Source organism: Haliotis rubra, unplaced genomic scaffold, assembly GCF_003918875.1.
Source record: "Haliotis rubra isolate DU_JTF1 unplaced genomic scaffold, ASM391887v1 Scf1829, whole genome shotgun sequence".
NCBI lineage: Eukaryota > Metazoa > Mollusca > Gastropoda > Lepetellida > Haliotidae > Haliotis > Haliotis rubra.
The window spans coordinates 16,037-67,092 of record NW_025765813.1 but is presented as its reverse complement, the minus strand read 5'-3'; the positions used below and the strand labels follow the sequence as shown (position 1 = coordinate 67,092).

The following is a 51,056-nucleotide window of genomic DNA, read 5'->3' as shown; positions in this document are numbered from 1 at the left end:
ACACGATGGTATGCATAAACAGGACTAAGCAACAACAACACGATGGTAAGCATAAAGCGGGACTAACAGCAACACGATGGTATGCATAAACGGGACTAACAACAACTTACCACGATGGTGTGCATAAACAGGACTAACAACAGTAACACGATGATATGCATAAACAGGACTAACAACAACAACACGATGAATTGCATAAACGGGACTAACAACAGTAACACGATGGTATGCATAAACGGGACTAACAACAACAACACGATGGTATGCATAAACGGGACTATCAACACCACGATGGTATGCATAAACGGGACTAACAACAACAACACGATGGTATGCATAAACGGGACTAGCAACAACACCACGCGATGGTATGCATAAACGGGACTAACAAAACAACATGATGTTATTTTATAAACTGGACTAACAACAACAAAGAAGATGGGTATGCATAAACTGGACTAACAAAGAAACAAGATGAATGATGCATAAACAGGGACTAACAAAGAAACAAAGATGGTATGCTATATAAAACGGGACTAAAAACAACACCACGATGGTATGCATAAGCAGGACTAACAACAACAAGATGGTAGCCGCATAAACCGGGATTAACAACAACACCACAATGGTATGTATAAACGGGATTAACAACAACACGATGGTATGCATAAACAGGACTAACAACAACAACACGATGGGTATGCATCAGCAGGACTAAGGAACAACACGATGGTATGCATAAATGGGACTAACAACAACAACACGATGGTATGCATAAACAGGATTAACAACAATTAACACGATGGTATGCATAAACGGGACTAAAAAACAACTTTCCAACACGATGGTACATGCATAAAAGCGGGACTAACAACAACAACACGATGGTAAGCATAAACAGGACTAACAGCAACACGATGGTATGCATAAACAGGGACTAACAACAACACCACGACGATGGTGTGCATAAACAGGACTAACAACAGTAACACGATGATATGCATAAACAGGACTAACAACAACAACGATGATATTTGTGCATAAAACAGGACTAACAACAGTAACACGATGGTATGCCATAAAACAGGACTAACAACAACAACACGATGGTATGCATAAACGGGACTATCAACACCACGATGGTATGCATAAACAGGACTAACAACAACAACACGATGGTATGCATAAACAGGACTGCTTAACAACACCACGATGGTATGCATAAACGGGACTAACAAAAGCAACATGATGTTATTACTCGAAGCTGGACTAACAACAACAAAGAGATTACGGTAATGCATAAACTGGACTAACAAAGAAACAAGATGGTACATGCATAAACAGGACTAACAAAGAAACAAGATGGTATGCATAAGGCGGGACTAAAAGCAACAACACGATGGTATGCATAAACGGGACTGCTTAACAACAACAAGATGGTATGCGTAAACAGGACTAACAGCAACACGATGGTATGCATAAACGGGACTAACAACAAAACACCACCAGCAGGTGGCATAAACAGGACTAACAACAGTAACACGATGGTATGCCATAAACAGGACTAACAACAACACCACGATGGCATGCATAAAAACGGGACTAACAACAAAACACGATGGTATGCATAAAGCAGGACTAAGCGGCAACACCACGATGGTATGCATAATCGGGTACTAACAACAACACGATGGTATGCATAAACGGGACTAACAACAACACCACGATGAAAATTGTGCATAAACAGGACTAACAACAGTAACACGATGGTATGCATAAACAGGACTAAACAACAACACCACGATGGGTATGCATAAACGGGACTAACAAAAACAACGATGGTGGTATGCATTAACAGGACTAACAACAACACCACGATGATATGCATAAACAGGACTAACAAAAAGCAACATGAAGTTATGCATAAACTGGACTAACTTTCCGAAAGCAACAAGATGGTATGCATAAACAGGACTAACAACAAGAGAAGAAGATGGTATATGCATAAACTGGACTAACAAAAGCAACAAGACGGTATGCATAAACAGGACTAACAAAAGAAACAAGATGGTATGCATAAACAGGACTAACAACAACAACTTTACAATGGTATGCATAAACAGGGACTAACAACAACACGATGGTATGCATAAACGGGACTATCAACAACGATGGTATGCATAAACGGGACTAACAACAACAACATGATATGGGTATGGATAAAGCAGGACTAGCAACAACACCACGATGGTATGCATAAGCAGGACTAACAAAAGCAACGCGATGGTATGCATTAACAGGACTAACAACAACCACGGTGATATGCATAAACAGGACTAACAAAAAAGCAACATGATGATATTAACATAAACTGGACTAACAAAAAGCAACAAGATGGGTAATGCATAAACGGGACTAACAACAACGAAGAAGATGGTATGCATAAACTGGACTAACAAAAGCAACAAGATGGTATGCATAAACGGGACTAACAAAGAAACAAGATGGTATGCATAAAAACGGACTACTAACAACAACAACACAATGGTATGCATAAACTGGGACTAACAACAACAAAAAAGATGGTATGCATAAAACAGGACTAACAACAACAAAGAAGATGGTATGCATAAACAGGACTAACAAAAAGCAACAAGATGGTATGCATAAACAGGGACTAACAACAACAACACGATGGTATGCATAAACGGGACTAACAACAGCAACATGATAGTATGCATAAACGGGACTAACTTCTAACAACACGATGGTATGCATAAACGAGGAGACTAACAACAACAACTCGATGGTATGCATAAACGGGACTAACAACAACAACAAGATCGTATGCATAAATGGGACTAACAACAGCAACATGATAGTATGCATAAACAGGACTAACAGCAACACGATGGTATGCATAAACGGGACTAACTGCTTTAACAACATGATGGTATGCATATACGGGACTAACAACAACACGATGTTATGCATAAACGGGACTAACAACAACACGATGGTATGCATAAGCAGGACTAACAACAAGAAACATGATGGTATGTATAAACGGGACTAACAACCAAAAGAAGATGGTATGCATAAAACGGACTTAACAACAGCAACATGATGGTATGCATAAACGGGACTAACAAAAGCAACGCGATGGTATGCATTAACTAGGACTAACAACAACAACACGATGATATGCATAAACGGGACTAACAAAAGCAACATGATGATATGCATAAACTGGACTAACAAAGAAGCAACAAGATGGTATGCATAAACGGGACTAACAACAACAAGAAGATGGTATGCATAAACTGGACTAACAAAAAGCAACAAGATGGTATGCATAAACAGGACTAACAAAAGAACACAAGATGGTATGCATAAACGGGACTAACAACAACAACACAATGGTATGCATAAACAGGACTAACAACAACAACAAGATGGTATGCATAAACGGGACTAACAACAACAAGAAGATGGTATGCATAAACGGGGACTAACAAAAGCAACAAAGATGGTATGCATAAACGTGGACTAACAACAACAACACGATGGTATGCATAAACGGGACTAACAACAACAACATGATAGTATGCATAAACGGGACTAACAACAACACGATGGTATGCATAAACGCAGAGACTAACAACAACAACTCGATGGTATGCATAAACGGGACTAACAACAACAACAAGATCGTATGCATAAATGGGACTAACAACAGCAACATGATAGTATGCATAAAACGGGACTAACAGCAACACGATGGTATGCATAAACGGGACTAACAACAACAACATGATGGTATGCATATACGGGACTAACAACAACACGATGTTATGCATAAACGGGACTAACAACAACACGATGGTATGCATAAACGGGACTAACAACAAGAACATGATGGTATGCATAAACGGGACTAATAACCACAACAAGAAGATGGTATGCATAAACAGGACTAACAACAACAGCAACATGATGGTATGCATAAACGGGACTAACAACGAAACAAAGGATATTTGTTGGAGGGAAGCCAACTATTCATGAAATAAGGCGATATAAAATAGCTGATGAAATTAATGATTAACAATAGCTCAGCTTTTAAATGGAGGTATCAACGCCCTGTCGAAGTCAGACGTGTAATTTGTAAAGACACTTTTGATGTCGAAAACGTTGATACAGAAAACCATTTGTAAACGTCGGATTGCGCACTCCTGTGAGCTGGACACTTGTCTGGGTGTAAGTACTGATCCTCAATAGATATCAAAGCGCTTCTTTGTTGCTGTGCTTTCCATAAACGTCAGTTTGAGTCTGACATTCCAAATGATCTTTTTCGTTTCAACAACCTGCTCTTTTTACAAATGTACCAAAGTGACGGTGTAGTGCAGGATACAGCTTTTTGTTTAAGATTATCAAGAAGTTTCAGTTTAAATATTCTCACAAAGGTGTAAATGTTACACCCAAAGGGTAAAGCTGTATTGTGCTTTTATTCTTGCAAATACCATACCGTTAATGCGTGTACTCAATTTGGCACTTCCAGCAACACCAACCAACTTTACATCGAACAACACTGGTGATGTAGCCCTATTCCTATTGTCAACGCGTATATAGGCGTCAACTGGGGAATTAGCTCATAATTAGACGAAGGCATGGTTGAGTTCAAACTTCTTTAGTTACATGACAAACAAATGCACAAGACATACATAAACAGCGAATTACCTGCTCAACCCTTAGGGCGTTTCCAACACGAGCGGCATTATCCTGCTCGTGGTCGTCCCGACGGACAGTCAACTACCGAAATCGTACTCCTTCACTGTCCTCATTCACCGTCTACATGTAGAGCATACCTAGTATATATATATACAGTTTTGACAACAATGGTCGAGATCGCTGATGATAGTAAAATGAGAGAGCCACGCCACCTGACGATGGTGCCATTATTTTGATTGGTTAATCCTGTCTGATGACGTCGCGCTAAAAATAGGTACACGTTTGTTTCTAAGGGTTGGGCAATACGTGGGAAACCCCCCGTAGCTTTTAATAGGACTACATTCTTTCAATGAGAAGTAGGTAACATCATGATCAACTTGAAAGGGTTAACATGCCGGGTGACTATGGAGAGTCGAGAAAGTACTTATAGTGTTAGCTTATAAATATGGGGTTTGTATTCTTTTACTTCATTTAACACGTAATCATGCCAGCTGAAGGATGGGAGGACTATTTGTCCAGTATTTACTTTAATCCCAACCATCCAGCATCCTTCTCGGGTCCATCAAAATTATATTACATCTTGAAAAGGGAAGGAAAAACTAATATAGGTTTACATCGGATCAAGAAGTGGTTAGCTAATCAGGATGCTTATTCTCTACAACGTCCATTGAGATACAAGTTCAAACGCAACAGAGTGATCTCAACAGGTTTGGATTCACGTTGGGACTTAGATCTAGCCGATGTATCGAACATAGCCTCTGACAATGATGGAGTCAAATACTTGCTAATAGCCATCAATGTATTTACACGGTTTCTATGGGTGGAACCCCTTTAAAGATAAAACACCAGATGCAGTCATCAAAGCACTGAAGAAAATATTTTCTCGTGCTACTCTTCCACAGATTATAAGATCTGACAAGGGTCGCGAATTTGATAACAAGAAAGTGAGATCTTATTTTAAAAGCAAGGGTATCACCTACTATGTCACTCAGAATGAAACCAAAGCATCTTATGCAGAGAGAGTCATACGGACTCTCAAGACAACCATGTACAGATACTTTACATACAAGCAAACATACCACTATCTTCATATTTTACAAGATCTTGTAAGGAACTACAACCACAGACCCCACAGATCACTGAATGAACGGGCACCTGCTGATATCAACAAAAACAATGAACCAATTGTTTGGAAAGAACAGTACGTTGATCCACTGCACAAACAAGTCAAACCCAAATCAGAGAAGATGAATGAAAGAAGACGGAAAGCCTTTAAATTCAAAGAAGGGGATCAGGTGCGACTGTCACATTTGAGACATGTCTTTCAACGTGACTATCAGGAGAAATGGACAGAGGAAATATTCATTATTAGCCGACGGTACTTCAGGGATGGGATACCAGTCTATAAAGTCAAGGATATGGCAGGAGATCATGTCATTGGTTCCTTCTATGCGAATGAACTTCAGAAAGTCTATAAGTCTGCAGACACCATGTGGCGTGTAGACAAAGTCTTGAAGAAGAGGAAGAGAGCTGGTAGAAAAGAGGTGTATGTTAAATGGATGGGTTATCCTAAGAAATTTAACAGCTGGATCCCAGAGCAGGACCTCCAGGGTGTATAAATAAGGATAGATGTGATGCACTTCTCATTGGATACAGAACCACCATGGAAGCAACATGTCCCCGATTGTCAGAGACGGTTTTCAAGGAAGGATGTTATGCTGAGACACAGGAGACATAAGCACATTATTGATTATGAAAATCCACCGCCGCCGCCGCCGCCGCCGCCACGGACGCAATTACCCCCGCCGCCGCAGACACAATTACCGCCGCCGCAGACACAATTACCGTCGCCGCCGCATAACTCAATGCATAAGCAACAGCGAAACCACAATCAATTCAATGATAAAGAACATTTCAAGTTTACCATCCCCTCTAATGCAGTTGTTGTGGGTCCTACTGGCAGTGGTAAATCTATGTTTATCTACAACCTTCTCATGAAGGGATGTATACAGCCAACACCTAATCACATTGTCTGGTGCTATACCCAATGGCAGCCCCTGTACCAGGTGATCAGTGAACAGTTGCCCCATGTGAAGTTTGTGAAAGGACTTCCCTACAATGTACTTGACGATACCTACTTGGATGCTAGAAATAACAACATGATGGTGTTGGATGACATGATGTATGAAGCTAAGGATGATAAACGTGTCAGTCAGTTATTTACACGAGCTTCTCATCACAAAAATGTTATTGTCTTTCTGCTGCTACAAAATTTATTTCCGCGGGGAAGGAGTCACGTGACATCGCTCTGAATTCCCACTATGTGACTCTATTTAATTCCCCAGTGGATAGACTACAAATCCAACTGCTTGCTAGACGCATTTTTTTCATACCACGTCCCAGACAGATAGCCAATGGAATGGTTTAGATGAAGGTCACTGTCATGTGACCAAGTCGGATGTTTTAAGGGAGAGGAGGAAATTGTGAATTGCCCATCTCCATTCTATGCATGACGTCCATTTGAGGGCAAGGGCACGCCAAAAGGTGTGAATTGCCCATCCCAATGAAAACCAAGCATTCTATGCACATGGCCGAAATCAGTCGGGCGACAAGATTATAAAATCACAAAGCTGCTTATCAAAAGAAGGATATCTTCACGGTGACGAAATTAAATTTGCTGATTAGTGGTACATCTCCGGAAATTACCTGCCACGCCTCAGACTAAACAGTAAACACAGCAGAGTGATGGACAGCTAATGAAGTGATAATTAGATTTACAGGAAGCTAGAGATGTGCATGTATATACAACGAATCCACGAGGACAGGTCAAACAGACGTTATAAAACAATGATGATACGTAGATGTGATATATAGAGTGTGATATAAAGCTAATTAAGTGACAATAGCGGCGGCTTTTGTGATAAAGTATAGCTGTCATAACGCCGACGGGCCGACGGAGCATGCACGCCAGATCATAGATTTGATCCGGTTTCAGCAAAATATAACGGCGCGCAGTGCCCGACTATCAGGTGTGACTCGAATGCACATTATACCTTGGCAGAACCGCATTTTCAAGGGCTTTCTGATACACTAACATTATAAATAATAACACTACAGGTATTGCTGTTATGGTTAGATTCCAAACGCTTGTCCTTTTAGTTATGTCAAGCATGTTCATTCCTGTATTGCTCAACTATCTAATGTCGCACAACAACATATTACATATTCCCAGAATCCCACATGAATGATCTTGCAAATGCACTATAGATGTAAATATTAACACCGCCGGTATAGGCGGTGTACAAATTCATCTATATTCCGCCAATCTATTTCACGTCCCTTATATTTTGCAGTTCGCACATTAATACTCATATAGCTCCACCACTGAATGTGCAACATGTGCGTATTATACATTGTCTAAAACACGCCTCAATAGGCTTTCAAAAGCGCTATAGAAATGTATATTCTGAGGTGATGTGTAAGAATAGTAGCCGTTATATCACGACTGCGCGATGTTGGCGAAAATTGCTATATCACAGAAGAATTGAACTTCAGTAAAATTACACAAAACATCACGTCGGAGTTTCAATCTGGACTGGTTACCAGGGGCAGCACAATATTCACGTTTGCATATTTGGAGAGAGCGTTTCCCAAGGTTTCCAAGAACGTATAACATGCATAGATATGACAAAGTAGAAGGCTTGAAAAATGCCATGGCGCAGGCGACTTCCACCGGAGGCTGGGTGGAACAAGTTTCTTCCACCGGGGCCTACGTGGAAGAAAAACGCACAGCTTAAAATCACAGAAACCTTAATTGCTCGGCTATAAAGTTGCGTAAAAAACAAACGGAAACATTCTCCGTGTAGCCACAGGACACATCTATCCAACGACGCGCGGCATGCGCGTGTAAGGCGATTTATGCAGCCCCCAAGGGAGCCGTGCTGAAATAGGTGATACAATCTGGGAGGCCCTTATCGTTGTTAATTTTTTCCATGTTATTTCTGAAGGACATTTTATTAATTTAACATTGCAGCTAATTTTCAATTTTTTAAACTATGACAACTTTGCTCGTTTAAGTCGTTGGAAAGTTGAGTCGATCTTATACCACGAAAATGGGGAATCGAAATAATTTCGTAATTAGTTTCTGATCCACTTGACTGTGGGATAGTTACTGGCTGTCATAGTGTGTGCATGTTATAAAAAACTATTTCTTAAAAGAAATGACAGACGCATTCTTGTTAATTAACACTGACTAAACTAAATGTTAAGTGACCATCTGCTGGGTTGTCGGATTGTTGTTTGTCCACTACTACCGCATGTTTTCAAGTGCTATACTAAAGCAGAGACGATATAATAATAATATTTATTATATGGTCTCTTATTAAAGGTACTCTGTTTACACTGTGTATTCTTAAATTTCCCCCAGACAAATTAATTGATCGGTTTTGGATAGATGTATTTCCCTTCTAGACAAGAGCCAGAAATAAACGTGTGGCCTACACTATAACGGGCGTTGGCGATGACTAGTCCTCGGCTATGAGTTGTCACTGTATGGCCACTTGCTATACCACAGTGTATGGCCACAGACTATCACAATATATTGTCAGTGAGGTGATCAATGTTTGGTGATGATTTACATAAAAATATTGATCTAATTGCTTTTGCAGGAAGGATATATAAACAATGTCGATGTTTGACACCAATATATAAGTGACATCGTTTGAAACCGTGGGGATTAGGGTTTTTCATGATTTTTCATGGTACAGTATTCCATAGTGAAAATGGCGTGGTCTCAGTTTAGTAAATGTTGGACCAAATAAAGTTACAATTCTTGGTGAAATGATGTTTCGGTGAAACCGAAAACATCGTGATCGAAAACTGAAGAATCTGGTTACAATGCTCGCAACGAAATCGTACTGCAGCTGCGACTGTTCCGGGTGTAAGGCTTGAATCATGTAGCTAGTTACAATAGATGTGTAATAAATCAATTCCAGTTTGGATTCTGGGCTAGAAACGCTCGCCAGTAATCCAAGTTTGTTGTAAATGTGCACCCACCAAAAACTTGAGGCAATTACATAGTATGTTTCAACTTGAGACTAACTAGATCTACTTTATATGCTTTATGGAAAACGGTTCAATTTATAACTTGTGATAATGTGGAACATTGTTATTTTCATTGCAGCAAGGGCGAATATGAGACAAGCATTCCAGGATATACAAACACATGATGGAGGAATACATCAAATAATCCAGGAGCTGTGAATTATGTAAGTGCAGCTGTTAAATACCATTGTCTATAAACATGTTGATATATTTTGGGCTTCTTATTGCAAGATTTGATTTGTACTTGTACCCAGCCTCTGACCAGTAAGTGATATTCTGTGCTTGCTACATCTTTGGTATTCAGCATGATTCTGGATATTATCATATCAATCATTACATTCCAATAGTGTGTTCATGTCCACCAAACACGTGTCTGTACAAACGTGGTAGAAGACTTAGTCTCCTGGTTAGTGTCACTAGGTTTGAGTAAATATCACAATTCAAGTACCTGCTTAAGATTATTGAAAGTTTTCTATATTTCAGAAATATGGATGACTGCAAAAGCAAAGAAGAAGATAATGAAACAAACTGAAAAAGTGTACACGTTTCCAGAATTATTAATAAAATTGTTGATTACAAGTCTGCCATTCTTTTATCTGTTTTGGTGTCCTTGTAAAGATTAACTATATATGTCCATAGGGACATGTGTTGCTTAGAAACAGCGTTAGAAAGACATATAGAGGTATAGACCCAACCCTATCATATAGTAAAAGGGTTGAGTCTAGACATCTATATGTCTTACTAACGCTGTTTCTAAGTGAGACACGCCCCTATGTATATGTCTAACTATTTGCCACAGACATATTATGTACATTGTTAACTGTTAGTGTTCTACGTTTTGTTCCAGTGGTTTACGTTTTAAACAAAACACCACCTAATTGTTATCAGGGCTATTCTATATGCTTGAAAAGTTAAAACTATATGTTCAAAGGAAATGTTATTAAAACGTTTCCAGAACCATACAAAATCACATCTATAAAACGTTTTCAGAAAACCTTTATGGAATATATTCACTGAATGTTGGAGAAAACATTGCTGAAACGTTTCTGGAACCATACAAAATCACGTGAATAAAACATTTTTTAAAACATTTCCAAAACATCTCGAAAAAACATTTCAGGAAAACATTTTAAAAACCTTATAGTTAAACGTTTTTGAAAATGTTTCTAAAACTTTCTGGAACCATACAAAATCACGTGAATAAAACATTTTTTAAAACATTTCCAAAACATCTCGAAAAAACATTTCAGGAAAACATTTTAAAAACCTTATAGTTAAACGTTTTTGAAAATGTTTCTAAAACATTTCTGGAACCATACAAAATCACGTGAATAAAACATTTTAAAAAATGTTTCTGGAACATTTCACGAAATGTTTTGGGGATATTTTTAAAACGTTTTCGTGTTAGCGAATTCGCTGAGGTAGACTTGGATGTACAGCATGGATTTCACTGGCAGGTTTTTCAGGCCGTCTACCATGCTGTCGAATTCCGACACCATCTGCAATCCCACGTTTTTCGTCCTGGGTTTGCTCGACAGCGTGTGGGCTACTCTTTGCCTCAACATGCTGATGATCACGCTGCGTCTTTGCGAGGGATGTAAGCCATGAGAAGCGTTTTGTCAGGTAGTGATCTTTGTTGTCCGTGAAAACGTGGGCAGAGTCGAACGTGATGTTGAGATTCCAGTCGATTTGGGATGGCACTAATACCCATTTGTTGTCGTTGAAGATGAGAGTGTACTGCATGTTTTTGGAGACTGCCGTGGTCTCGACGTCGTCCAGGTGGAACAGCCTGCCGCGGAAGGCTCGGGTTATCGTCCATTCGTCCTCGTCATTACATATCATGTCGTACTGCATGTTGTTGACCGCCCTTCGGTATCGACGAAATCGTCTAGGTCGTGCCACCATCACCCGCAGTGGGCGGCAGTTCAATGCGTTTGTAAATGCTGTTTTTCAGTTGCAAGGCATACAGTTTGCCGTCGACTCCGGGTTCGTCGAATTTGCGCGTGTCCCTGAGGTCGGAGATCGCTGTGTTTGCGCATTTTCTAATGCATGTTCCCGGAGCATGAGACTCTGTCATTGTCGTATGTGAAGCGTCGCGCTAAGATATCTTTTACTTACAGGATAGTGTTTAACGTCTAAAACAGATATTTTCTATTCTGTGATGTTGCCTCGGATTAATTTCTTGTACTGCCGCAACGAAAACGATTCGGTTCTGCCGTCCTTGTACTTTTCCGTTTTCAGCGGCACTGCTCTCAGCAGTGTGGAAGGTCGTTCGCCTTGAACGGTGTCTGTCATGCTCAGCTGATCGAGATGAATGCACAGTTCACGCTACGGAACAAGATCGGGTAACTCTGTGCCTGTCACTGTGGTTTCCGGTGGTATGTCATTTGACGTAAACCCGAGCGTGTTAACCAACGGCCGACTGAGTCTCAAGCCGTTTTTTCCGTTGTTAGCTAACATGACCGTGCGGTACAAGTCGTTCATTTTGAGTTCGGCTCCCACCGGTTTGAAGATTTCTTCGTTGAGTGAGCACACGCTGTAGTATCCGTCCGTTATTTGGTTGCGGACGTTATTGACAAACAGCCTGTTGTTTTTGCCGTTGATGTTGGTCTATCTTGGGTAGTAGGTGATATCGCAGAGCGCGACTTCGAGCTGACCGGACGTATTATCGATCGTGTGCACCAGTTGAACGGACTCGCCGCTCATTATTCCCGAAAGCGTCACATACATATTGAAAAAGTAGATATGTATACTATATTACAATTCAAATATGTACAAACTGGGAGTGTTTTATTCTAAAAGTGTTAATATAAGTGCTACCTATCTCACGCAACCGAGTATTGTGGTCGATGCAAAGGATGGCTTAAATTTCATGGTTCGGTTCATCGACGTATTTAAAAATTACGGGTTTCGGTCACGAATGTGAAAACACTACACGCTTGGTTCCATAAGCCGATGCAGTTCTGGCAGAATCAATTCAATTTCGCCGTGTGGTGCACGACGACCGGGTGCGGCGTGACGTTGAACGACACTCATCGTGATGAACTGACTCGGTCTGTATTCTTGTTTCACGTGTACTACCAGATCAGGCGTGGAATGCCGTAAACAATCCATACAATCGACGTGAATTCGAAATACATGCAAAGACGGTCGATTGGCGTTTGCCGGGTCTGAACCACGGTTTGGGCATCCCATCGTTCACAACATGTCTCTCGTGAAAGCCAGCAAACAGCTAATGAAAGATTGGGGTTATAAATCGTATCATTACATCAAGACGAACGAGTGGAACGACGATTACATGGCTTTCGATGACAGCAGGATTACCGCCTTTGCAGGTTTGAGCAGGGACACCTGGGCGATTGGAAAATGTTCATGCTTGACACTTTGAAAGGGTTTACTCATGCCGGTGTCATCAGATTTAACGATTCGATTCGAACGAGTGGGCCGTGCTTGGCACTCAGACACAGACGCGTTCCAGCATCGTGGGACGTGAAGGGACGGTTTACGACGCGCAGAAACAGTTCGTGGCTAACGTCGAGGATGCCATTGCTAGACCGATCGACCATCGAGTGCCATCGAACGCTATGAAAACGCACTGGAATACGCCCGGCACTGAGCAACATGCGACTGAGGTTGAACAGAGTGGTGGGCTACAACAATGAAATCGTCATCGTGCCAGCTGATCAAAAGTTGGGCTTGAATCAGTACGTCTGCATGTATGCATGTACCACAGGTTCAACGTGGCTCTTCCAATCCTTCTTGCTCTCTGGGTTAAGTGTTCCAAGGTTGTCAAGAAGTGTCCGGTTGAACCGTTCACACATGCCATTGCCCATGGCAAGATAGGGCGTAGTGCGGGACTTCTGTATGTAGGTCAGCCTGCACAGTTCTTTCATAAGAGCTCCTTCAAAGTTGGCACCTTGATCCGAATGAATACGGACAGGTAATGTACCCCAAAGTTGTGAAAGAAAACATCAGCGGTGGTCTTGGCAGTCATATATAATTGGTTGGATACACCTGTGCATATCTGGTGAAATGCTCGTTCACTACAAGAATATGTTGTTGTCCTTCCTTGGATGGTTCCAAAGTCAGAAAGTCCATACAAACTAGTTCCAGAGGATGTGATGTCTGTATGTTTACTAATGGGGCTCTTCCTGGGGTAGTCTTGCGTCTAGTACACCGAATCACAATTCTGCACATGCATCTCTATATCCTTTGTCATCCCTGGCCAGTAGAATCATGTTTTTACCAATGACGATGTCCTATCTCAGCCAGAGTGACTGACCTACGTTGTCATGAAGGCAATGTAGCACTCCTTTACGGCATCTTGTTGGTAGCACTGGCTGTTCCTGTACCTCACTGTTCTCTTGGATTTTCTCAACATAGCACACCTCTCTTCAGCTTGAAGTGGTCAAAGCTCTTCAGTAGAGTAATCATCTCTTTGTTTCCAGTGTCGTCAGTGTACCATGGTTTTGTCTGATTCCTAAGATGTAGCATAATGATATCCAGAGATTTATCTCGTGCTTGAGCTATCCGCCAGTCTGTAGCATTGATGGAATAATTAGTGATGTTAGGCCTTCACCAGTCAAAACGTCAGCTGATAAAAACACTTTCCAAAAGGTTTGTGGGTAAACCTGTGCCACAAACAGCCTGTACAGAGTCTTCAGAGATCAATACCACATGTTTTTTTGCTTCATTGGACTCTGGAAGTCTCGACAGTACATCTGTAACCATATTGGCTTTCCCTGCTCAAATGTCAAATTTGTATGATGCAAGGGCAGCTAGCCATCGGTGTCCTGTGGCGTCACGTGTGAGGATGTAAGTGAGCAGATTGTTATCTGTCAGTACAGTGAGTGTCTGTCAATAAAGGTAGTCATGGAATATCTCACAAATGGCCAATTTCAAGCAAAGAAACTCAAGCTTATGAGCAGACAAGGGGTGCTCCGACTTGGTTAGTGTCCTGCTAACGTAAGTAATTACTCGTGGGTGCCCATCCTGTTGCTTATATAAAATTCATCGTCATTTACCTACGGATGAGTTCTTCTAAGTGCAGTGTTGTATACTGTACAATAGGGGTTGTGACGACACTGAAAGAGTCTGCACACAAAGTTGCCTTCAAGGTTTATACACTAAATCACAAGTGTCCTCGATCCCAATGTAACAGGCCGGGTATAATCTGGACTAACCCAGCCCACATTATACCCCTGCAAAAAATAAGTGATTAAGGATAATTGTACTTCTCTACCAATTAAACACTTGTAACAACGTTAAAATGGTCCGATACATTCTCCTGATACAACGCCTAATCAGTCTGAGTTTTCAAGCCGACGCTAGCTGGGTACAACAGCCATTGCAGTGACTGACCAAGTGTACTGAAAATGTAAATATCACATCTTTACAGATTTGCTGTTCACATTACTTCTGCATCTGAAGGATACATCACCAGATCCTACTCACACCATCACCAGACCCTACTGACACCATCAACAGCCCCCACTCATACCGTCACCAGCCCCCACTCACACCATCATCATACCCTACTGACACCATCACCAGACCCAACTCACACCATCACCAGCCCCTACACACACCATCATCAGACCCTACTGACACCATCATCATACCCTACTGACACCATCACCAGACCCAACTCACACCATCACCAGCCCCTACACACACCATCATCAGACCCTACTGACACCATCACCAGACCCTACTGACACCATCACCATCACCAGACACTACTCACACCATCACCAGACCCTACTCACGCCATCATCAGCCCCTACTGACACCACCAACATACCCTACTGACACCATCACCAGAACCTACTCACACATCATCATCAGCCCTACTACTCACACCATCACCAGACCCTACTACACCATCACACACCATCAGCCCCATACTCACACCATCACCCCTACTCACACCATCACCAGACCCTACTGACACCCATCACCAGCCCCTACTGGTCATACCATCACCAGCCCTACTACTCACACCATCATCATCAGCCCCTACTGGACACACCATCACCAGACCCTCACACTCACACCCCTACTCACACCAGCCCCTACACACACCCCTACTCATCACCAGACCCTACTGACACCATCACCAGACCCTACTGACACACATCATCACCAGACCATACTGACACCATCACCAGACACTACTTACACCATCACCAGACCCTACTTACATCATCACAAGCCCTTACTCACACCACCATCAGCCCCTACTCACACCATTACCAGACACTACTTACACCATCACCAGACCCTACTTACACCATCACCAGACCCTACTGACACCATCACCAGACCCTACTTACACCATCACAAGCCCCTACTAACACCAGCATCAGCCCCTACTCACACCATCACCAGACCCTACTTACACCATCACAAGCCCCTACTCACACCATCATCAGCCCCTACCACCATCACTACTCCACACCATCACCAGACCCTACTCACACACATCACCAGACCCTACTCACACCATCACCAGACCCTACTCACACCATCATCAGCCCCTACTCACACCATCACTCACACCATCACCAGACCCTACTTACACCATCACCAGACCCTACTGACACCATCACCAGACCCTACTTACACCATCACAAGCCCCTACTAACACCAGCATCAGCCCCTACTCACACCATCACCAGACCCTACTTACACCATCACAAGCCCCTACTCACACCATCATCAGCCCCTACTCACACCATCACCAGACCCTACTCACACATCACCAGACCCTACTCACACCATCACCAGACCCTACTCACACCATCATCAGCCCCTACTCACACCATCACCAGACCCTACTTACACCATCACAAGCCCCTACTCACACCATCATCAGCCCCTACTCACACCATCACCAGACCCTACTCACACCATCACCAGACCCTACTCACACCATCACCAGACCCTACTCACACCATCATCAGCCCCTACTCACACCATCACCAGACCCTACTCACACCATCACCAGACCCTACTCACCCCATCACCAGACCCTACTCACACCATCACCAACCCCTACTCACACCATCATCAGCCCTACTCACACCATCACCAGACCCTACTCACACCATCACCAGACCCTACTGACACCATCACCAGACCCTACTCACACCATCATCAGCCCCTACTCACACCATCACCAACCCCTACTCACACCATCATCAGCCCCTACTCACACCATCACCAGACCCTACTCACACCATCACCAGACCCTACTCACACCATCACCAGACCCTACTCACACCATCACCAGACCCTACTCACACCATCATCAGCCCCTACTCACACCATCACCAACCCCTACTCACACCATCATCAGCCCCTACTCACACCATCACAGCCTCCTGTACTCATACAATCCCCAGACCCTACCCACACCATTACCGGTGTCACGACAAATTTTTGTATTAAATGAAATAAATTAAATTAAATGAATCTTCAAATACCTCTAAATGACACCGATACCATTTCCCAGTGAGTACTGAGTGAAGCGTCAACATATGTTTTAAGGGGTATAGTTGGGATGGAGGGATATACTTTGGCCTGGTCCAGAATATACCCTGGGGTATAAACTGGTGGGGATTATTCTGAGCTGCTACATCGGCACCTCAAGCTCGCTGGATCACTAGCCTGGCACCTTAGACACCTTGCTCACCACCAAAATACAATGTTTTCTCATAAATTTATCAAAGTCAAACTCTTACTGCCACTATCCAGGTGGCATGATAATTGTACCCCAATATTGGAAATGAATTCACAATATAGTTCCCGTACCAACCACAACAAATGAGAATGTGTTGTAACATAAAAGGTGTTATTTCCTATGAGTACTTTGTCTTCGGCTGTGACATAAGTCTGCAATATCTACAGGGTCTGCAAATAAGGATTTTTGTAAACGGCAATGCTACGCCCTCCCTTACACCCTCATATGTTCCCTTACCAACCAGATGAGGACATCATACAGTCGAAACAAAAGCGAATGTGTTATAGCATGAAACGTGTTATACCTTTGAGTTCTTTGTTTTTCGGTTGTGACATCAGTCTGCAGTTTCTACAGGATCTGAAAATAAAGGAGATTCTTTAGAGATTGTTGCTACACCCTCATGTGTTCCCGTTCAACCCAAATGAGGACATGACACTGTCAAAACAAAAGATAACGTGTTATAACATCTAGTTTCTACAGGATGTGTAAATAGAGAGGATTTTAAAAATTTGTCTACACCGTCCCTTACAGTTACACCACCATGCGTTCCCTTACCAGCAAAATGAGCACATACCAGTTATTGAAGTAGGCAAACATGTAAATTACAAGTTTAATTATGTATGTTAACATCAATTCACATGTATGAATGCTTGCAGTAATGTAAAAGACAGCAGCATATAATATATATCATGGTTACAAACATAGTGGAAGTGGAACAAATCATAAACTGACAGTTATGTCCAGTGTGTGCCATGACGCAGAAAACCTGCTTATTTGACTCCCCAAAACATGTCCATGACTCCCTCTCATGACTAGGGTGTCATGATTACTCCTAAATTTATGTCAGTATATTCCGTTAAACTATGGAAAAGGGCATTAACTTTATCTGTCAGGCAGACTTTAAAGGAATCTGATAAAGCATACGTTTCCAAGATGTTAAGTGTAATGGCTGATTGCTTATTATAGTTGCTTACTTCCAACAGTGCTTACGTCAAACACTGCATACTTTTCACACTGCCTACCTCAACGCTGTTAACTTTTAGCATTCTTGACTTCTAACACTGCTTACATCTCACATTTTACTTGTCGCAAATAGAACGGATTTTATTTTTGACTGTTTTCTGTCTATATATATTTATATATATAATCAGTAGGATTGTTAAAATAAAGGTCATGTGTCCCTCCAGAGACCATATAATAGAGGGACGGCCCTCCCCAACAGTTTATCACTAACCATCAGCGCTACGGCCTGGCATGTAACTGATACACATCGACACCCTGCTGCTAACTTCCCTCTGCCGGTACACATGCGCAACAGATGCGCAGACATTCGCAAATGAGCACTCTGGTAACCACGTAAACAATATTGCGTAATATCCGGGCCGAGAGTTAGTTCCCTTAGCGGGGTTTCACCGGCTGCGTTTGACAGCTAAACATTACATGGAGAGCTCCAATAAATTGATTACAATAATCTTAATTTTTGTTTTATCTCTCATTTGCACATGTCAGCTGACAACATCGCAGAACACGTGTATCATTCGCGAAATGCGTGTCGACATAAGCCCGGAATATTTGTTTAAACGAACATTCGGCATTGCCATGGACGACTTAATTCATTCACTCGGATGATTCCGACTTGGACCTCGATACTTTACTTGGAGAATTTACAGACTACAATCAGGACACAGAATATGAAACATAACTAATACAAAAATCAAAGTAACCCAGTCAGGTAAGGCAGTTTTATCATTGCAGTTGTCAATATCCCCGATGTTCGCTAAATGCATCATCACATGCCTAATCTCAAGATTTACTTGCAAGTACATGTATTCGTTGACACTGCTACTGTTTCACTAAATGAGGGTAATCATCTCTGATTCTAATTTCATATTAATTCGCACAATTTTATAAAGTTGATAGTCAACGAAACACGAGTCCACATTATCCAAGAGCGTTAATGTTTTAATAATGCCAGTTTGGGGCTAGCAGGGATTATGCTTTGAGCCGTACGGAGACTTTTGGTTTTTTCAAAGGGAAGCCACTCTGAAATACTAAAGCCACGAGGACGAATGTAACAATTTTCACAAACGTCACTTTCCTCAGAGCCCATGAAATATTCGTACTACATTACCCAATCAATTTTATAATTTCAACAAATTGTCAACTTTATCTTGGCAGGAAATTGCAACATCACACGTTCTTATATGTATTTGTATTTATTGTAGAATAGGACCATAGATGGTTTAAACATATTTTTATTCCTAGAGAATCTGGTTTGGTAAACAAGCAGAACTCTGCTTATATCAATACCTCAGCAGTACATATATCATTTAAACAAAAAACACAAGAACTTGATACGAAAACCGACAAATTAAATCATATATGTGCGTTGTAGGTGCTTATAAACATTGAGCTTGCAGCTACACTTCATTAATTGATTGCATATAATTGTTAGTATAATTTGTCAAATCGTTTAGACTTAAAGATGTATTGATGCAGGGACTCTATTATGTTCTTATTGACGTTGTTGTTTGCCGGAGGTATTCCGTATAACACAGTTTGGAGATTGTGGCCATTTACATAGAAGTAGGTATTATTTCTAATAGCAGTGTATAACTTACATGTAAAAAGATAATGAACAGTATCTTCATTGTGGTATCCACAAGCGCATCCAGGGTTGTTAGAAATGTGTCTATTTACTTTATCCGCATTCAGATCACTACAGCCGAGCTTAAGTCGACAGTGTACGATCTGACAGAATCGACTGCCATAATTTAGATCTAGATAATTATTTGATTCATCATTTTTAAGCAGAGATTTGAATTCACCGATTGAGTTAGCGAATACTAAATTATCAGGTAATGAATTCCAAATTTTAATTGTGTCAGGTAGGAACGACTTTTCATATATTTTAGTCCTACAATTTATTGTTTGTAACTTAAATTTATTACGGAGATTATATTGACTGTTTTCAGAGACAAAGTTAGGGACAAGGTCACAGAGGTAGTCAGGTGCGAGATCGTTATTCATCTTGTAAAAACTTATTAGTTTAATGTTGCGCCTTCTTTCTTTTAATGGTTTAGACTTTGTTTCGATATGTAGCCTGTGATGACTAGTGCCACGAACTGCGCCGCATGTTGTACGAAGTGCATCTAGATGTAACCGTTCAAGAATAAGGGACTGATCATTTGTACAATTATCCCAGACATGACAACAATAGTCAAATATCGGCATCACAAACGATTTGTACATGGTTTCTAGCGTTTTTCTGGAGAGGCGATAATTAAAACTTCGAAGACAATTTATCATGGGGCTAACTTTCTTAACAATATCTTCTATATGACCTTTCCATCCACAATCACTCTGTAGAGTTATACCCAGGTGTTTATGACTTTCCACTTCTCGTATCAGGGTTTGGTTCATGTTCAAGGTCGGAATCGTGTCGTTTTTATGGTTACGAGAAAAATTGATTGTTCCGCTTTATCAGGGTTGAAGGTGACTTGCCACTTGTCTGCCCAGCTAGAGATACGGTTTTCGTTCAGACAGGATGCGGCAGTATCGTGATCATCTACAATTACGTAAAGTGAGGTGTCGTCAGCAAATAAACGTATGTGGCTTTTTATACCATCTACTGAATCATGACCATGGATCTATTTGTATTACTAAATTCAACCATTTAGATATTCTTTCATTAGAAACACAGTAAATGTGAATGTCAGCTGTTGTAAATAAACACTAAACTGAATTTGAAACTATGACTAAAGAATATACTAATTCATTAAAATATTAAAACATGATTAACTTGGTGCAACACAAACTGCCTAGTTATGTTGTCTATTTAGGATTTAGATTGTAAATGAAAAACATAAAATCATACAAATCTGTACACAATCTTAAAATAACTCCGTAAACTGATATTTTAAATATCCATGAAGTGTATTATACATTGGATTTTAATTTCCATAATTTCGTCTCATGTAATTTATTACATGTTAAATGTGATCATTTGCGACCCTATCATGGATGCATCTCAGTCAGGTTCAATAGTTGGTCAAGATCTGATCCAAATGGCAAAATACCTCAGTGGAGATTCTGATGTCATAAACGTTTTATAGCTATTGTGACACCAAAGTTCACCATGTGTTCAAGGGGTTTGGCCATGGGAGCTCATTATCAAATGACCGAGAGATAATATGGAGCAGGTATCATCAGATGTGCATACAGGAAGATTATATTTCAAGCATGCACACCTGTATAGAAGACGTCAGGAGCCATCACAATAGACTTATTCACATCTTCACCCAGAGTTTGCACATCATTCAAAGGCTCTTTCACTCCTTTTCGGAATCGATGACGACAGCTGATGAAAAACAAGTAAACCATCTATTATATGGCCTCTGGTCTCTGAAACCCTTAACAAACCCAAGCCATGGTGTGCGCAACTAATTGGCCAAGCTAACCATCCAAGTTAAAACCTTTGTGTCACAGCTGCTACTCTGTCTGCACAAAGTCACTACACAGACAAGTTGGCGGCAAACTCTTTACATCAGGCGAGTCTAATTTGTTTTTTATCTGTTAATGTTATTGCAATTATATGTTGCAGTACGTTAAACATGTTTTTATTAAAGTAAAATAAGTGTTTGATGTTACCTAAATTGCATCCATTATCTGTTTACATGAATATGTTAGACTTATAAATTGGAAGTTTCTGTAATTTCGAACATAGCTTTTCTATATCTTTAGTCTTGTGTGCATGAGATAGGAGAGTGAATGTGTTGCACTCCACTGGACCGTGGATCTGTGCGTATGTTGTCAGGAGAGACATCAGACTGAGATCGCCATCTCGGTACTTGTTCAAGGCTGCAAAGATACGCTTCTGGCTCTGTGTAGCTTTCCTCCTTACGAGCGGCGTACATCGTCACATTCACAGATCTTTGTTAAACTTTTACCTGAATCTCTGCGTTCTTAAAACACTGCTTACTTCTAACACTGCTTACCTGTATTTATGGGTTCTTCAAACGACTGTAAAGCAATTAACTCCATATGGAGACGTTCTCCGAACTGATAATCTCTCAACAAAAACAAGAATCGATAGGTATTGTCAGAAAGCAAGACAAAACATAAATTCCCTAAGATCTGCGGGACTTCATCACTCTCAACTACACCCAATCACATGTGTCAAAATCTGGCTGAAAATAATACTTACAACAAGTCTCTATGGCTGTGAAATATTACCTAATATTAGAGGTCAACAAGCCGATGCACTTGAACTTACACAACGATATTTTGCTCGTATTGTGCAGGGGATTGATAAAAGATCATCAACAGACTCTACTATTGCAAATTTGGGATTGTGGACACTTATTGGTTACATCGACAAATGTAAACTCATCTTTCCTGGACGTCTATGCAAAATCTCTTGTAATAATTTTGCCCAAAACATATTTTGTGCAGTAATAACCACATCTACAAAATCCCCTTCAATCTGTGATGATCTACTATTAGTTCTCTACAAATATAATTTATATGTACACATAGAAAATATATTAAAAAAGGTGTATTCCCCCCAAAGTACGGATGGCGAAAAATTGTAAATACATTTGTACATAGCTATGAAGAACACAGATGGGTTATGCAAACCTCAATTAATACAAACATGACGCTTTATGTACGGGTCCATTGCAAGTTAAACTATCATATCCTCTGGCAATTGGCATACTTGCATCCCAATTATAAATCTGCCCTCCAAATATGTATTAAAATCTCATCACGTGGCAAAATATCTAAAGAATGTAACCTATGTAACAAATATACTTATGATTATGATTTCCATATACTCCTACATTGTGAACAACTTCACATTTAGAGAAACGAACTTTTTGTGTTTATGATTTGACATTCTTGATGTGGAAACCTATGTTGCCTTTGAATCACAGGATGAACTCGGTATGCTTTCCTTTCTATTTGGAGGTGAAACTGTTTTTAATGATAATATTGATCAATGGACATGGGAAACGATCCTTTTACGATTTTCTTTATACATTTACCGAATAAGACGACATCTCCTGCAATGTTATACTGAGTGAGTGAGTGAGTTAATATTTATCGTCACATCGGCAATATTTCAGCCATATTGTGACGAGAACAGTTTATAATTATATTAAAGATCAATAAAGTTAGAAATTAAAAACTTTTGACGAAGAACAGTAAAACTACTAGTGTATCACAGATATCCATTTAAAACTAGTAATTAAATCTAAAGTATTGGAGTGAGTGAGTGACAATACAATATAAAAACAGGCTATAGATTGCCAACGACTGAAGGTAGATCACCATACTAGGGACCATGGGGACTTACAGTACATTTGTTTCCTGCATGGACCCTAGATGGATTTACACTATCCCTTCAGCCGTTCGCAACGTAGACAAATCTAGCCATACATTTAAAAACACACATATTCTACGATTAAAAATAGTGGAGAGTTTCAATTTACTTTGAATGTTTGTGGACTTACGTATCCTCTCAGGAGGACAATAACTTTACAGTACTTTAACCCCCCTTGAGGATACAGCCTCTAACAATCTCAGTTATTAATTCAATCTTCCAATCTTAAAATATTTATCTATTTACAAATCAGTTAACAAATCTAATTCTTTTAAAAATGCAATAATTAAATGAGAAAGATCCTTCATAGTTCGTGATTTGAAATAGATATCCCTTGTGATGGAATATTCAACACAATCAAGCAAGACATGTTTGGCCGTGATGCTTTTATCACAAGGGATACAAAACGGAGGATCCTCACCTTTCAATAGGTACTCATGGGTATATCTTGTGTGGCCAATACGACATCGTCGTACGATGACCTCTTTAAATCTGGACTGACAACCCAAGTAGGTGTAACCGATAGTTGTATTTATTTCATGTAATTTATTGATACCTACTTGGGTGTCCCACTTCTTTTGCATCAGATCACGGATGTAAGTCCGAATGCTAGCTTTGTAATCAGAGTATGGAATAAGAAGTGGTGTCACAGATTTGTTGAGTGCTGCCTTGGCAGCAAAATCGGCCATTGTGTTCCCGGAAATGCCAACGTAGCTGGGTAACCAACAGAAGACGATGTCGTATTGGCCAGTAGCAAGATTTATATAATTCAATAATTTCGATTAAAAGTGGATGTTTGGAAGAAAGAGTTTTGATAGCCTGAAGGCCAGAAAGAGAATCGCAAAAGATTATATATTGTAAATATTTAGGGTGTTTACAAATATATTTTAATAGTGCGTTAGCTTCTGCTGTGAAAATAGAGCTATTATCAGGCAATCGAGGAGATATTGTTCTGGATCCAATGACAGTGGCACAAGCTACTGCACAACCATCCTTGGACCCATCTGTAAATAAGGATTTGTATGTATTATATTTATTTCTTAATTGACTAAATTCGTGTTTATACTGTAATTCATTAGTTTCTGATTTTTTAAATGTGGTTAATGTTAAGTCAACGTGTGGCCTCACTAATTGCCAAGGAGGAGAAGAAAGAAGACGGGAAGGAGATATATATTTTCCAGCTCAAGGCCGGCAGCAGAAATGAATGGTTTAATTCTGAGCCCAAAAGGCGGAACAAGAGAAGACTTCTTGTTGTACAGATCCTCATAGAGGGGGATTAAAGACACAGTTATATGCAGGGTTCGACTGACTAGAGTATAGTTTAGTGATATATTGTAAAGATAATTTTATACGGCGTTGGCTAGGAGAAGGCTCGTCAGCTTCAACGTAAATACTGGCAATAGGAGAAGTTCTGAAAGATCCAAGACAAAGTTTTAAACCTTGGTAATGAATAGAATCAAGAAGTTTAAGGTTGCTTTTACAGACTCCACCATATATGATGGAACCATAATCAAGGTTTGATCGGATGAGTGATCTGTTTCAGTGTAGGAGGGTAGTTTGGTCCCCTCCCCACTTAGAATTGGAAACGACTTTCAACAAGTCAAGTGCCTTCATGCATTAAGTTTTAAGGGATTTAATATGCGGCAGAAACGTTAGGTGGGAGTCAAAAGTTAGACCAGAGAACTTGGCCTCCTTGACAACTTTGATAAGAGGGCCATTTAAACATAGTTCCGGGTCTTTATGAGGTTTGTATTTACGGCAGGAATGTATACAATTAGTTCTGGATTTAGAAAATTTAAAGCCGTTTTCAAGACACTATTTATCTTTTTTGTTTAAACACAACTGCATTTGCCGTTCAATAGTATGCATATTTTCACCACAGCAAGCGCTAAAATCATCCACAAAAAGTGATCCATCAATTGAATCGGTTAAAACCTTGGATAAATACTTGATCTTAATGCTAAATAACGTAACAGACAAAATACTGCCTTGTGGAACACCCTGATCCTGATTGTAATGGTCAGACAGGGTTGAACCCACCCGGACTTGAAAGTGCCTGTCATCTAAAAACTTGGATATTATTTTGTATTATTTTGTCTGTTACTTAAAAAGTTACCTATAAATTGAGGCAAACGGCCTCGCAATCCTAAGCCATGTAAATCTTTTAAAATGCCATATTTCCACGTAGTGTCATATGCTTTTTCAATGCCAAAAAAGATAGACACGGCGTGTTGTTTATTAATTAGAGCGTTTCTAACAAATGATTCCAAACGCACTAGGTGATCGACAGTACTTCTGTTTTTACGGAAACCACATTGTATGTCTGTTATAAGGTTATTTGTTTCCAAGTACCAAACAAGTCGATTATTTATCATACGTTCCATGGTTTGACAAACACAGCTAGTTAATGAAATCGGTCTATAATTGGACGGATCCGTATGATCACGTCCAGGTTTAGGTATTGGTGCTACTATAGCATCACGCCATGAGGGAGGAAATTTACTACATGACCAAATATCATCAAAAATATTAAAAAGGGTCTCTAAACATGATTCCGGTAAATTCTTCAAAGTTGATAATGGATGTTATCAGCTCCTGTAGCAGTATCGTGAGCTTGGTCATGAGCAGTATGAAGTTCATGAATAGAAAATATTTCATTGTAATCTGTCCCACTATCTGAATTGAAATTAATAGTTTTCTTTTCCTGTAGTTTTTATATTGTTGGAATTTAGGTACATAATTCGATGAGGAAGAGTGTTTGGCCAAGGTTTCTCCAAGTTTATTTACAATATCAAATCTACTAGTTAATAATTCGTTTCCGTCTTTGAGATGCTTAATGCTAGATTGAGAGCCCTTACCTTTTATTGAATCATGTTCCATACCTTTGATATCGGCGTTCGTGAATTTATTTTTGACACATAACTTCGCTAGGATTGACGTTTACATTGTTTGAAGGTACTCCGTGCCTTAGTATTTAAAATTTTGAATGTATTCAAATTATGGACCAAAGGATGGCGACGGAAATAATTCTCAGCCTTCTTCCGTGCCTTCCTTGCCTTTTCGCACTCATTGGTGAACCATGGTTTTCGGATGTGTGGAATTGCAGAGGATTTTGGGATATACTCATCAGCTATATTATTGAGTTCATCAGAGAAATCGTTTATGGCATCAGGAACATCTAGAAAAAGTTCAGGTTTAAGTTTGTTACAACACAGAGTTTGATATAAATTCCAGTTAGCTTTTTTAAAGTTCCATCTTGAGGATGGCGTGATATCAGATGGATTCACAGGTTTTAATATTGTTGGAAAATGGTCACTTCCATTGGACTGACTATTCAAATTTATTCAATAGGTGTGAGGTTGTAATTGATAAAGCAAGAGCTGAATAAGTTCCTGTGCCAGGATGTAAATATGTGTTAGAACCGTCATTATGTATGCATAAATGATTATCTGAACAGAATAGTTTACATTTAGTATTAGTACTTGTACCACCCCAGAGTGAGTTGTGGCCATTTAAATCTCCCATAATAATACAAGGTTTCGGGAGTTGGTCATATAGATTTTGAACTTCAGTCTTCTGAAGAGCTGAAGACGGTGGGATGTACACAGAGCATAATGTGAGCGCAACATGTAAAGTGAGTCGCACGGCAACCGCCTGGAGACCAGTATTAAGTATAACAGGGCTATGGATAATATTCTGTTTGATAAGGATCGCAGATCCTCCAGTGGCCCGATCACCCGGAGGTGAAAAAGAATGGTATGTATTGAAATGGCGTAGGTCAAATGTATCCGTCTGTTTAAAATATGTCTCCTGCAGACAGATGGCTGATGGTGTGAAGTCCTGGACTAATAGCTGCAAATCATTGAAATTATTCCTTAACCCTCTGCAGTTTTACTGTACAATATTATTGGAAGACATTATCTTTTGGGGGGATTTATAGGGGATCTACCCCGCACTTTTATGTTGGGCGACAAGCTATGTGCCCTAGAATGGACGTTTTCACATACGTCCATGGCCTCAAGAGATCCATAGTTGTTGTATAGCTGAATTCTATTTTCCGACCCTTTTGGGGCTCTGCCACTTTGTTGCTGTGAAGCATAGAGCTTCGGTTTATTTTTGCTTTTAACAATGTGCTGAGTATCAGATGACGATTGAGACTGTGAACGTGATTGAGAGGATGACTTATGATCAGAAGATGACTCTGACTGCCTTTCGGACGTACTAGGAAGTGATTCCGCAGTTTGAGATCATATAGCAGGATACAAAAGCTGTGGATTGTCGCCTTTGACCCAAGTCAAGTTTGTGTGACAGCTTGTGGATGACGTAGATACTTTAGGGCTTGATTCACTTGGTGTTTTGGTTTTTGAAGCATAACTTTCTGTAAGTTCAGATCTCTTTACAAGTGTTTTGGCATCAGAAAAACTGATGTTTTGGGTAAATTTGATCTTGTTGATCTGCATTTGTTCTTTCCAAATCGGACACGCTTTTAAGAAAGATGAATGTTCTCCTGAACAGTTGGTGCATTTTTTAAAGGTACTTGTACAATCGTCAGTTGTGTCTGTCTTCTCATCACAGTGAGCACACACAACAGACAATGTGCAAGTATTTACGCCGTGGCCAAACTTTTAGACATTTAAAGCACCTAAGAGAGTTTTGAATGTTATGTCTCAACATTGAGGTTACAATAACCTGCCTTCAGTGATTTTGGAGCATTAGGTAAAGAAAAGGAAAACAGATATGTGTTGGTTTTAATGGTTGTATCATTTTTACGTTTTGAAAAACGTTTAACATATAGCACACCCTGATCCTTCATCTCGGAGACGATATCAAGTTCCGACATGTCAGCCAGCAATCTATCACTGTCTCGCACGATACCCTTGCTAGTGTTCAGTGTTTTTGGGCCCGTGACGGTAACCGGAATGCCAACAAAAGTGTCAGTGTTCAACAGGTTGGTGGACTGTTGTCTTTTGCTGCACTCGATCAACAGCTCACCAGAATGTAATCTGTTAATGTTCTTTAAATCGCCGGCAATGCCTTGGATACCCTTAGATACAGCAAAAGGATTTAACTTTAATGAGAACAAAACGAGGCCAGTAATCAATTTGGTTCGGTAGTAGGAGGTCGTTGTCATCAGGATCATTTTCAAGAGGACGTTTGCTTTTTATGGTGGGGGTTTCAAAAGCCATGGTAAGTGTTTAGACTTCATCATCCGAGCTCCCCACCCACTACGGAGTATAACAAGGACAATGCTAAAAACAAGCGGCTCTCCGACTTGCAGCACCAAGGATACTCGGATGATATACTCAAGCAGAAAAACTAAAAATTAATTTGTCCACCAGATTGGCCCATCAGCCACCGCCTTCTGGCACTGGCATCTAGGCAAATGTTCACAAATTTGAAATTCATATATCATATAATATATACACAAAAACAAAACATGTCAATATTGTGTCCAAATAAAACCAAGCCAAATAATAGTAGGGCAATGAAATTTGGTGCTCAGGGTTCGGCATGACCAGCCGATTGGTAGAACCGGGCCCATTTTACCACCCGTTTAGGTGAAGAAAGGGCCGAAGTGGTGTGTTGGGCAAAGGAACGCTAATCCTGGAACCAATGCCCTCAACCACCAGAATCCCGTCCTCCACCGACACAGGAGCGCAACCCACGGCAAACGGTTTGGTGGACCAAATATACCCCCGGGTCCACAACGGGGGGTTGAAGAGCTCTTAGCGATGCCCAACACCCACCACGAGGAGGTGGCTCTTCACGAGTGCCCAATGTTATACTGATTGATCTCTGCAGATGTATAATGATGTATGTCCACCTTCGGACGTTTCTGGTATAATTTTTTTGTATACACATGTAAATGTATGTTCTTATGTAAATTGTAGCTTAAAGTAATCATTTTGATTAATATAATTGTATATAAATTTATATCAATTTTGTAACTTTGCCCCCTTTCTTGTATATATATGTATATAATATGTTTGATCTTTGGATGATCGTCTGTAGGAAATAAAGACTCTCTCTATAGTCCTTACGAGCGCGACATTCACAGATCTTTGTTAAAAATTTGGGTTTTCAATTTGAAAACCAGTTCCTACAGCCATAAACCCATTTTGTTAGAACACCAACCAGTTTGCCAATGATGGTACTCACTAGGCACTCACTTTGGTTGTGTATTAAGTGCACATACTTTTATCATTTTTAATAACAAACTATGTACTATGATATGATGAAACGTGACGGTGGACAAGGTATAACCATTGCATCATCTTTGAATAATATGTGTTCACTCATGTTTGCTGATGATGTCTTAGCTATATCTGATACCTGTGTTCAGGTGCAAGGGAAAATTATTGTGCTTAAATAAATTTTTGGTATGAATGTGAATACAAAGAAAACTAAAATTATTATTTGGGGAAATGATGGCCCTTTGAGGTCTTATGAAAATGGTTTTATGACGGTATCTCTATCGATGTTGTATCTTTAGATAAACACTTGGGTCTTGTGTTTACCCCTAAGGTAATATGGAGCAAGGCTCAAACATGTCTAGTATCCCAAGCCAATAAGGTGATATTTTCTGTCAATAATTAGGTAATTTAAATTGTTTAGATATATTTAAGATAGTTGATTGTATTATCACACCTATACTATGCTATGGGTCAGAACGTTGGGGAACTTTAACTGTAATACCACTGAATCTGCCCCCATTAAATGTTCTAAAAGTGTATTAAATGTTGGAAAATCTACTTATAACAATGTGTTTTTAAGGTGAATGTGGAAGGGTACCTTTGAAGTTTGTATATATGGCTAAGGCTATTAAATATTGGTATTTATCTCTACAGTCGAACCGTAAATGTGTTTTTGTAAAAGCAAATTCATATCTCTTTTAAATGTTGAAAAATACGGACCTTCTCAATACCTAAAATATGTTTCTTTTTGTCCAAATTTTGGGTGTTGTGATTTTCAGTTAGATGTTGAAACTGGTAGATATGGAATGCTATTTTTGAAGAGAGACATTGCCAATTATGTTCATCCAAGAGTATTGTTTTCGTTGAAAATGAATGGCATGTATGTTAGATTTGTGAAACATATTCTGTATACATTTGTTTGTCTATTTTAGTACCATGTAAATTAGAAAAGAAAAAAATGTAAATGCGCATTGTGTAATTAATTGTGATAAAGTTTGTATTTTGGGCCGGATAAATAAATTTTCGTTTCTGTCTGTATGCCTGTCCATTAAAGTCAACTCATAATTCACAGGCATGGAATGCCGTATTCAAGATGCATACAGTTGAACATATTCAGTGTTCATTTAGCTGTATTCATTACAGTGACAGCGACAAAACTCAATGTCGGTTTTTTTATTGTTTATTTTCAATAGTTTAATAGTTCAACACATGAACACAGCATACAACCAAACACTAAAACCATCTGAATACTCTGTAAAAATAACTTCCGTAAAGCTTTAGTCTGTAATGCATATATAACTGTCAATCTTATGTTTGTTGCAGGTACAAGGAAGATGGGTGTTTTGCGCTGGAGAAAGTCACGGGTTATAATCCTGTGTGTCACTTGCGTGTGTCTGTTGGTGGTTTACATGTATGTGGCTGCTCAACTGAAGAAGACCAAGAGCTGGACATCAAGGTTAGTCAAGGAATTAGGATTACCAATCATACCGTATTGTTCATACGATATAGGTGCAACGGGATAGTGACTGGATGTCAAAATCCAGAACACAAGTTACAGGGATGAGAACTTTATCCCATGTGTAACAACACACCCTGAAACAATACATGACAATATATACAATGTCATAACATCTTTTCGATGATTATACTATTCATGATGATTCTAAACACATTAACATCAAGGGGTGATAACCCCTTCAGTTGGGATTCGACCGCCTCCGTGGTGTAGTGGTTAGAGCGTCCACCCGGAGAGCGGAAGGTCGCGGGTTCGATCCCCGACCGCGTCATACCAAAAGACGTTAAAATATGGTCTTGTTGGTCCCTGCCTGACGCTCGGCATTAATGGGTACAACAAGGACTGGTCGGCTCGGAGTCAGTATAATGTGTCTGAGTTGGGTATTCATGCTTCACTGAGGCATGGTATCTCAGTGGACTAGCACTATAAAACCAGCTTCAGTCTGGGCTAGTACAAGCAGCCGCACCTACACATACACACGCATGCACGTCGTCATATGAGCGAAATATTCTCCAGCGCGACGTTGAACCCAATTTCACGTCACCTCACCTCAGTTGGGATTCTACTCCCTTCGGGGCATTTAGACTGGAAGTTGGGATCCTATGGGTACAAAGTGTGCTCCTACTTGGTTGAAGACATTCGAACAAGATGTTGGGATCCTATGTATACAAAGTGTCTTCCTACTTGGTTGAATACATTCGAACAAGATGTTGGAATCCTATGTATACAAAGTGTCTCCCTGCTTGGTTGAAGACATTCGAACAAGATGTTGGAATCCTATGGGTACAAAGTGTCTTCCTACTTGGTTGAAGACATTCGAACAAGATGTTGGAATCCTATGTATACAAAGTATCTTCCTACTTGGTTGAAGACATTCGAACAAGATGTTCGGATCCTATGGGTACAAAGTGTCTTCCTGCTTGGTTGAAGACATTCGAACAAGATGTTGGAATCCTATGTATACAAAGTGTCTTCCTGCTTGGTTGAAGACATTCGAACAAGATGTTGGGATCCTATGGATACAAAGTGTCTTCCTGCTTGGTTGAAGACATTCGAACAAGATGTTGGGATCCTATGGATACAAAGTGTCTTCCTACTTGGTTGAAGACATTCGAACAAGATGTTGGAATCCTATGGGTACAAAGTGTCTTCCTGCTTGGTTGAAGACATTCGAACAAGATGTTGGAATCCTATGGGTACAAAGTGTCTTCCTACTTGTTTGAAGACATTCGAACAAGATGTTGGAATCCTATGGGTACAAAGTGTCTTCCTGCTTGGTTGAAGACATTCGAACAAGATGTTGGAATCCTATGGGTACAAAGTGTCTTCCTACTTGGTTGAAGACATTCGAACAAGATGTTGGGATCCTATGGATACAACGTGTCTTCTTACTTGGTTGGGATCCTATGGATACAACGTGTCTTCTTACTTGGTTGAAGACATTCGAACAAGATGTTGGAATCCTATGTATACAAAGTGTCTTCCTACTTGGTTGAAGACATTCGAACAAGATGTTGGAATCCTATGGGAATCAAGTGTCTTCCTACTTGGTTGAAGACATTCGAACAAGATGTTGGAATCCTATGGGTACAAAGTATCTTCCTGCTTGTTTGAAGACATTCGAACAAGATTTTGGAATCATATTGATACAAAGTGTCTTCCTGCTTGGTTGAAGACATTCAGACAGGACGTTGGGATCCTATGGATACAAAGTGTCTTCCTGCTTGATTGAAGACATTCGAACAAGATGTTGGAATCCTATGGGTACAAAGTGTCTTCCTGCTTGGTTGAAGACATTCGAACAAGATGTTGGAATCCTATCGGTACAAAGTGTCTTCCTGCTTGGTTGAAGACATTCGAACAAGATGTTGGAATCCTATGGATACAAAATGTCTTCCTACTTGGTTGAAGACATTCGAACAAGATGTTGGAATCCTATCGGTACAAAGTGTCTTCCTGCTTGGTTGAAGACATTCGAACAAGATGTTGGAATCCTATGGATACAAAATGTCTTCCTACTTGGTTGAAGACATTCGAACAAGATGTTGGAATCCTATGGGTACAAAGTGTCTTCCTGCTTTGTTGAAGACATTCGAACAAGATATTGGAATCCTATGGGCACAAAGTGTCTTCCTGCTTGGTTGAAGACATTCAGACAGGACGTTGGGATCCTATTGATACAAAGTGTCTTCCTGGTTGGTTGAAGACATTCGAACAAGATGTTGGAATCCTATGTATACAAAGTGTCTTCCTACTTGGTTGAATACATTCGAACAAGATGTTGGAATCCTATGGATACAAAGTGTCTTCCTACTTGGTTGAAGACATTCGAACAAGATGTTGGAATCCTATGGGTACAAAGTGTCTTCCTGCTTTGTTGAAGACATTCGAACAAGATATTGGAATCCTATGGGCACAAAGTGTCTTCGTGCTTGGTTGAAGACATTCAGACAGGACGTTGGGATCCTATTGATACAAAGTGTCTTCCTGCTTGGTTGAAGACATTCGAACAAGATGTTTGAATCCTATGTATACAAAGTGTCTTCCTACTTGGTTGAATACATTCGAACAAGATGTTGGAATCCTATCGGTACACAGTGTCTTCCTGCTTTGTTGAAGACATTCGAACAAGATATTGGAATCCTATGGATACAAAGTGTCTTCCTACTTGGTTGAAGACATTCAGACAGGACGTTGGGATCCTATGCGCATATCTTCTGCACATCTTCTGCTGAGCGGTTGGGACGTTTTCTTCTGGGATGGGAAGCAATACCAAACACTTCAGATATATCTATGATCTGATGTAGTATATGGCAGTTTCGCCTACGGTTCTACCCGACTGAGCTAAAGTAAACGGGTCCAGTGGAACTTCCCATTCGGTTTCCTAATTAATTTGGGTGTCATAGAGCAAACCATTGGAATAAGTTTCTTTAAAACTTCACATATTCAAACGACCTATTTGTTTCAACAAATGCCAAAAGTGCCGCCAAACTCTATCATTTGTTGGTCTAATGTATTTAGCAAACATTCGGTGTTTCTACCTCTTATCATAACTTCTCCTTCCGACAGGACCCTTACTTCTCAATGCTATCAGTAGATGTCAATTAACACGCCCCTCCGTCAGCGAATCTTACGGTTGTGCATGTGTATAGGTCAGTGACCTTGCACAATGTGGCGTAATGTCCCTATGTACAAAACCTGACTGACATGATTAGTCGGAGACACGTGTGAGAGATGAGTCGGGAAGACAGTCTACAGGATACGGGCCCATGTCATCGACAGAAGCGGACGGATTGCCTACGATTACGACGATGGAGAATCGCCGTCCGACTTCTGAATGTGTGTAAATGACAAGAGCGGTTCCCCACCGGAAACATTGGCCATACATACTGGTCATTGTGCATACAGATTTAAGAACAATTAACACAGACTATCCCAGTGACTGTAAAAACGTCGTTTTATTGCTTCCATGTAACACATGTCAAGTCCTATCAACCGATGATTGATACAGTATTAATATATTAAGATTTGTCAGTTGCCATGTTGTGGAGTCCACAAAAGCCTACGGATGTGACAGAATCGCGGTTCATTCGATGTCACAACACATATTTCTCGGAAGTAAGTCTTTATGACTGGAGGACTGTTCATCACATGCATCAGTTGTAGGGTGGCACTTTATTTACTTGTATGGGGTGTGGGTGTTGGATGTGCGGTTTTTTGGATGGATGGTTGCGTGTTTTCATATATTTTTGAGAAGATAAATCAGACAATATCTTTTCTAGGTTACCAGACAAGTTCAGCACAGTTTCGTCAGATCGATGGATAGTTGTGACAACCATCTTCGACCCCACACCAGACATCAAGTTCATGGCAGAGATACCCGGGTGGAAGGTTGTTGTTGTCGGAGACATCAAGACTCCAAAGGACTGGAGGTAATGTCAGGCTCTATATGTATACCCAGAAGTGAAAGTCAATGATGATTGAACTATCTACGATTCCTATAAATGTATACATGATAATATATATTACCGTTTGCTAATTCTGACACTAAACTTACATAATGATATATGTTGCCATTTCAGGTACCCAAACTGTGTATTTTTAAGCTTAGAAGATCAACGTAGTCTCGGTTTTGAATCAGAGTCACTTGTGCCGGAAGGGAGTTATGCCAGAAAAACAGTGGGATATCTGTTTGCAATAGCCCATGGTGCAACTGTAATTTATGAGACTGATGATGATAATCGTCCTCTTGATAGTCTGAAATCCTTCATACTAGATCCAACAATGTGGGGAATCTTGTACAGAGGGGAAAGGCTCTTTAATCCGTATCGTCATTTTGGACAGTCGACTTTGTGGCCAAGAGGCTATCCACTTGGGTCTATTGGGGAAAACCAAACATCTGAATATCTACTAAATCACTGGAAAACTCCGTCCATTCAGCAGGGTGTGGTAAATGGTGATCCGGATATGGACGCTATTTTCAGACTGACTCGGAAACAAACCAGTTCTCAGCTGAATGTGACCTTTGATGTGAGAGCCCCACCTGCACTTGTTCCAGCGGGCGTGTTCTCTCCCTTTAATTCCCAGAATACTTTTTTTCTGTATGATGCATTTTGGGCACTCCTGATTCCAGCCACTCCGACAATCAGAGTGTGTGATATCTGGAGAGGCTACTGGGCTCAGAGACTGTTGTGGGAGATGGGAGGAAATGTTGGATTCTTCCCACCAAATGCTTTCCAGAAGAGGAACGCCCACTCCTACCTGAGCGACGCTAAAGAAGAAACCGACCTCTACTTCCAGACAGATGGACTCCTTAATTTTCTGACCAAATGGAGGTGTGGGACAGGTTTGACATTCTTTGCTTGTGTTACTCAATTGTCAGCTGACATGGCACATCGAAACTTCTGGAAGGAAAGAGATGCAAGACTGACGAATCTTTGGATCAAGGATCTCGTGGCACATGGCTACAAGGAACCACAAAGGATATCGTTTGGTTCTCTGAAAGACGGTGCTCAACACATACCACAGGAGACACTGCCAAACCAAACACGTCTGGCGGATCAACAGGTCAACCTCACATTCTGGGCAGCTGAGCAAACCCCACCTCAGATATATTCCCAAGGTACACACTCACCTGCAGTGTTTGCGCATGCTGCTAAAATAGCTTCATATTGTAGTAAACACTCGTTTACAACGCCAGAACTAAAACCAGTCATAACCTATCCAAACATCGTGTTAATTGTAGTGTTTAACTTTCCACACTATGAGAACCTACAGTTTCTGGAGACAATGTACGGCATGCATTTCCCTCACATCGTGTACTGTGGACCCAACAAAGATATATTCAACACCCACGCGAAGATACTTCCCAAGCCGTTGACCTTCATGGAGGTTGACCACAACGATGGCTGGTTTTTTCAACACTGTTTGATACAAGTGATGAAGATGCAGTTTCGAGTTGACGGCTACTTATACATCGGGGACGATGTGCTGCTTAACGTGTGGAACATTCATAAGATGCCGTTAAACAAACTCTGGGTTTATCGCGCTCCAGTTGTACAACTGTCCAAAAAGAAAGTTGGTCATCGTGTGCAGCATCCCAAAGTAGGTACGGCGGCATACAAGGCTGGTCTACAAGCTTTGAAAGCTGTGGATAGTCACAAATACGACAGTTTCACAAGGATGCTTTTCACCAATTCAAGGAAGAGAGACGGGTTCTATATTGGCCAAGCAGATATTCACTATGTTCCTGAACAATATAAAGATGACGTCCTATACTACCTGGAACATTTCTCCCGATTTGATTTGTATATTGAGTTGATATTTCCCACAGTTTTCCGTGGAATAGAAAAGTTGGAGAATCTTTTCATGATGCCTGGATCTTACTTTACGTTTGGACCAGTCTCCAAGACGAAGAAGTATTTTAAATCTAATCACCTTTTTTGTCACACTGTAAAAATATCCAAAACAATATCTGTGAACGAAGGGTTGAAATTCTTTTGTGAGGTATTCTTCCCCCTGTCGTTGAAGAATTAACCAGTAACAGAATGTTCCAGTTAGATTTGTCATGCATATTTTTGTCACAGTGTAAACAAGTTCAATATATTTTTCACTAAAACTTCAATATCCCAAATACTTAATTGTCAAACATGTATCATACTCCTTTGCCAGGTTTATATATTCATCAATCGGAACACCTCGTGTGAGCATATGCCCCTAGCCATCAGGAAATGTAATGTGGATTGGTATGTCAGTTATGAACATGGGAGTCGTGAAGATCTGGGGTAGAATTATTGGTCTTCACCAACCCATGCTTGTCGTAAGAGGCGACAAGCGGGTTCGGGGTTCACTTGCACAAAGCTATCTTAGCGTTACGATGATTGTAACTCTCATTCCCAAACATAGGCTTAAGATAGTCGGAACGCTAAGATTGCTTTGAGCACGTGACCCCAGGTGGTCAGGCTCGCTGACTTGGTTGACACATGTCATCGAATCCCAATTGCGTAGATCGATGCTCATGCCATTGATCAATGGATTGTTGTACCAGACCCGATTATTTACAAACCTCCGCCATAAAGCTGGGACATTGCTGAGTGCGGCGTAAAACTAAACTCACGCACTCAAAATCTAACAAACTGATCAAGCGGGGTAAATCGAAAGCCAATCCTTCATTCACTTTAACGACAATGGGGTAATCGATATCCTGAAGCCAGTGAACGCCGAGTCTATCACCTTTCAACATGTGTTTAATTGTAATCGCACGTCTCCCGGCGATACTCTGGCAGAGGTGGTTGTATTGTTGTATGAAGGCTGAATGGAGTGTTGTTGTCGGTGGTTTGTTCATAGTTGTCACTAATCACAACCAATTTCCAACCAACAGGAATCATGATCTCCAGAAAGAAGTTCTTGGTCAGTTAGCTGAGCTGATTGTCAAGATGAATCACCAGTGTAGACATATATAGTAATCTTTATATAAAAATTTGGTTTGACGGAGGTATTCACTCAATTGGAGACATTTGTCGAGAAAGTTGTTTTTCTTTTACTGAATTAAAAACACTTTTTGCATTAAAGGAACTGTTTAAGAGTACAAAAAATATTCCAAAAAACCCTGGAAAACCACTCTTTCTCCCATGCAATTAACACTCAAAACCTCTCATTAAACTCAACTCTTCGAAACTTACTTTCTAAAAAGAAGGGTGGTAGGAAATACTTTGACAAAATGATTGCTTGCGATACTCTTCCCAAGGTATGTCATACATGGCAGAAAGAACTTGACAGAAATATTTCATGGAGTACTGTTTTTACAAAATACAGAAATTGTACCAAGGATGTGAAACTGTTAGATTTTCAGTACATATCTTTTAAATAGAGCAATTTACACAAGAAAAGAACTTTTGCAAATGAAACTTATTGATAAAAATATTTGCTCTTTTTGTCAATCTGAACCAGAAAATCTCCACCAGGTGATAATAAAGTGTAAAGTTGTACATGAATTCTGGGGACAAGTGGACCAAGTCTTTAATCATTATATCACTTTAGATAGTGTGATGACAGATTTTGATCTTCTCTTTTGCAATAGCTCTTATGGTCTATTGACATCACATATAATTTTATTAGCCAAACAATATATCCATATAACAAGCATCAAACAAAATATATTATCAATAGTAGGATGTCTTTAATGTTGAAGATTTTTTGCAAAGAAGAATAACGCTCTGCCTTCATTCCATGCAAAGTGGAAATATTTGACCATTTTTTTGTAGTCTTAATGTATTTGTCTCATGTCTTATATCAATACTCACAGTATACAACTTATAACAGTTTTGATATTCAAATGTGTTTATTTTACGCACGCTTCAGTACAGTATCCAACAACGATTTCTAACTTTGATGTCAATTAATGCTTTGTTGCTTTGCATAAATTATATAAAATTGTTATTCATACGTATCATTTATATTTTACACACCCGATCTGAATGTACGTCCAATGAATTGAAATTAATAAAAAGATTAAAACCAAAAACAAAATAAACTCTTACCTTTATATTTTGTGAACTTTGTAGGATATCATTGTATTTGATATTAAAATATAGAAAGGTGTGAAAAGCACAAAGTGTTGAAGTTTATAAAAAGTGTAACCGTTGTTTATCATACACGGATCGGATGACTTTTAAGGCCAAAGCTGGTCTTTCTCAACTTTGTGTAAAACGTGCGCGAAAAAGTACTTCGTTATATACCTCTGATTTTCCAACACAGTATGTTTGTCTCCATTCTACCATACCCGCGTTATTAAGATTTAAATAAAACACGTACTGTGCTGGAAAATCATTGGTATATAACTTGATTATATACCCTTGAATGACTTCAATTAACCAATCAGAATCCAGTATAATGTATTATAGTAGTAGTTACTTATATTTGGACATGACATGGCAATCCCAATTTTGGAATGGGAATTTGCTGTGACCCAAAGATATGCCCACTAAGAATCAGTTTGATACCTATGGTTCGTATTCTTTATTATCTATCATAACGTCTGTTCGACTCTGCTTATGGCAAATGAACACATCAATACACGATTGAAAAGAGCATTAGGAATAAATATTGTATTTAGCGAACCTTGGCGAGATAATCACACAGGGTTTATTCCTAATATAGCAACTATACAATCCCAAACAGACAGGCGTCATAACCCATTTATCATACTAATGTTATTCGAAAAACCTGCTTTAATCAGACATTACTTTAGGTTTAAGGTTCGTTAGATTCTCATTCGGACACTGACAACATCTATAACCTGTTTTATAAATTGTCACGACAGGTGACCAAACTAAACAAGTGCCTACACCTGTTTGCATTGCGCAGCAATCCATCGGTAAATAAATACATATACATGTAGTATCAAAGACTACTCTGTCCTTGTCCACGAGACGTCAATTTGTTTCGAGTATATGTGGGCTGTCATCAGCTGGTGATGAGGTTCGTCCAACGTGAACAAAGTTACCAAATGAAAGGAAGTATCTATATATTTCAGTCCGACCTTCATATTTGCAGCAACACTGTAAGCAGTTACTATCCGACCTTTATATTTGCAGCAACACTGAAAGCAGTTAACGTTACTACCCGATCTTCATTTTTTCAGCAACACTGAAAACAGTTACTACTCGATCTTCATATTTTGCAGCAACACCGATAGCAGTTACTACCCGACCTCCACATTTGCAGCAACATTGAAAGCAGTTACCACCTGACCTTCAAATTTGCAGCAGCAGCGAATGCAGTTACTGCCCAACCTTTATATCTAGAGCAACACTGAAAGCAGTTACTGCACAACCTTCATATTTCAAGGCCCGTGAAGATTCGGGGTAGAATTGGTCTTCAGCAACCCACGCTTGCCACAAAAGGCGACTATGCTTGTCGTAAGAGGCGACTAACGGGATCGGGTGGTCAGGCTCGCTGACTTGTTTGACACATGTCATCGGTTCCCAATTGCGCAGATCGATGCTCATGCTGTTCATCACTGGATTGTCTGGTCCAGACTCGATTATTTACAGACCGCCGCCATATAGCTGGAATATTGCTGAGTGCGGCGTAAAACTAAACTCACTCACTCATATTTTATTCTTTATCCGTATACGACCCCAACGGATATAGAGATTATTAACCTCGTGTGTTTCCGTATCATTAATATCATATATCAGGAATAAAAATTGTATCCCGAGCCTTTGGCGAGCATAATACATAATTTGTATTCCTAATATATTATATTAATGATACGGAAACACACGAGGTTAATAATCTCTTCATCATAATATGTCATTCTTAAAAATACTTTTAAAAAAAGAATCAAATCGTACGTGAATTTATATGTAGGGAATCGAGCATTCGCTTAAGAATACTTAGCGGTAAACCAAGGTGAAGGTCGTTCATGACGGAGGCACATAGTTGTGACTAGTCGCTAATACTGTTCAAACATAACTCATGCTTAAAATAAGATCTTTCTGTCTAAAAAGAAAAAGAAAGTCGGGCAGGGTTTTCCTGACAGTGTTTCCATTTTCATTGCGGGTAATCACCTCATCAATATCAGTTTCTGATACCTCACTGAATCGATTCGTCGTCTGCATTGTGATCGATAGATCGAAATCCTTAGTTCTTACCTTTCTTAGACGATCGCATTTCACTCGTGCCTCATAATCCGTACCTTCAATTTGAACGAAGTACTCCGTTTCATGTTTTCCAAAGTCAGTTACTGCAGTAACGACTCCAGAACCTCTGTTTATCATTTTTTACAGAATCACCAATTTTGATAATGGGTGCAGCCATGTTTGTTTACAAACTCGTCCATCCAATGTTAACTCGCGACGACGTCATCAATGAAATGTTAACGTTTTAGGATTCGCATGGCGAGTGTGGAGTTTTGTGAAAGTAGTTCGTGGATTGACGAAATTTGCATAGTTATCAGATTTCGATACCAAAGTTATCAGATTGCTTTATTGCACCGATAACACCTCCATTAGTTGATAAACCTTATGTATCCGTGGACGTTATCCTGCCCAGAGCCCCGCGCATTTAAGAAACTACGCATGTATATGGTATTATTACAGTTTTGCACCGAACTGTTATAAGGGTGAAGCAATAGTTCAGGGCAAACTTGTACTTTATTACACTATACATGCGTAGACAGATTAACAATATTCTCGATGTGTAATGTTTGAAAACTTTCCATTATATTTTGAAGGAATGATTAGCAAAGCCATGTCCACAATTTCGAGATACTAGTCATCACAACGCATCGGGGTATCAAATTTCTTTAAAAAATGCAGAAAATGAAAAACGATCTGTCAAATGGTACCTCTTGGATTATGGTATGCTGTCAGTATATTGTAAACAGAGTAATGATAATATATGAATAATAGTAATGCATCATCATATAATGTGGGACCACAGTAGGTCTAGGTAGACTAGGTAGGTCTACACAGTAGGTCTAGGTAGGTACATATAACAGGTAATTTGCATCGAATCCATACATATATACATACAAACCAGCTTTCAAGTCACAGTCATCATGGAAGTGTACAGTAATCGTTATCTGAGTAATGATAATATCTGATTAGTAATAGTACATCATTATAGAATTTTTCAATCTAAGACCACCGTAGGTCTAAGTAAGCTTACATATAACAGGCAATTTGCATCGAATCCATACCTATATACATACAAACCAGCTTTCAAGTCACAGTCATCATGGAAGTGTACAGTAATCATTATCTGAGTAATGATAATATCTGATTAGTAATAGTTCATCATTATAGAATTATTCAATGTAAGACCACAGTAGGTCTTAGTAAGCTTACATATAACAGGTAATTTGCATCGAATCCATACCTATATACATACAAACCAGCTTTCAAGTCACAGTCATCATGGAAGTGTACAGTAATCATTATCTAAATAATGATAATATCTGATTAGTAATAGTACATAATTATATACTGAGTCAAAAAAGAAACTTCACATTCTTTCTACAGGGCACTATAAAAGAACAAGAGATGGTAAGATGGTTAAATTGTTATTATTTCATTGGTGAGATCTGTGTGATGTACTCGATACACTGACAGTGCCATAATCAGTTCCATTAGGCTACACCGCCGTTCCAAAACATGGGTATACAGAATGTCAAGTCACAAGAATAAAAATGCGAAATTTCTCAGTTCAATATCGTGTATGGCCGCCCCGCGCATTCACCACTGCCAAACACCGTCTCCACATCGACTGCCTGATGCTTGTGAACACGTGGTTGGGATTCTGCGCCATTGCTCTTGCAAGGCAGCGCCAAGTTCCTGCAAATTCTGAGGTTGGTTCCTAAGACCACGAAGCCTTCTCCCAAGTGCATCCCAAACGTGCTCTATTGGATTAAGGTCAGGGGACCTCGATGGCCAGTCCATGACGTTGATTCCAGCGTTTTGAAGGAAACATCGTGTCAAGATCGCGGTATGCGGCCGAGCATTATCATGCTGGAACTGTAGACCTGGGCCATGAGCCGCCATGAAAGGAACGAGTTCAGGGGTGAGCACCTGGTCGCGGTAAGCAGCAGCTGTGAGGTTTCCACGGGTTACCAGAAGTCGGGAACGGTTGTTCCCACAGAAAGCACCCCACACCATGCAACTTCCGCCCCCGAATCTGTCGACTTCCTGTACACAGCATTGGGTACCGTTCACGACGTCGTCTCCAGACTCTATGCCTGCCGTCTGCGAATCTGAGGGTAAACCTGGATTCATCGCTAAAGACGACTGGATTCCAGTCTCTCTGGGCCCATCGGGGGAGACGTTGGGCCCACAGCAGACGTTGACGTTGATGAAACGGCGTCAATATTGGCCCACGATATGGACGTCGAGAATGGAGATTGGCAGCCCGCAACCGATTTCGAATGGTCTGTGAGGACAGTCGACCTCTAAACATCTCAGCCCTGGTTCGTGTAGCCAGCAGAAATCTTTCACGTAGGTGACGTAGGACGATTTGACGGTCTTCTGCTCGTGACGTCACACGTGGACGACCCGACCTTGGGCGATCAGAAGTGGTGCCAGTTTGTTGTAGACGACCTCGCAAGTCATACACAGTACGACGGCTGCATCCCATTGCTCGTGCGACGTCAATTACAGATCTTCCCGCTTGCAACATGCCAACGGCACGTTCACGTTGCACATTTGACAATCGTGGCATTTCAAGTACCGTTAGAACTGTGGTTTAAAAGTGTTTTTTCAATTCTTGAGGCCAATGCAAACAAGTGCATATGAAGAAAACTTCGATGCGAAGATCACGTGATCGACTGCACGTGCAAAACTTGATTTGGCACTAACGTCATTTGCACGACGAATGGCTGGGTTTGAGTGGGTTTTGCTAACGTTTTTCTAGAGTCGAAAGATAGGGATCCCATTTCGGATACATAGATGTATCATCAGAGAACAATTATTCATTATTTTTCAAATTACATTTTGTGAAGTTTTTTTTTTGACTCAGTAAGAATTATTCAATGTAAGACCACAGTAGGTCTAAGTAAGCTTATATATAACAGGTAATTTGCATCGAATCCATACCTATATACATACAAACCAGCTTTCAAGTCTCAGTCATCATGGAAGTGTACAGTAATCATTATCTGAGTAATGATAATATCTGATTAGTAATAGTACGTTATCATAAAGAATCGGTGGGTCAGGCTCACTGACTTAGTTGGCATCGTTCGTTACCCAGCTGTGGAGATCGATGCTCCTGATCTTGATTGTCTGCTCCAGGTTCGATTATTTACAGACCACCACAATATATTGCCGAGTGCAGCTTTTGACAACAAACAAACATAATCATATTAAAGTACAGTGACGGAGAAGGATGCAGGTACGGAATATATCTTGCTAGACAAAGAGGGACAACAACTTACCTTGGGAGAAAGATGTTCTGACGGAGGGCATCCGTTCAGTGGACTTTGGGGAAGGTAAAGTGGTTAACTAACTACAGGGGATAATAATTGTGGAACGAAGAAAGAAAACAAGTAGGCAAGATCCAAGGTCGTGTAATTGCGTGGCACAAACAAAATCCCCCCTCTGAGAGGCACTCCAACTCAAGCATCTATATCAATTATTTGACCGTTCCTTGTCCCTACGTCTTCATGATCCAAGAAAAATAAGAAATACGTTGCGGTATCTTTGAGGTTTAAAATACACCTTTATCATAAATTCTAAGATTCTTCGCCGAAGGATCAAAGGCGTCGACAGTACTTTTTACATAACGTCACACTGTTTAAACTGTATAATTCTAATCTGCCCCTCGTTATTAAAAAATACCCAGACGTCACAATGCATGGCAGTTGTCATTGCCTATAACAGTCTCCTACAGTACAACTAAGTTGGTAGCGTAAAGTTTCTTGGTTTGCAGTTGCTTCATTAGGCTAACATCACTGGTGGAAACATTACGTTTACCCATAACGGAAAAATTGTCTCAGCTCGACTCACAATTAAACAGCAAAACGGCGATTTTCAATTATTAAGCTTATGTCCACAGTCCCACAATGTAACTAGTCTGCTTCACCTGATTGAACTGATCTAAACTGCTACTAGAAGTAGAAATGCGACGTTCTTATTACCCCATATTGTTTACAATAATCGAACATTTAATGAACATAATACACAAATGTTTAACTAGAACGTAAACCGTCCTCAAACTGTCATTTTGTTGGGGTTGGGGGGTGGGGGTTTAGGGGTAGTGGGCTCCTTAACCCTAACGGGGCAGACACGTTAATAGAACAACGTCAGTTAGCCCTGAACGAGAATTGTTAATTCTATCCACCGACGCCTCGTTTTTATGTTGTTGTTTGTTTGGGGTTTTTTGCCTTCGTTTAGTCGTCGGTGAGAACTACAGTCGCAATACTAGGGGCGTTCAAAAAGTAGTCAGGTTCATCTAGAAAATGATACAAATGCAGCTGTTTTTATGTTTTATATTTCTACACATTATCTGTCAACCACAAGCAAATTGGTTATGCTATGTTCCAGCCTCATGATCTTTTTTATCTTGGTACCCCCAAAACGCAAATCTGCAATAATTGAATCACCAACTTCAGGAAACAAAATATGCAAGAAACATTTTGTGTGTTTGAGATAAGCAAAAGTCCGCTGGAATCAAACTTAGCAATTAAAGTGCATAAAAAGCAATTTGAAACTACAGTCGCTTGTTAAACTGACTCCCCACTTCATGTTTACTCAAAGAGCTTGTTTCGGAGACACTACCCACCCTCCTTTCAGATAACGTAATCATAAGGCCATTAGTTACTCTAATGTTTCATTATTTAAACTTGATGCCAAGGGTTCAAACTAAATACTGGTCACATACGTGTCAGCTGTCAGTATATTGTAAACAGTGCCAGCTTGAATATCTGGTCAAATGTTTTTGAAAGATTAAAATGGGGGTGTCCTTAAAAACAACCCCGGTCTAAATATAAATCAAGCAATCCAAACATTTGAATGTTGATTTTGACGGGAAGACATCCAATACTATGCTAAACATATTTTATATGATATTATCTGAGGGCATATACCCCCCTTTAGACTAACAACTAGTCTCTGAAATGAACATATTTTACTGAAAAAAGTTCATAGTAAAAAAAATATATATATAATGAAAAGGAGCCCTGAGACTTTCTTCCGAAGCTGAGGAAATCTAGACTTGCCACATTTTCTAGACTTGTGTGGGCTTTCTTGGATATATTTGCTTCAGGGTCTGTACGAGAGACTAATCCCCCTTATATCACTGCAAAATGCTGTCGCTTACAGCGAATAGAGATTAATCCCAATCGGGGGTAGGACTGTAGGACAGAACATGTTTTCAAGTTACCGTTAATTATAAAACAAATTAAAGCCGTAGTATCGATAGTTGATGCAACTATCGATACATTGGATCGTCAGTTCATACACCTATCGATAAAGTACTATCGGGGGGCTCACAGTCGTGATCAATCGATAGTTCGATGGATCGTTACACTCTTACCATTTGCCAACCAAGTCAGCGAGCCTGACCAACCGATCCCGTTGGTCGCCTCTTACGACAAGCATGGGTTCCTGAAGACCAATTCTAACCCGGATCCCAAACTGTAATAACTATCACTTAAGCTATATTCGTTGTCTGTGTGAGTGCAGTGTTCGGCAGCAGTTGAGCTTTCCGTTTTCAAGTAACTTGAACAGTTTGTTTGGCGCAGTCCATCATCTTCTAAACTCCATTACACGGCTTTCGATTTCGCTCAAGTCACTGTTTTTAAAAGTTCAGGCGGGGAGGTCTCTTGGCAGAAATAAAGAGAATCAGGACGGGTACTCCTCTGATGTCTTACGGAGGCTTTATTACTCACAGTCAAATTGAGACGTAAATGATAACGTTCATTATTCTGGACAATACAGACTCAATTTACTCGGCACCTCGAATCAATATTTGAAAGTTTGAAAAAACGTGTTCCCTGTTCGAAAAACCAGACTCGTTGGTTTGATTGATTGGTTTGTTCATTATTCCCCGTCACACATCAAAGACATAAAAGAAGAGAAAGAAGCCATGAAAAGCTGTTTGGAAACAGTTGTAATTGAAGAGTTGACAGCCAGGTTCAAAGCATTGCAAAGATGTTAACGGAGGAGGAATTCATGTTTACAGTCATTAGATTCTCGGGACGCTTTAGTTTGTGTTTCAGTGATATATCATCATGCTTGAAAGACATTCAAAATCGAAAATTTCTTTCCTATTGTTATATTGGCATTTAAAAGAGAGAGCTACGATTAATTCGGCTACAAAACAGTTTATCAAAGCTAAGTCTCAGCCCTGTTACACTTGCTTTCAGCCCTCTGGATCAGCCCACCTACCTGGGTATAGGGCTGGCAAACCAAGGATCGTATTCGTAATGTATTTTGAATTACTAGAAAATGTACCTTAAAGAAGGACTGCGCTCAATAATATTGGCACTTCCAGGTGGCTTGCATACGTAATTGAAACAAAAACATATCAACTTGAGTGAGTGAGTTTCGTTTTACGCTGCACTCAGCAATAATAAGGATCTGTGAATAACCGAGCCTGGGCCAAACAGTCCAGTGACCAACAACATGATCATTGATCTAAAGCAATTGGGGAACGGTGACATGTGTCAACCAAGTCAGCGAGCCTGACCACCCGATCTCGTTAGTCGCCTCTTACGACAATGTCAACTGGACTTCACTGAAGTACAGTCACCAAACTCACAGTTTATACAGCCATTAATACAGAATAACACAATGTGTTTCAGTTACAGATTTAACAGTTTAGAAAACATCTAGACACTGACAACATTGCATAGTAACATCTCAAAATAGCAATTATTTGACGACCATATAAAACACAAACATATAAGATAATGCAACGTAATGTACGGACACACGTGCAAATAAACGCACTACTCTTGAACGGAACCTTACGCCCATTTCACCTTACCCTACCTGATTTCTTGTTTCATGTTTAAGTCGCACTTAGAAATGCGACAACCGTACGTTCGCAAACCGTAAACTATCAAATCTGCACCCACGCACACACACACGCACACACACAAATGGCATGTGTCACATTTAACACATGTGTTTGTTTTGCCTGGCTTAAATACTCACCACGCCACACGTTAAACGCGTTTACTAGTTGAGTGTGATAGTTGTTACACGGGTGTTTTTACTACGTGAGTGTGATTGTTGTTACACAGGTGTTTTTACTAGGTGAGCGTGATAGCTGTTACACAGGTGTTTTTACTAGGTAAGCGTGATAGTTGTTACACAGGTGTTTTTACTAGGTGAGTGTGATAGTTGTTACACGGGTGTTTTTACTAGGTGAGTGTGATAGTTGTTACTCAGGTGTTTTTACTAGGTGAGTGTGATAGTTGTTACACAGGTGTTTTTACTAGGTGAGCGTGATATCTGTTACACAGGTGTTTTTACTAGGTGTTTGTGATAGTTGTTACACAGGTGTTTTTACTAGGTGAGCGTGATAGCTGTTACACAGGTGTTTTTACTAGGTGAGCGTGATAGCTGTTACACAGGTGTCTTCACTAGGTGAGCGTGATAGTTGTTACACAGGTGCTTTTACTAGGTGTTTGTGATAGTTGTTACACAGGTGCTTTTACTAGGTGAGCGTGACAGTTGTTACACAGGGGTTTTTACTAGGTGAGCGTGATAGTTGTTGCACAGGTGTTTTTACTAGGTGAGTGTGACAGTTGTTACACAGGGGTTTTTACTAGGTGAGCGTGATAGTTGTTGCACAGGTGTTTTTACTAGGTGAGTGTGATATTTGTTAGACAGGTGTTTTCACTAGGTGAGTGTGATAGTTGTTACACAGGTGTTTTTACTAGGTGAGCGTGATAGCTGTTACACTGGTGTTTTTACTAGGTGTTTGTGATAGTTGTTACTCAGGTGTTTTTACTAGGTGAGTGTGATAGTTGTTACACAGGTGTTTTTACTAGGTGAGCGTGATAGTTGTTACACAGGTGTTTTTACTAGGTGAGTGTGATAGTTGTTACACAGGTGCTTTTACTAGGTGTTTGTGATAGTTGTTACACAGGTGCTTTTACTAGGTGAGCGTGACAGTTGTTACACAGGGGTTTTTACTAGGTGAGCGTGATAGTTGTTGCACAGGTGTTTTTACTAGGTGAGTGTGACAGTTGTTACACAGGGGTTTTTACTAGGTGAGCGTTATAGTTGTTGCACAGGTGTTTTTACTAGGTGAGTGTGATATTTGTTAGACAGGTGTTTTCACTAGGTGAGTGTGATAGTTGTTACACAGGTGTTTTTACTAGGTGAGCGTGATAGCTGTTACACTGGTGTTTTTACTAGGTGAGTGTGATAGCTGTTACACAGGTGTCTTTACTAGGTGAGTGTGATAGGTGTTACACAGGTGTTTTTACTAGGTGTTTGTGATAGTTGTTACACTGGTGTTTTTACTAGGTGTTTGTGATAGTTGTTACTCAGGTGTTTTTACTAGGTGAGCGTGATAGGTGTTACACAGGTGTTTTTACTAGGTGTTTGTGATAGTTGTTACTCAGGTGTTTTTACTAGGTGAGTGTGATAGGTGTTACACAGGTGTTTTTACTAGGTGAGTGTGATAGTTGTTACACAGGTGTTTTTACTAGGTGAGCGTGATAGTTGTTACACAGGTGTTTTTACTAGGTGAGTGTGATAGCTGTTACACAGGTGTCTTTACTAGGTGAGTGTGATAGGTGTTACACAGGTGTTTTTACTAGGTGGTCGTGATAGTTGTTACACAGGTGTTTTTACTAGGTAAGCGTGATAGTTGTTACACAGGTGTTTTTACTAGGTGAGTGTGATAGCTGTTACACAAGTGTCTTTACTAGGTGAGTGTGATAGGTGTTACACAGGTGTTTTTACTAGGTGGTCGTGATAGTTGTTACACAGGTGTTTTTACTAGGTAAGCGTGATAGTTGTTACACAGGTGTTTTTACTAGGTGGTCGTGATAGTTGTTACACAGGTGTTTTTTACCAGGTAAGCGTGATAGTTGTTACACAGGTGTTTTACTAGGTGAGCGTGATAGCTGTTACACAGGTGTTTTTACCAGGTGAGTGTGATAGGTGTTACACAGGTGTTTTTACTTCAGGTGGTCGTGATAGTTGTTACACAGGTGTTTTTACTAGGTAAGCGTGATAGTTGTTACTCAGGTGTTTTTACTAGGTGAGCGTGATAGTTGTTACACAGGTGTTTTTACTAGGTGAGTGTGATAGCTGTTACACAGGTGTCTTTACTAGGTGAGTGTGATAGGTGTTACACAGGTGTTTTTACTAGGTGGTCGTGATAGTTGTTACACAGGTGTTTTTACTAGGTAAGCGTGATAGT

At 40.2% G+C, this 51,056-nt stretch overlaps 1 protein-coding gene and 1 long non-coding RNA gene across 2 annotated transcripts; both read left to right on the top strand.

The window, feature by feature from the left end:
• The first annotated feature begins 9,955 nt into the window (after positions 1-9,955).
• On the top strand, positions 9,956-10,410 carry LOC124273661. Its single transcript, XR_006897710.1, has 2 exons — positions 9,956-9,995; positions 10,315-10,410. It is a non-coding gene; the product is annotated as an uncharacterized LOC124273661 (long non-coding RNA).
• Positions 10,411-11,271: 861 nt separating this feature from the next.
• LOC124273662 (probable glycosyltransferase STELLO1) lies at positions 11,272-37,588 on the top strand (the record flags this gene model as incomplete). The annotated part of the gene is made up of 4 exons (XM_046708936.1): positions 11,272-11,428; positions 31,478-31,610; positions 35,453-35,602; positions 35,753-37,588. Coding segments are annotated over exons 1-4 (2,276 nt in total), but the record flags the coding sequence as incomplete, so codon positions are not given.
• Positions 37,589-51,056: the final 13,468 nt, after the last annotated feature.